Raw genomic sequence first — 72,089 nt, 5'->3', positions numbered from 1 at the left:
ACAGTTTTTGCTATGTAACTATCAACTTTGATCTCAGCAGCTTACAACAATAAATCTTTGTTTCCATGATCATGGGTCTGCAACTTGGTTATGGGTTGACTGATCAAGGCTGGGCCAACGTGGACTCTAGACTTTCAGTCGGGTTCAGGTCTGTTCCCTGTGTGTTGCTTCTGAGGAGGCCCTGCACACGGTCACCAGATTCGTCCTTGAAGACCAAGAGCTTGCTCCTGTCTCCCTCTGCCTGTTTTGTGCTCCCCTTTGGAATAAATGCATCACTGGTGTGAGGGCTTCATCATGTCTTTATGTATTTGGAGTAGCTGCTGCCGTCTAAATGTCTGTTCCAATTCTTAAGAACTGAAGCTGAGTCTTGGGAGAGGTGCTTAAGAGGCAGCTTTAGTCCCTCAGAGTTGAACAAGTGTCCTGAATGGTGGGCTTATGGTGTCAGGGAGGTGAAGACATCCTGCTTGTTTTTTTTTTTTTTTTTCTTTTTTTCTTTTTTTTTAGTCCTAGGCCTTTGAGCCAAAAATAAACACAGTAATTTCATATAGTGAATTCAAAAGTATAGTTAATATTATAAGTGAATAGCATCATTTAAAGAAAAAAAATTTCCACTTACAATTGGTATCGTTCTCATCCATTTCCTGTTTTGTTCATGAGGCTTTCTCAATCTTTGTTTTCCTTCTACCCAGAGACTCTGATTCTTTCGTCTCATTGGCTGACTCAGAGATAGTCACCCGGACTTACCTATGGCTTTGTTATCCAACTGTGTGCACAAGGCTGCTGTATGACAAATGGGAATCTCCACTGTTCTGTCTGTTTCCGCAGCACCTCAGATTCCCTAATGCAAGTTCCCATCTCTCAGGGAGGACGTGCCAAGTTCCAAGTGCCACGGAAGTGCCACGGCTGTGGCTGTGACTGCATGGTTCCATTCTTTACCTCTGGTCATGTTCCACCTCCGCTGTCTCCCCACGCAGCCACACTGCAACATCCTGGCAATCCGACTTTCACTATTATGAAAATAATTCCAGATTAAGAATTTGGGTAATTAAGAACAACAATAGATTAGTTAAATTTCTCAGTGTAGTTCTTGTTCTAAGGTTCTAATCTGACCCATTTTTAGAATTCTCACTTAATCAACTTATCACTTTACCTTCTTGGCCATTCAGATTTTCTGCAGAAGCTCAAATTCCTTCCAGATCATAGTACTGCCTTTGCGTGACCTCTACTATTTACTTGCTGTCTGAGCTTTCTGAGACAGCTGTATTTAACCTCTTCAACAATTTATGCTGAATTCCTTCTTTACTGCAAGTGTAGCTTCTCTTCTTTCCCTTCATATTCTATTTTTTACATTACCACCTATCTGTTGATAGAGACTTTAAAAATATTGTTTTTAATTTTTAATTTTCCAGCTTTATTGAGGTATAATTGATAAATGAAAATTGTATATATTTAAAGTATACATTGTGACATTTTGATATTTGTATACATTGTGAAATGATTACCAAAATCAAGCTAATTAACATCTGTCACCTCATAGTTGCATAGTTTGTATGTGGTGAGAACATTTAAGATCTATTCTCTTAGCAAATTCTAAGTATACAATGTGGTATTGTATGGTATACATTAGATGTCTAGTACTTGTTTATCCTGTATAACTGAAACTTTGTGCCCTTTATATTTCTGTGATGGATCATTTGCAGTCAGGGTCCCTGGAAAACTGGGTGCAAAGAGATGGGCTTGGCCCTGAGTCTGTGGGAACTGGGCTGGTGCCAAAGTACGCTGGGGTCAGCCTGGTGTCTAGGTCTACAGGGTCAGGATTGGTGCCTGGGCCCGTGAGGGCATGCCTGGAACCTATGAATGGTGGGGTGAGGGGGGTGGTCATAGGTTTACTGGGTTGGGCCTGGAGCCTGGGTCCACTGGAACCCGAGGCCAGGGAGGCTGGCCTGCTGCTTTAGGGCAGCCATGGAGTCTGGGTCCATGGGGGATAGCTTAGAGCTGGGGTGGGCCTGGATTCTGGGGCCCCAGAGATTGGCCTAGAGCCTGGGGCTCAGGGGCTGGCCTGGCACTGGGATTCACTGGGAAGGGCCTGGAGCTAGGGTCTGCAGCAAAGTCAGGTACTCGCTTCACTCCCCTTTGCCACATAGAGGGTATCTCTCCCTGTGCTGCTCTGTGCAGACTTGGAGGAGAGGTGATGTGGGTAATGTGAAACTGACCTTCCCACCATCTTGAGTGTCTTATTTTCACTGTAATCTCTCACCTGGATTCCTTCCTTCCTCTTGTGAAGGTATTTTGAGTGTGGGTAGTTGTTTAAATTGATGTTTTTGTGAGGGAAAGAGTACTGGAAACTCTTCTTCTGCCATCTTGCTCATGTCATTCTAAAGAAGCTGTCTCTGAAGGAGTCTTTATCCAGTGTGTAATCAATGATAAAATACTTGCCATCCCTGAAGGAACCTGGGATTGGCAAATTTCTACCTCTTTGCGTAATGACTTGCAAAGAGAAAGAAATGCTTTTCTGGATCTTTATCTGCAATACAGTTTCTTTCTTGCTCAGTTACTCTAAGGTATGCCTTAGCAGGTGCTAGGAGCCAAGTGCACATATAAAAAAGGATAATATTTCTCCTGTGACTTTCCTCTTTGGGACTTACTTATTTCTCTGGCAGTTACAGACATTCAGAATGTCCAATAGCTTGTTGTGAAAGTAATATTTGCTTGAAACCAAACAGAATGAACTTCTGGCATTCAAAAGATAATTCTGGAATTTTATAATAAATATACTTACTGTTAAAATTTTATTATTAAAATTTTTAGTAATGAAAATGAAAACCTTTGACATTAACAAGCAGTGGAAATTGCTCCTGCATATGTCTTACTTTGTAATACTAAATAAGACTCTCACATCTGAGTAAGGCAGGTAGAAGAGAAGAATAGTTGTGTAATCTTATTTTTCTCTCTAACACTTCCCTTTCTTTCCTTTTTTTCCCTTCATGCCCTTTATATTCTTTATGATGTCTGGACCAAAGGTGATTTGTCATGGACATTGTCATATATGATTTTGCTAGTTTTCCTCTTCATGAAAATTTGAGGTAACAAAGTTGTGTTCATTCTTAATTGTTGTCACAAGATATAAAGAATTCTAAAAAGCACTTTTTATTAAAAAACTCAGGACCTGAATGACATTTTTAGAAGTTTAAATCAAATATCTTTTTAACATTTATGTTTCATGTTATTCCTGCTTATATACCAAACAATTAGATTATATCTTATATCTACTCTTCAGTCATTCATTATTATTTAAGGTTTTGAACATTTGTTGGCTCAAAAAAAGATAATAATATTCTTACTAAATTATTTAGTTAACACTCTTCTAATATTTACATTAACTATAAATCAATTTCCTTATCAATTTTGATACTGGAATATCCTTTATTATTTTGATATGTAATATTATAGCCTATTCAATTATCAATAATTACTGTAGAATTTTATCTTTGCAATTACATACATTTTTGGGTCATCTAGATAGAATTTCAACATAAAAGCATATAAAGAGATTTTCACTTTAATTTATATCTAAAAGCTTTATCTATATTTGGAAGTAACAACTCAGATAATAATGATAAATCAGAATGACATGCCTTGTATCTATTACTGATGTTGTCATGCTGGCTAGATATTTTAACCTATGTCATCTTGTGATAATTGACCAGGCACAAATTCAGGGAAACTGAACTGATGCTCAAATGGGCATTTGGCTCTTCAAACTTCCAAAGTCTGAGGCCAAAAAAAACCAGAGTTTTGGCCAAATATCAAAGATGATAGGTGCATCGCTACATAGATTATAAATCATATATCTGAATCAGGTAGTATGGCATGAGATACTCTGATAGTATTTGTTAAATAATCCAGAAATAATTTTCTCTTGCTTTAGAATAAAAAGACAAAACAATCTACTGCCCCAGAGGAAACCCTAGCAGTAGTTTTTGGGAGAGGTATTATATGAATTTAAATCTGGGGCGTCTGGGTGACTTGGTTTTGGCTTAGGTTATGATCCCATGGTTCATGGGTTTGAGTTGTGCTTATAGCAGGAGTCTGCTTGGGATTCTCTCCCTCTCTCTCTGCCCCTCCTCTGCTCATGCTTGCTTGTGTGCTCTATCAAAAGAAATAAATTAAAAAAAAATCACTGTGTATTTAATTATGAATAATTGTCAAAAAATGAGGAAAGGGCACCTAATCTTCAAACTGTGTTTTTTTAAAGTTTATTTATTTATTTTTGAGAGAGAGAGCGAGTGAGTGAGTGGGAGAGGGGTACAGAGAGGGGGGGGAGAGAGAGAGACAGAGAGAGAGAAAGAGAGAGAGAGAGAGAGAGAGAGAGAGAGAGAGAGAGAGAGAATCCCAAGCAGGCTCTATGCTGTCAACGTGGAGCCAGAAGTGGTTCTCGATCTCACAAACCATGAGATTATGACTTGAGCAGAAAGCAAGAGACAGTTAACCAACTGAACTACCCAGGCACCACAAATACACAGTGATTTTTAAGAACTAATATTATATCTTCCACAATGTATAACTTAAAAACAACTTTTAGTCAGAAAACTTAATGTGACTTTAAAAGTAGACTTACCACAGTTAGATATATGGTCTCCTTGTTGTTCAGAAAATTGCCTTTAGGAATACGAATACTTTCCTTAACAAAAAGTACCACTATTACAGAGTCTTAAAATTATTTATGGGAGTGTGATATAATTAAGATTCTTCTACTGCCATTACAATCAGCATATGGGTATATATGACAGAAAGAACAATGATAAGTAAAAGTGACTTGATTTTTTTTTCTTTTTAAGTGTGGTATTTAGACAGTGCTACAGACGTATTATGTAATACATAATAAAAAGAAGTTAAAAGTAAACATGTATCTTGTGACAGGTCTCAGGTATCCGGGTCTTCTTTACCACATATCAAATTGATAAATCTGACTAGGATCAGTAGGTCAAATGGTCTTTGAAACTGCTGTTTCATTATCTAAAGGTCTACAAAATGGCAACTCCCTTTACCATTTACTAGTTGATAATAAAAAGTTTACTTAAGGGCAACATCTGGATTATTAAATGAGAATTAACCTCATGGAAAACAAATTATGATTGAAGTTATTAAGTCATGAAATAAAATAATTAAGGGAATTGTTCAAATTTGTAACAGTTGCCGTGGTAAGATCATAAATGCATATGATAAGTATGCATTTGACCAGTTCTTGCCAATACAATATGATTGAAACTGATGTGTGTTACTTCTGGGCCAGGACTATGAAAGGGATATGACTTCACACTCTGTTTTTCTCCATCTGTTGGCTGCATGCAGAAGACTTTAAGACATCTGATCCAAGAGACAATCTATAGCTGGTCAACAACCTCTATTTTGACTTGGTGGAAAAGGTCTATCAGATTCTTACTCTTTGGAATCTAAAGGGAAAATACAGAATCAGTCATGGACATTCAAAGATGAAGTTTCTAGAAATAAGTGATTATTAGTACTTGGGGTTTGGTACTCTGTCAGTACTCTATTAGTACTCTGAGTCTCTGAGTCTAAGATTGGGGTCTATCTAAGTTAGCTGTGTAAGGTACCAGACCTACATGCAGCCTTGGAAAAAGAGCTGGCTAAAACTGGAGATAGGCGTGAGGGCTGTGTTCTAAAAGGACATGGTTCAAGGTCAGGGAGAACAATCCACCACAATAGAAGGTCATCCAAGAGAAGTGGTCACACACAATGGAGTTTGTATGTGGGGCAGGTGCCATCCAATAAGCAAAAGGTATCCAGAGACGGTATAGTATAGCAATAAAGTAGACTTTAGAGCCTAACTGCCTGGCTCTACAACTTGCTAGCAGTGTGATCTCAGTTTATTCAATCTCTAAGTTTCCTTATCTGAGCAAGCAGGGGCCAGATCATACAGAACTTGGTGGGCATGGTGAAGAGTTTGTATTTTTTCTTAGAAGTAATGCAAAACCTGTGGAAGCTTAGGCAGGGACCAAAGGGATCTCATTTATGCTTTAGAAAAGTTGTTAGGGCTTCTGTGTAGTGAATGGAAAGTAAGGGGAAGCCTGCAGTTAGGAAGACCAGTTAGGACAGAGATCCAAATGGCAGAGAATGATGGTTTGGATTTATGTTGTGGCAAGGGAGTTGGTGGGATGTGGTTGGAGTTGGGCTTTTGGGGAGTTATAGCTGACAAGTGTAGGAAATGTATGAGAGGAAGAGAAATCAAGGATGCATTCTTGTTTTTGGGCTAATAAACTAGATGGATATTTACTAGATGGCCATTTACTAGAGTGTAAGCTTTCCTTATTTTGTACCTCAAGTACTTATAACATGTCTGGAAGATGATAGGTGTTTTATAAATATTTGTTTAATATATGAATGGGGAAGGGTTGGTGGTGGAAATGTGTAAATAGATATAGCTTTATCTATGTCTATTTCTCTACTTACATCTCTGTATCTTCATCTGTATTTGAATCTAGATCTAGTTTTATATTTTTATGTGGGAGAATCAACTTTTCAGTTTTATCCGTAGTAAGTTTTAGGTACCTATTAGTCATCCAAAGTGATATGATTAATAGGTAGCTAAATATATAAGTCTGGAGGTCAAGAGAGATAGCTGGGGAGGGTGACATAAATTTGAGGATCATTAGCATATAAATGATATCTGAATCCATAAAACCAAATGGGAAAGTATATCTAGAGAAGCATCCTGAGATCTGAGCCTGGGGACTTTCCATCATTTACAGGTCCAGGAGTAGAGAAAAGGAAATGAGAAAGAGTGGGTAATGAATGGGAAGAATATCAGATCAATGAGGTATCAGAGAAGCCTAGAGAGGGAGCATGTAATTCTGTTAACTCTTACTGAAAATTCAGGTCAGTTGACTACTTGGAATTCAACATTGATTTTGACAAGGTGAGATCATCAGGGTAGTTCTTAATTGAAACCATCTCATTGGGTTGATGATGTCAAAAACTATTTCCTGATGGGAGTGGATTGAGGAAACAATGGGAGGTTTAGAAGGTAGAGAAATTTTGTTTTGAATAGACTATGGAAATGAGATGGTAGCTGGAGGAGTACATGGGACCAAGTGAAATGTTTTTAAATTTATTTATATATTTATTTTTATTTTAAAAAGAGAGACATCACACCAATGTGAATGATCCAAAGAGAGAAACTGATGATACAGGAAAGAGAGGGAATAATTGAAGCAGCACTGTCTTTGAGAAAGCTGGAGGGGGTGGGATTGTGTGCTTATATGGGGGTTGGATTTAGGAGCAGGGACACTTCTACTGTAATAGAAGGGAGCATCAGTGCATGGGATCAGCTACAGAAAGACTGGTAGAATTGGTGGGAATGATTACAAGGTGTGGTTAAAGGAGTTTTGGCAATTTAAAAGAAGATGAGGATTGATATAAAGATCTTAGAAAGCAGGAGAGCAAATTACCAGGAAAACAAAGTAGAATTTTCTGACAATTGTAAGCCTGTTTGAGATTTGTGGTCAGAAATCTGAAGTGAGTCCATTCAGCATAATTGTATGCATCACCAACAGAGATCTGGCCACTCAGGTTTAAGTAAATCACAGACTCACCAAACTCCGATCACCAGTCAGGAGGGAGCTCCCAGTGCACTGCTAGGCTGGTTACCATTGGCTTAGGATCTGGCTGGGGTTACCTTGATGTCTGATGATGGCTGGTCAGATAGGACCATTGCTAAGTTGATGACCACTTAACATGGAAGTCACCAAACCCCATAATGGAGCAATGATGTGATTGGATTAAGATAATAGGGAGTTTGGGTTAAGACAATAGGGAGTAGATGGTGTATTGCAAGCTAGAGAGTCCATGATCTCTCTAAGGACTAGCTGCTATTTAGCTGAGCCCGTCATTGCCATGTGAATTTGTGGGGCCAGCAGATAAGGTCTTATTAAGAGAAGCTGAAAATATGGATTTTTATTTGAAATGTTCTTTTTTATTAATTTAATTTTTTAATTTTAATTTTATATATAGACACACACACGTGTGAGGGGGGAGAGGGGCACAGGTCTGGGGGGAGAGAGACAGACAGACAGACAGAGAAGCTTAAGCAGGCTTTATGCTCAGTGAGGAGCCCAATGTGGGGCTTGATCCTATGACCCTGGGATCATGACCTGAGCCGAAATCAAGAGTCAGATGCTCAACCAACTGAGCCACCTGGGCTCCCTGAAATGTTCTTATTTTTAAAACCATCTGCATGCAAAAAATAAAAAAGTCAGTGGGCCATCAATTTGCAAGCTCAGTCATGTGTAACTTTTAAGTCTTCCATAGATTAATTGTATATTTATATTACATCTTATAAAAGTGCTATAAAGTACTTTCATATATATTGCTTTCTTTAACACTTAAGAAAAGCTTAAGAAAATCGGGAAGTCTTATTTCTCTTTACAACACCCTATAGCATCCTTACAAGTTACTACACAAAATATATAGTCAATAATATTTGTTGAATTAAATTGTCCACATATTCTCAATGACAGAATAGAAGTTGTATATTTATTGTGCAGTCCACAATGTGAATAATGCCTTATGTGTAGTAAACTTCCTGAGTCAACATACTAGGGAGCACATTTCCATCCACAGAAGAGGGAAGGGCTCAGCCTGTGAGCTAGAGGACAGCTGGAGTGGATCCTCAGAACTAGTATAAATCAGCATGAGATGAGGGTTAGACCATATCTCATTCACCAAGAGCTGGCCAGCAATTACCACCAACAGACTTTGCTATGGCTTAGTTCCTTTCTTCAAAAGTAAATCAAGATTTCAAAGAGTTTATTTAACAATCTCTTAGAGTATACCTTATGTCACAAAGAGGCCCCAGCTGATGGAGCATTTTATTTAAGCTCTTGAGAAGGTAAAGAAAGAGGTACAATGCAGTTAGACATTTTCTTGCCACTAGTGAGTCAGAAAAAAGAAGCCACTGTCTAACAGTGAGATGAAAGCAGGTTCATCTATCATCTGGGGCTAAGTATGGTACAGTATTCATTTCCATCAACTCTGATTGAAAATGAGCACGGAGAATGTTCAGAGTTGCACTTCCTACTTGCTGCTTTCTTCTCATTTCAAACTGCTTCTATTCATTTCTGTATGGCTGAATATGAAATGCTTTAGGCATGCTAATGTAATGCTTTTTTTCTCAGTCTATTTGATGTCTGCAAAGAACTGAAGATGTATTTTGCATTAATGTTATTAACTAGAACCAGTCAGGAATTAACGAAGAAAGCTGACAAAAAGGCAGTATTTTTGTTTTAAATAAATTCATGTTAATGTATGTGCTTCTGATTAGGTTAAAAGTCCTTAGTACATGTATGATTAAAATAAAAATTCATGAATCCAACAGAATTTAGACAGATGGATGAAGGGATGGGAGAGGTGGTGGGAAAGTTGCAGATGTGGATTATAATCAGTTTAATATCCTGGGCTGAGAAATAGTTTCTGAACAAGTCAATTATTATTAATTAGCTTGTCAAGATTTATCTTTTGATCCTTAGCTGTCTTCTGCTCAGCATCTCAGTGGGAACAAGGACATTCCTGGGAAAATAAAGGGCTCCCCAGCTCTCTGCTTAATTGGTAGCAATAGCTGGCTTTGGAATTAGCTTCCAATCATACACTTAAAAATTGAATATACTTAATGTAGCCAAACTTTTGGGAAAGTGATAAATTACAGGAGCCAGACATAATAAAATCAGTAGGACATCTGGTATGTATTTATTTATTTATTTATTTATTTATTTATTTATTTATTTATTTAATGTTTATTTTTGAGAGACATAGAGCGTGAGTGGGGGAGGGGCAAAGAAAGAGGGGGACACAGAAAAGCAGGCTCCAGGCTCCTGAGCTGTTAGCACAGAGCCAGATGTGGGGCTCAAACGCACAAACTGTGAGATCATGATCTAAGCCGAAGTCAGACGCCTAACTGACCGAGCCACCCAGGCGGCACAGACATCTAATAATTTCTTAAATACAATTAAAAAAAAATTCCGATACAGTTAACGTACAGTGTAATATTAGTTTCAGGTGTACAATGTAGTGATTCAACACTTCTATACAACACTTGGTACTCATCCCAATTGTGCTCCTTCATCTCCATTTCGCCCATCCTTCCACCCACCTCCCTCGAGTAACCATCAGTTTATTCTCCATAGTTAAGAGTCTCTTTCTTGGTTATCTTGTTCTCTCTCTTTTTTTCCTTTTGCTCCATTTCCAAGTACAGTCACAGTGTAAGGTACTGGGGTTACAACTTCAATGTATGAATTTTGGGCAGATACAATTCAGTCCATAAAATCCCCTATGGACATTATTCCCCAGCTTTCATTTTCAGCTTTTTGATTAGCAGACTTTTTGCCCAACTATAATCTACTGGATCAGGCAGCCACGATGTCAAACAATTGCTGCTGACAAATGCCCTGGGAGAAAAAACTGCAGTAGGTAAGCTCTGAATCAGGTCAAATAAAGATAAATCTTGTGAGTGGGGTCTTCCAAGGAACCACAAGACAGGTACAATAATGGTAATGTTCTTGGTGGGGGGGCTTTGGAGGAGCTCCAGACTTATTCTGTCCTTGCTAGTGACTTTCAGATGTAATTGTGCTCTGTTAAGTTTATAAGACTACTGCAGAACTGTGGAAAGTGGGGGTGGGTGGGAAATAGAGCAAGTTAAAATAGAGCAAGTTAAAAGCTCACTGTTCTTACTGATATTCAGCCTTTTATCTTGATTAAATGTTCTGCAGATTATGACAAGCCTTTGGTTATTTGCAAACCACCATATTGTTGATTTTTGCCAATAGTCTTGTTGCTTTTTCAGAGGAAAGGATTTTTGGAGATTCATACTCATCCATTCCCATTGATGTCCTATTTATTTCTTTTGAGTGAGCTTTTGTAGTTTTTTTAAATTAAGTTTTTATTTTAATCCCAGTAGAGTTACCATTCAGTGTAATATTAGTTTCAGGTATACAATATACTGATTCAACAATTTCATACATCACCCAGTGCTCATCACAAGTGCACTCCTTAATCTCCATCACCTATTTCACCCATCTCCCCAACCACCTCTGTCTGGTAACTATCAGTTTGTCCTCTATAGTTAAGAGTCTTTCTTGGTTTGGCTCTCTCTTGTTTCCTTTGCTCATTTGTTTTGTTTCTTAAATTCCACAAATGAGTGAAACCATACACTATTTGTCTTTCTCTAATTTTGCTTAGCATTATACTCTTCAGCTCCATCCATGTTGTTGCAAATGGTAAGGTTTCATTCTTTTTTATGGGTGAGTAACATTTCCATATATATATATATATATATATATATATATATATATATATATATATATATATATATATATAAAATAATTTATCCACTCATCTATTGATGAACACTTGGGCTGCTTCCATAATTTGGGTATTGTAAATAATGCTGCTATAAACCTAGGGGTGCATGCATCCTTTTGGATTAGTATTTTTTATTCTTTGATTAAATATCCAGTAATGCAATTACTGGATCATAGGGTAGTTCTATTTTCAATTTTTTGAGGACCCTCCATATTGTTTTCCAGAGTGGCTGCACCAGTTTCCCACCAACAGTGCAAGAGTGTCCTCTCTCTCCACATCCTTGCCAACACCTATTGTTTCTTATGTTGTTGATTTTAGCCATTCTGACAGGTGTGGGGATATCTCATTGTAGTTTTGATTTGCATTTCCCTGATGATGAGTGATGTTGAGCATCTTTTCATGTGTCTATTGGCCATCTGGATGTCTTCTTTAGAAAAATGTCGGTTCATGTCTTCTGTCCATTTTTAAATTGGATTATTTGTTTTTTGGGTGTTGAGTTGTATCAGTTCTTTATGTACTTTGGATACTAAACCTTTATTGAATGTCATTTGCAGATATATTCTCTGTCATTTTAGTTTTTTTATTGTTTCCTTTGCTGTGCAGAATCTTTTTATTTTGATATAGTCCCTATAGTTTATTTTTGCTTTTGTTTTCCTTGCCTCAGGAGGCATATTTAGAAAAATGTTGCTATGACTAATGTCAGAGACCTTACTGCCTATGCTCTCTTCTCGGGTTTTTATGGTTTCAGGTCTCTCATTTAGGTCTTTAATAAATTTTGAACTTTTGTGTATGGTGTAAGAAAGTGGTCCAGTTTCACTCTTTTACATGTACCTGACCAGTTTCTCCAACAACATTTATTTGAAGAGACCGTATTTTTCCCATTATATATTCCTTCCTGCTTTGTCAAAGATTAGTTGATCATGTAATTGTGGGCTTCTAAGTTTTCTATTCTGTTCTATTTGTGTGTCTATTTTTGTGTCAGTACCATACTGTTTTGATTCCTACAGCTTTGTAATATAGCTTAAAGTCTGGAATTGTGATGCCTCCAGCTTTGGTTTTCTTTTCCAAAATTGCTTTAGCTATTCAAGGTCTTTTGTGGTTCAATAGAAATTTTAGGATATTTTGTTCTAGTTCTGTGGAAAATGTTGGTATTTTGATAAAGAGTACATTAAATCTTTATTGCTTTGGGTAGTATGGGCATTTTGACAATTTTTGTTCTTCCAATCCATGAGCATGAAACATCTTTCCATTTCTTTATGTTATCTTCAATTTCTTTCATCAATGTTTCATAGTTTTTGGAGTACAGCTCTTTCATCTCTTTGGTTACAAGTTTATTCCTATGTATCTTATTATCGTTTGTGTAATTGTAAGTGGGATTGTTTCTTAATTTCTCTTTCTGCTACTTGATTATTAGTGTAAGGAAATGCACAAATTTCTTCTGTACATTGATTTTGTATCCTGCAACTTTACTGAATTCATTTATCAGTTCTTGTAGTTTTTGGTAGAGTCTTTAGGTTTTATATATAGTATCATGTCATCTGCAAATAGTGAAACTTTTCTTTCTTTCTTACCAATTTGGATGTGTTTTATTTCCTTTTGTTGTCTGATTGCCGTGGCTGGGACTTCCAGTACTATGTTGAATAAAAGTGGTGAGTGGGTTTTTCATATAAGGCCTTTATGATGTTGAGGTATGTTCCCTGTAAACCTACTTTGTTGAAGGCTTTTATCATAAGTGGATGTTTTACTTTGTCCAGTGTTTTTCTGCATCTATTGAAATAATCTTGTGGTTTTAATCCTTTCTCTTATTGATGTGATGTATCACATTGATTGGTTTGTGAATATTGAACCACACTTGCATACCAGGAATAAGTCCTACTTGATTATGGTGAATGATTTTTTTAAATGTATTGTTGAATTCAATTTGCTAGTATTTTGTTGAGGAGTTTTGCATCTATGTTCATCAAAGATATTGGCCTGTAGTTTCTTTTCTTTTCCTTACTTTTCTTTTTCTTTTTTCTTTCCTTTCCTTTCTTTTTTCCTTCCTCTTTCTTTCTTTCTTTCTTTCTTTCTTTCTTTCTTTCTTTCTTTCTTTCTTTCTTTCTTGTGCAATTGTAAATGGGATTGTTTTCTTAATTTCTCTTTCTGCTACTTCATTATTATGTATAGAAATGCACAGATTTCTGTGCATTGATTTTGTATCCTGCGATGAATCTGGATGAATTCATTTATCAGTTCTAGTAGTTTCTGGTGGAGTCTTTATCTGGTTTTTGTATCAGAGTATTGCTGGCCTCATAGAATGAATTTTGAAGTTTTCCTTCCTTTTCTTCTTTTGGAAAAGTTTGAGAATAGGTATTAACTCCTCTTTAAATGTTTGGTAGGGGCACCTGGGTGGCTCAGTCGGTTGAGCGTCTGACTTCGGCTCAGGTCATGATCTCACAGTTCGTGGGTTCGAGCCCCGCATCAGGCTCTATGCTGCTGCTTGCTCAGAGCCTGGAGCCTGTTTCAGATTCTGTGTCTCTCTCTCTCTCTGCCCCTCTCCTGCTCATGCTTTGTCTCACTGTGTTTCTCAAAAATAAATAAATGTAATAAAAAAAATAAAAAAAAATGTTTGGTAAAATTTGCCTGTGAAGTCATCTGGTCCCAGGCTTTTGTTTGTTGGGAGTTTTATGATTAGCAATCAATCTCCTTGGTAATCAGTCTATTAAATTTTTCTATTTCTTCCTGCTTCAGCTTTGGTAGGTTGTATGTTTCTAGGAATTTATCCATTTCTTTTAGTTTGTCCGATTTGTTCACATACAATTTTTCATTTTCATAGTATTCTCTTATAATTGTTTGTATTTCTGTGGTATTGGTTGTTATTCCTCTTCTTTCAATTGTAGTTTTATTTATTTGAGTTCTTTCTCTTTGTTTTTTGATAAATATGGCTAGAGGTTTATGAATTTTGTTGATTTTTTCAAAGAACAAGCTCTTGGTTTCATTTTTCTGTTTACTATATATTTTTTGTTTTTGTTTTTAGTTTCTATATCATTTATTTCTGCTCTAAGCTTTATTATTTCTTTCCTCTGTTGGTTTTGGGTTTTGTTTGTTGTTCTTTCTCTAGTTCCTCTTTAGATGTAAGGTTAGGTAGTTTATTTGAGATTTTTCTTGCTCCTTGATAGAACCACTTTTGCTCTATTCCAAAGATTTTGGAATGTTGTGTTTGCATTTTGATTTGTTTTCATGTACTTTTGGGTTTCTTCTTTGATTTCTTGGTTAACTCGTTCATTGTTTAGTAGCATGTTGTTTAACCTCCATGTATTTGTGGTCTTTCCAGATTTTTTTTTTTTTTGTGTGTGTGTGTGTGGTTGTTTTCTGATTTCACTGCATTGTGGTCCGAAAAGATGCATTGTATGACTTTGATTCTTTTGAATTTGTTGAGACTTTTTTGTGGCCTAATATGTGATCTATTTTGGAGAATCTTCCATGTGCAGCTGAAAAGAATGTGTATTCTGCTATTTTAGGATGAAATGCTCTAAATATATCTGTTAAATCCACTTGGTTCAATGTGTCATTCAAAGCCATTGTTTCCTTGTTGTTTTTCTGATTGGATGATCTGTCCACTGAGGTAAGTGGTGTGTTAAAGTCCCCTACTACTATTTTTTTTTTAAATCAATTAGTTCCTTTATATTTGTTATTAACTCTTTTATGTATTTGGGGGCTTTCATGTCGGGTACATAAATATTTAGCATTGTTATATATTCTTGTTGGATTATCCCCTTTATTATTGTATAGTGTCCTTTTTCTCTTGTTAGAGTCTTTGTTTAAAATCTATTTTGTCTGATATAAATATTGCTACTCCAGCTTTCTTTTGATACCCATTTGCATGATAAATGACTCTCCATCCCCTCACTTTCAATCTGCAGGTGCCTTTAGGTCTGAAATGAATATCCTGTAGACAGCATATAGATGGGTCTTTTTTTTTTTTCTTTAATACATTCTGTCACCCTATGTCTTTTGATTGGAGTGTTGAGTCCATTTACATTCAAAGTAATTATTTTTTTAATGTTTATATACTTTTGAGAAAGAGAGACAGAGTGTGAGTGGGTAAAGGGCAGAGAGAGGGAGATACAGAATCTGAAGCGGGCTCAAGGCTCTGGGCTGTCAGTACAGAGCCTGATGTGCAGCCAGAACCCATAAAATGTGAGATCATGACTTGAGCTGAAGTCAGATGCTCAACCAACTGAGCCACCCAGGCGCCCCTCAAAGTAATTATTGGTAGGCATGTGCTTTTTGCCATTTTATTAATTATTTTATTTCTGATCCTTTTATCTCTTTCTCTCTTTCATGCTTTGCTGATTCTATTTAGTGATATATTTATATTCTCTTTATTCTTTGCATACTTGTTAGTGGTTTTTGATCTGTGTTTACCATTAGGTTTGTATATAACATCTGCATATAGCAGTCTATATTAAGTTGATGGTTGTTTAAGTTTGAACCCATTATTTACTCCTCTCCTCTCCACGTTTTAGGTATATGGTGTCATAATTTACATCCTTTTATGAGTTCCCTGACTGATTTTTTTAATAGAAATATTTATTTTTACTGTTTTTGTGTTTCCTCCTTTCATACTGTCACTTTTGGTCTTTTTTTTCCACTCAAAGAGTCCTATTTACTATTTCTTGTAGGGCTGGTGTAGTGGTCATGATTTTTGTTTGTCTGGGAAACTCTTTATCTCTCCTTCTATTCTGAATGATAGCCTTGCTGGTTAGAGTATTCTTGGCTGCAGATTTTTTCCATTCAGCATTTTGAATATATCATGCCACTTCCATCTGGCTTGCAGAGTTCCTGCTGAAAAATCTGCTGATAGTATGTGGGGTTTCCCTTGTATGTAACTGTTTTCTGTTGTCTTGATGCTTTAATTTTTTTTTCTTTATTGCTGTATCTTGCCAGTTTAATTACTGTATGTTTTTTGGTGTGGATCTGCTTTTGTTGATTTTGTTGGAGGTCTTTGTGTCTCCTGGATGTGGGTATCTGTTTCCACAGATTAGGAAGTTTTCAGCGATTATTTCTTCAAATAAATGTTTTGCCCCCTTTTCTTTCTCTTATTCTGTTGGGATTCCTATAATATGAATGTTATTATGTTTGATAGAGTCACTGACTTCCCTAAGTCTATTCTCATTTTTGAAACTTTTTACTTATTTATTTTGAGAAAGAGAGAGAAAGAGAGAGGGAACATGAATGGGAGAAGGGCAGAGAGAGGGAGAGAGAGAGAGAGAGAGAGAGAGAGAGAGAGAGAGAGAGAGAGAGAATCCCAAGCAGGTCAGCATGGGGCCTAATACAGGGCTCAATCTCACGAACTGTGAGATCATGATCTGAGCCAAAATCAATTGGACACTTAACTGACTGAACTGCCCTGGCTCTCCAAGTCTATTCTCATTTTGCATAATTCTTTCTTCTCTCTTTTGTTTGGCTTTATTACTTTCCATAACCCTGTCTTCTAGGTCATTAAATCATTTCTCTGCTTATTCCAGCCTGCTGTTCCTTACATCAAGCGTGTTTCTCATTTCATTTATTGAACACTTTGTCTCTGCTATGTCATTTCTTATCTCTGTGCTAAGACTCCCTCTGATGCCTTCCCCTCTTTTCTCAAGTCCAGTGGGTGTCTTTATAATAATTACTTTAAATTCTCTATCAGACCTGTTACTTGTATCTGTTTCACTTAGAACTCTGGCCATGGCCTGGACATCTAATAAATTTGGATTGGTGGATATTCACTAAACAACTTAATAAAGAAAATGGTCTATTTCATTTAACTAAATGTTTGCATTTATTCACCACAATTATTTAACAAAAATTGCTCTTTCCCTTTTCTTCCAAAAGTAATGCATGTAATTACGTGTGGGGACTTGTGAGGCTGATAGACTGGCGTTGGGATCCCTCTCTGTCTTCACCAGCTAAAGAGTCAGGGCACATTGCTAGTCCAAGTTTTCATTTTTTCCCCAAGTAAAATGGTACTACTAAGAATTCAGAGGTCTCAGTAGTAGATGAGACCTGGTACATAGAAAAGATAGAAGAGTAAAAATTAACATAATCCCTTAATATTAGTATATTTTCTTCTGGTCTTTTTTCTATACCTATTTGCAAAAAAAAAAAAAAAGATGAGATTGTGTTGTACCTGTTGCTTTCTTCTCTCACTTAATAATACTGGCAATATATTTGATAACATTATATATTAGAAGACATCTTTTAAAAAAGATTTTATTCATTATAAGTTTTTGTGAGGTGAGTTTGAGATGACATGCCAGGGTTTTAGAACTTCCATCCTCTTGGGTGACAAAAACTTTTACCTGTAGCACTAACCAGGTGGGAGCTTCCACTACGGCTGCAGCCTATCAACAGCATCCATTTCTTTCATCAACAAACATTTATAAAAAACCAGGAGAGGGGTGATTCTTGAGAACGAAGAACATTTTTTTTCAGTAGCCTGGAAGTCAATTCTTATAAATAACCAAATCCTAATGAAAATGTAAGTTATTGGGTTCTCCTTAACCCCAGACACAAGGTTAAATGGAAAAGTCTAAGGCAAATGTTAAAAATGAAAACAGTGTTTCATAGAAATCCAATCCTAGGATAGCTCTTCTATTTATGATAAGACAGTATCTCATCTTCCTTTGATCCCTTCCTTGAGCTGTCTTTTTTAAATTGTTTTTTTAAGTTTATTTATTTATTTGAGAGAGAGAGAGAGAGAGAGAGAGAGAGAGAGAATCTCAAGCAGGCCTCACACCGCTAGCACAGAGCCTGATGTGGGGCTTGAACTCAACGAACCATGAGATCACAACCTGAACCAAAAGCTCAACCTACTGAGCCACCCAGGCACCCCTTGAGCTGTTTTCATGTAGGTTGATGCACATGATTTGGTGCAATAATCCAACTGCATTGGAAACTTTCTCCCAGCAGGAAATATAAGGTTAAGCATACTGGAATCCTTTAAAAATATGGGACGAGGCTGGGGTGGTACACTGTCATTGGTTTAACCCCACTCTTCCTATACTTTGCTTTGTGATGCTGGGGTTCAGTCCCTGCAAACTTCTCCTTTTCCAGCTGGATCTCTTTTACTGTCTGTCTAAAGGAGCCACTAAACGAGACTGGAAGTCGGGACTTGCTTCTTCCTGTTCCTGTCAGTGTTCCCACAGCAATGGTTCACCCTGGCAGTGACCATTGATTCCAGCAGTAAGAATTCTTTCAGAACCAGCCTCAGTGCACCCTCTTGGAGAAGACAGTTCAGCCAGGCAGCACCCCCTCCTCAGAGATCTGGATGCCAGCTCTGTGGGGTCCCTCCTTCAAGCTTCTGGGTTTTAATACTTCTGAACTCTTCCTTTTGTTGCCCTTGCCCTAGTGGTGGAAGTTGTTCCTTGCAGTCACATCTCTGTGTTACCTCAGGGTGGACCCTGTTGCACTTCCAGTTCTCTGATACCTGGTCAGCTATTCCTTTCATCAAATTCTCCTTGCTAAAATGTCTGCTGTATTTCTCTTTCATGACTGGACCCTGGCAAATACAGGACCAGGCTGACTTTATTCCATTCACACTTTTGTTCCATGTGGCTATTAGTTTCTCCAGTGCTTCTCAGCTGGTGGTGGGTGGCCACTGGTGGGCTGCTAGATTAGCATAACATTTGCTAACAATTTAAAGTATAATATACTCTCAACAATACTCCAGCAATTTGTATTTCTGTGGGCTTTTTCGATATATGTATACTTGTGTATTATGTATAATAATCCAATCACTGTACAAGAGTGCCATAGGAATAGCAGGCTTTTGTTTCTTTTCCAGTATAACTCCATATAATACAGAAAGTCACTTTCTAAGAAACATGGTTTGATTCGTGTCTTATTTATTTTATGTCTACAAAAACAATGTAAAGAATTGCCTGCTGCATTTTCATATGGAAGACAATAAACTAGCCTAAAACAAAAAGTTATATTTTTTCATGTGATTTAAATAGAACATCTTGTCAAATTGGCTTCTTTGATCTAAACTTGTCTAAAAATGTTAAATTGGCTTCTTCAAAGTGATCAATTTATTTCACCTGGGAAACAGCTCTCCTTGAGTACAGAGAGGAGACAAAGTTCTACTCCTGAAAGAATCTCTGAAGAGCTGAGATCAACAAATTGGAAGAGAATGCTTCCTCTTCTTCTGTCTGCCAGAGGAAAAATGAAAACAGTTTTCTCCTCTTGTCCCCAATATGCTCTCTGAGTCTTTCTCTGAGTCCTTCCCTCCCTCTCTCTCCTCACTGCCTGGTTCTAGAGCAGACATTTAAAAGGAAGCCATGAACAAAGAAGACTGGATTAAATCAGTCTAGGATTACTGAATATAAATAAGAGAAGAAACACTAGGAACATGAAGATGCACGTGTAATCTAGAGCACTAATTTAGATATTTTTTCCTTAGTAACAGTTAAGAGAAATAAACTTTTGAAGATCTTTCTAATTGGAGCTGATTATAGAATTTTCCAGTTTCTTTTTTTCCTTTTCTGTTTTTTTCTAAAAGTTTTGGACTAGGTCATTATTGCTTCTAAAGCAGAGTTCAAATCTCTAAATGTAGGCATCCCATTAACTGAGGCTGTTTCATGCAAAAAAATAAATAAATAAAAAGAGTTCAGACGTAAAAAAAAAAAATAAAAAAAAAATAAAAGGAAGCCATGGACTGAGAACAAAGCAAGTTTGACTTTCATTCAGAACCAGTTCTGTTGGTAAATGTGGGCTAGGACTACAATGGCTTGAAATGATTCCTGTGCCCCTTTCTCATCTTCTCCAGGGATTTCTGAAGTGTGCTATCTTTCAGTTGCCGTGTAAACTGGGTTGGTTTTTTCCTGACAGCTGGGTTGGGGCTGGAGGTATTATGGACTATCAGAGAGCACGAACAATTGTCCTGGGATGGACATTTCAGGGAGAGGAGGAGAGACCTATGCTAGGTATGAAGATAAGGCAGAAAAGTAAGGGACAAAAGTGAGAGTTTCCAACTTATCTTTTGGCTATTTTGAACCATTTCTTCTTCCAGCGAATATTGACAGGTTATGCCCAACTTGAGGGAAATACGTGTAATTCAGAGGCTGTCCCTGGGACACTACTATTTGCAGAGAGGCAAGGCTTTCAGATGAGGTGACCCTTTATTTAAGGCTTTAAGACATCAGGTTAAAAAGAATTGTGCCTTTGAGCACTTTCCATAGCTTGGGCATATTAATATTGTCCTCTGTAAGGTGAAGTTGGTAGCACTGAATGTTGTCATCAGATTGGTGTCTTTATTTAGTGGAAGGACCCTACATCGCCTCTGCCATTTTGTTTCCATTTATTTGTTTCTGATAGTTTCCTTTTTATTCAGATTCAAAGTCGAGGCTATTTTTTAATAATGTTCTTACAATTCCACATGTAACATATATATTCACTAAGGCTCTTCTCTTTCCTGTCATCTCTCCTTTGTATAATTTTAAATGTTTATTTTGGATATAGTGGGGGTGGTGAGGCAAGAGTTCACAGTTTGAATTGAATGGGATTCAGCTATGTCCATGTAAATCCAGCAGGGGTTGGGGGTGGATAAATCATACCAGATGTCTATTTACAGGAGAACTGAAGTTCTTCCTGGGTAAGAACTCATTCTAAGGAGACCTAATAAGAAAGCTTGGGTTGTCAAAAGCTTCAGCTTGATCACAGCTTGGGCATTATTTCAAGCCACTCTGTGGAGCAACGGGGTCTGGCAGGGATAGACACATTGCGAGCACATGTGAGCCACTATTTGGCAACTCTATGAATAACAAAGGGAAACTTTTTCCAGGGAGGAGATCTTATTTGAGCAGGTAGGGAAACCAGTGGAGATATTACTCTTTGTGTGATCTTGGTATGATCTATAGGCTGTAAAGCCTGAAAAACTCAGGCTGTGTTTTGTCTTTCCACCAACATGGTAAATTTCCTCAAAAACGGGGGACGGTATGTTCCCTCCTTTCTATCCCACTGATGTGGCTCTAATTCTGGCTTTCATCATTTCTCATCTGGTTTATCACAGGAGCCACTGTTTCTCACCTCCAGTCTTATATTCCAGCCACTCATTCTCACTGCTGCCAGAGTTCTCTCTCAATGAGAATCAGCTATGCCCAAATCAGCAGGTGAAATCTGCACTTAGCCCTTGTCCCCCAACAGTTAGCTTTGAAACAACAGAAGAAATATACAATTAAATTAACCACAGTGATGGTCACAGGAAGAGAAGAAATGTCAGAAGAGAAGAAAATACTGAGGAATTTCTGGGACATAAAAGACAATCCATTCATAACTGAGATATTCATGATACAACACAAGCAAAGGAAGGGATCCCTGGAAAACTGTGATTGTAAGAATTTCCAGAAAAAGATTATTATTTTTTTTTAGAATAAGAATTAAAAGATAAACAGAATTTACTTGAAAAAATGAATTACAGATAATTTTGTGCTGGTCATCATAACCTGATCACATAAAATATTTTGATTCCTAGAATTATTTTAACTTTGCCTTCTTAAGGAAAATAAAGCAATTGAGCTAAAAATATTAATCAAGCCCCTGTTTTTTTGGAGTGTGTCTTAGGAGTCAAGGTACCAAAAAAAGTTAGCTTCCAGTCTGACATGGAACTTGGAGAGATGAGCCTGTGGGGGGTGAGGGTGGAGGGTTGGCCCTGCTCTGGTGGGCTGTGGGGAAGGCATATGGAATCTTAGAAAAGGATTGAGTTCTCTTACTGGGTTTTGGAGGGTACTGCTGTGGCTGCTGGTGCCTTGGGGTTCAGCCCAGCCCCTCATCCTTTTCCTAGTTGAGGAAAGAGATGTCTGGGATCTGAGGGTGTCCTATCCTGGGGACCAAAGATTGGAAGTGAGAGGGAAGAGGTGCCATTTAATTTCCAATCTTCTACACTTCATGAAGAGCCCCCTTTAACTTTCTTTTTACAATGATGAATATTTGGGAGATAAGTGGAAACATTTAAAATTAAGTGAATCGATGGGGCACCTGGGTGGCTCAGTTGGTTAAGCGTCTGGCTCTTGATTTCTGCTCAGGTCATGATCTCATGGTTGTGAGATGGAGCCGGGCGATTCTGGGTCTGTACTGGGAGTAGAGTCCGCTTAAGATTGTCTCTCTCCCTCTCCCTCTGGCCCTCCCCTGCTTGCACTTTTGCATGCACGTTCTCTCTTTCAAAAACAAAACAAACAAAAACTTAAAATTTGGTGAATTGAGCCTAGTACAAAAAGTAGAATTTCAAGATATATAATCTTATGAGATAGCTGGGATTATGACTGTAAATAGATTATTGGATTGTGCTTTCTTTAAAAAATTTTTTTTTACTGTTTATTTTTGAGAGAGAGAGAGAGAGAGAGAGAGAGAGTAAGCATGGGTGGGGGAGGGGCAGAGAGAGAGGGAGACACAGAATCTGAAGCAGGCTCCAGGCTCTGAGCTGTCAGCACAGGGCCTGACGTGGGGCTGGAACCCACAAACTGTGAGATCATGACCTCAGCCAAAGTATGACGCCTAGCTGACAGCCACCCAGGTGCCCCTGGATTATGCTTTCTTTATCTAACATTTGCTTATATGCTTTGTACAAAAGTACAAAATACATATATAAGACCTTTGTCATATATCACTGCATTTCACAAATTTTCTAAAACAACATAAAGTACTTTCTATGGGTAAAAACTTTTTAAGAAACACTGTAATTTTTGATGTCTCACTCCTTTACTATAGAGTTCTTGTTTCCACTTTTAGTTTTCATTTTTTAGCTTTTGATAATAGTTGAAAATTTTTATTATGTATCCATGTTTTTTTGAAAATAAAAAAACATTGCCCTTCACCTGAACCGATACAAGTGCATCACATGTAATTATATGTATATATGGAGGTATTAGCCAACTTTTAATTTTAGAAGAGTATTAAAGTAAGAGAAAAATTGCAAAGTTAGGACACAAAGTTCTCACATACCTCATTCGCAGTTTCCCTAAATTATTAACATGTTCTATTCATATATTTGTCACAATTAATGACAGTTTTCAACCTTGGCTGCACATTAAAATCATCCCAGCCACACTGAACACCAATTAGGTCAGTATCTCTGGAGGTAGGAACCAGGAATCAGTATTGTTTTTTACAGTTCTCCAGGTGATGCCAATGTATAAAGTTGATGACTGTTGTTCTGAGGGAAATAGGAGAAGCATTTTTACCTGACTTTAAAATGAGATTTTTGAAAGCTGAAAAGGGAGAAGCCTATGCTTCCCAGAGAAGCAAGGAATTTGTCTGTGCTTCTGGCCACACCCCAGAGAAGGATGGCTGTGTGCTGCCCCCTTTGGGGATAGAAGGCCAGATGGGCCTTGGAAGGTTTCCAGCGTCACAGATGATTCCTATATCCCACATTTGGTTTAGAAGGAACAGAGAAGGATCCAGTAAGATACATCTTGGTAGGTTGGCCAAAGAAATTGGCCAGTGACCAGAGGCACACCCTTCCCATCTATGCCTTCTCTTCTTTTGAAATTGGATAAGCCCTGGAATCTTTATAGGATCCTAGATTTGAGGGTGGAGGAATCTCTACATATTACTGAATTTCCCCACAACCTGATTAGATGGGTCCCCAAAATGATATTAGGCTGATTTATAGAGAACAAACAGATGTTATATTTCTGAAAACACCTGCAGGTCTTAATATTTATAGAATCAACAAATTAAAACACCATTTTCACACACTTGAAGACAATACAAGGACAAAACATTAAATCTTGTCTCTGATACTAAGAAAGCGCATCTTTATTTTTCTGTCATTCAGTTGCAGAAATGTAGTTCCTGGATGCTTTCATACCAAAGACAGTAATGAGCTAATGCTAACAATGGTGGGAATTCAGTGTGAGCCATAAAAATTGAGAACACAACTATTACAGAATGTAGCCAGACCCCGAATGATTGCTGAATTAGCAAAGGGCTCCTCCTGCGGCTGGTTTATGTGCACAAAAGCTGGGCAGGGGTTCACACTGGTTGTCTTTCAGGCAACATTCTTTAAGTATAGGTTTGCAGCTGTCCCTGTGCTGTCCTCAGGGAATATCATGGAGGGCTCAAGTGGTTCGCTGGAGAGTGGGGGCAGTCGGGTGAGGGGAAGAGGTCTGTGAGTCAGGAGGAGTATTTCTGTCTTGCTCTGTGCAAAGTTTCCTAGGATTCCAACATGTAAAGCCTCTTTTCAGGAGGCTTATCATAAGGAAAATGGGATGCATCATCTGGCCTTTCAATGTCCGGTGAGAGTCTCTTCTTCTGGGTGAGTCTAATTTGCTGAAAGAACAAGTTTTTTTTCTTTCAAATATTTTTATACGTGTTCACTGACTGATTCTTTTTCACTCCAGGTTAGGAAACTTTATCATACGATGATCATTTGTGATGTAATTAGCTCATTGGCCAATCTTAAAAAAATTTTCTCAGAAATGGTTTTCAATGAGAAAAACGGGGATATCTTGAGATAAGTAAAATGACCAGATTGAAATTAGCCTGTGTGATCTTATTGGAAATTGATATGTTATTGATGTTTTAGACCTTTTGAATATTGGAAATAGCCTGTGCATCCCTATATCTTCACTACTGCTTCTGTGAGATTTTTGGGAAATGAAGATTGCAGCTTGCTTGGGGTGCATTGATAGATGTAGGAAAAAGGAACTGAGACCTAGTCACGTTTGTATAGTGCTGGGGCTGACACAAGTCACCCTGATTCTTCAGGGCCCAGGCAATATGGTGCCAGGATGAGATGGGGCCAGGGACTGCCTCTGTTCAGGTCGTTCTCTGCATTGAGCTACATTATACAATTTGTTAGAGGATAGCAGAGAATAATCAAATCTCTCATTACACATGACCCTGGTCTCCTTCATTAGCACAGGTATATATAGATTAATATTTGAATTTGACATTTAAGGAGGATAATTACTATGGTATTTTGTTTAGCTGGAAGTCTTGCCACATTTTGGTCTCTTCTACTTTCTGCCTTTTGGTTAAGTCTCAGTCAGTGGTGTATTGATATCCTCCTGTCTCTCTGGGAACCAAACCCCCACAAATTCCCTGCTTTGCAGTGTTTGCCAATTTCCATTGTGTAAATACTTCCATCACAGCTGATTACAAGCTACCAACCTGGCATCACTGAATAAGGAGTTGGGAAGAGATATAAAAGACTCGCTCTTGTGAGCCAGATAGGGCCAGCTCCAGCACACCACTGGACTATACCAGCCAATTGCATCCTCTAAGTGTGACAGGCATTGGGTCTGACCAGGGTATTGCTTAGCCTATGGCTGGGATGAAGAGGCCTCCATGACCTCAGTGCATGTGTCTGCAGCCACGGAGAGGCAGAGCCCTAAAAAGCAGGTTTAGAAACAGTCTAGCCATAAGCAACTTACATTTGTTTTTGAAAGATGGTCTTTTCTTTTGCTTCTTTACCATACTTTCTACTCTATTCTGCCTTCTGTTTTTTTTTTTTTTTTCTGGCAGGTAGTGTAGCATAAAGAAGGCATACTAGAGGTCAAGACACATGTAGTTCTAATTTTCAGGTCTGCCATGTGAAGCTGGGTGATCTTGGGCAATCCACTTAATCTTTCTGAGCCCCAATTTTCTGACCTTTAAAATGGAGAAAAGATTTACACCAGAGTGTTGTTGGAAGTATTGATTAGGATACACACAAAATATTGAGCATGCAGGAGGGACTAAATAAATGGAGCTCTTTTTATCAATAATTCTAATTTGTCCCTGTTTACTCCTAGCCTGATCATCTTTCCATTATTCCCTTTACTTGGTGTGCCTCCTGGTTGGTTTCCATGATTTTTGTGTGAGCTTCTTTATTCTACCTTATGGAACAGGATTTAGAGCATCATTTGCTAAAGTGTCTCCATAGCACTTTAGCCCTAAGAGATGCCGTGTGACAGAAAGGTCACAATCTTAATAAACAAGGTTGGTTATATTCTATTGTGGAGTTTCATAGGATACATTAGCATATTAAAATCCCTGAGAAGCCTGCAGGAAAATAATTCATTTAACTATTTGATCTGACATTTCTTGGAATTATTTGACTATACTCTTTTGTATGTATTTTTATGGGTGTATGTAAGATACCTGTTAATATCCTGAAGCACCAGAGTTCTGTGGAATGCACATCAAGGAACGCTCTTCTGGATGATTCAAATGGTAGGGTGAGTGTCTTCCCCACAGTTAGGAAGTACAGTGAGATACAATGTTTCTCATTGAGAAAACTTCTATTCCTGAGAGGGGCTGCAGAAGTATTAGAAGGATGCATGACTTGGGGAGAAACATCAGTATGCCTTTATTAGAACCAAGAGAAGCATTTTTATTACATTATCGAACTGAAGCAATATATACTACAATATGTGTCATACCAAGGGAACTTATATTTAACTTGTAGCTGTCTCATTGGAGTTCCAAACACCAGAGTCATGACTTGATTAAGGAATCTAAATGCCATTGAATAATTATCTTCCTAGAGAGCCTGCAAACACATCAGCTAAGACCGATAGATGCAAGAAGTCACTTAATACAATTTCTTAAATTTGTGGGTAACTGCCTCAACTTTAGTTTTTCTCAATTGTGAGTTGTCCGTTTTGAATTTCATTGATCATAGTGCAGTCTGATGGTTCCTGTCCAAGTTCCTTTTTACTAGGCACAATTCCAGTGCACCTGTGAAGGAGTTTTATTTCCATAAATCAAAAAGTAATTAAATATTGGAAAGCTATAAAATTGGAGTTTGAAGAAGTGGCCTATACTTGGAGTGCTGTTGCTAGGAAGTGAACATTCCATGAGAGGAACAATTTGGGAAGGAGTTGATTACCATATTCTTTAAGGTACGAAAAAATACTAAGCAGGTGATTTTTTTTTTCTTAGAAAAGGCATTGGATAATACCATTCTCATGTATGAAATTTGAAAATACTTGCTAATAAGCTTTTTGATTTCTGACTCAATGCACTTTGAAAAAAATAATGTCTACATTCTCCTTCATGGTTCTGTGTTTCATTAATGTAAAATAATTAGTGTGACATTTCTTGCTTGGAGGATCCATCAGTGCTATTCAACGTAAGATCAAAGGTCAAAGTTCAGCTGGAAATTGGGCTAAGCAATTTGGAACAATTTTAAAGAAGTGAATAAGCCTTATTTTAATGTGTAATTAGTGGATTTATCACAGTCCAGATTCTAATCTAGTGTCGAAAGTAAATAAATTATTCATTAAATGCAAATGGTTGTATTTTGCCACTTTTTTCCCCCTACTGTGTCCTGGTGAGGGAGAGGAGGCATTAATTTTTATTTCAGTTACTTATGAATATTTCCAAAATGTCAGCCTCTGAGTGATGCCTGCTGGCGGCATGCTTAGAATTAACACGAAGCTGTGACAGTCTCCACAGCCGACAGTTTCAATCTTGACTGAAAAACGTGCAGACATGGCCCATAGAAGAGGGCCTTCTGGCGGTAGATGACAAGGTGGAACCAGACCTTGGAGCCATGTGAGTTCCTCAGAGCAAAGCAAGTCAAAAAGGGAGGGGATTATGGTTGGGACAGGGAGTCAGTAAGATATGATATCCGCAGCAAACAAAGGCAGTACAAGGCAGGGTGTCAGAATGTGGGTGGGGAGGTTGGCAGAAGGGGCACTTGGGTGGGGGCCTAGGAATCAAGAATCCTGGATTGGATGGGTCACTTACCTGTGTGCTGTTGAATCTGTCTCTGCTTTGCTCCAACTCTGCTCTGTGTCACAGGGCCTGCCCTCTCCTCACTGCATTTCTCAGACTTCCTTACTCGTGGGCTTCCAGTTAGGCTTGGCCAATGGGAGGTCGTGGTGGGAGGTTGGAGGAAGGGAGGAGAAAGAAAGCCACTGGTTGTGTCTCCTTGTAGTTTTAGCTTCTGCTGGTGTCCCCTCTTTGCAGATCTAGCTCCCATGCCCAGGCTCTGGGGTTCTAATAACACCTTCTTCCTTTGCTCTCAGCTGAGGGGTGGTAGCAGTTTCCTGTAGTTTTTAATTCCTGGGTTGCCTCTCCACCCCACGTTTCAATACTCCCTACCGCTTACATCTGGCTTGCTTCAATCATATTTATTATCTACCTGGACTTCAAAGGCATTTGAGTTCGAGATTCCTGGTCCAAGTTCGTACAGATGTCTGAAGGGCCTGTGTATGTCTTATTTATTTTTTTAAATTTCCTTCCTTAGCAGTGCCTGGTACACACATGAGTTCCCAAATGTTTGATCAGTGAGCAAGCGGATGAGGTGGAGTGTGGGTGGAGGAGCGCCAGCAACCTCTGACCGTCAGATCAGGCCTGGGGTTTGGGAATGCTCAGGATCAGAATAAGGGCGTGCTGAGAAGTGGGCTTCAGTAGTTTTGGAAGGCTATTTGGATTGATGCTGGAGCCCTGCCTACTCAGCAACTGCATCGCCTTTTCCTCTGAGGCACCTCAGGAGAACCTCTGGGGCGTCATGAAACGGGATTTCAAGTGACAGGTATAGAGGCTACCTTGTCACGAACCACACATGCTACACATACTACTTTTTTTTTTTAATTTTTTTTTAATGTTTATTTATTTTTGAGACAGAGAGAGACAGAGCATGAATGGGGGAGGGTCAGAGAGAGGGAGACACAGAATCTGAAACAGGCTCCAGGCTCTGAGCTGTCAGCACAGAGCCCGACACGGGACTCGAACTCACGGACCGCAAGATCATGACCTGAGCCGAAGTCGGCCGCTTGACCGACTGAGCCACCCAGGCGCCCCTACACATACTACTTTGGATTGCCATGTAAAACATTGGTGATGCTGCCCGTCGATTAGAGCTCTTTTTAAAATGTATGCAAAGTGCTTGAGGTGGGTTAGGTGTTTAATAAGTGGGGTTATTATTTGTTATGCTCTTTCAAAATAAATTGGAGGCATCAACATGAATGAGTGGCTTGTTACAAAGGTAAATTCTGAGAGAAGGCATCTGTTTCATGGAATAATTTCAGTATTTTTATTTCTGCTATTACCAGAGAGGGCAATATTATTCTAAAATATTCAGGTACACACATGTACATGAACTTGAATACCTATACATGGAACTTCATTTGGTTAGAAACATTCCAGATTGCTATCTAATGCATTCATTTTAACAACTAGCCATGAGATTAGTTGAAAATGCACCTTCTTAAAAACAAACATGGTAATCTCATTTCAAATTTTGAATTATTTTTTATCTTGTTATTTTTGATACTGTTTATTTCAATATTATATTTCTTTTACAGAAAATCAAAGTGGTTTACAACTAGCATCTAATTTTAGTTAGTCTTATATGCTATCTAGTCTGTATAATGAGGCTATTTCTGTATTGTAGCTACAATGATGATTTGTTTATATGAGTATAGGACTAAAAAGTTTCCTCACCAAAATTTGTATGAGAGATGAACATACAAATTCTCATCATTTTAGGAATCTATTCATTTAGCAAAATGCTTTTGTCATGAATATTTTCATATATGTGCATGTATATGTGATTTTTATGTATTTATATAGTGTCATGTGCATATATATTTTAAATAACATATACATACATATACATATACATACATATACATATATATATATATATATATATATATATATATATATATATATATATATATATAGTTAACACTATGGCATGTTTTATCTGAATGCCATGACAGTAAGTTTTTGTTTCAAGGAGATTTGAAAGAAACACTTGGTTATGTGAATGGTAGGAGGTCTCTCCTTCCTTTTATAACTTATTTTCTATTTCTCCATACCCCCAAAAGGAGGCGCTAATCTGACCAGATTTCAGGACTCTGATTAGCTTCATTTACTGGGGCTGAGGGAGGCATGCATTATTGAAAGGGAATGCCTCCCTGTTCATCCCTTCCTTTTTCCTATTGCCTCCAGGTCTGAGGATACGCAAGATGAACCATGGACTCCTTTGGGTTTAGCAATTGCACTTTTTTTCTTCTCACAAAAGCACGTAAGTGCTTGGGAATTCTGGTTGTTTCAGGCTGTGGTTGATGATAATACTGACATTTAATAGGGATGGTGAGGTCCTGCTTTAGCTCAAGGCCTAAGAGAGACTGTAGCCCAAATTTGCCACAGATCCCTGTGCTGGAAGCCCTGCACACCCAGCTACCAAGATGGTGGCAATTCGGTTTTCTACGAGTTATGACATTAGGTGGTAGCTCTCTCAGGAACCTGGGTGAGAAGGAGTGACCCGGCCAAGGCAGGATTTGGCTCTTACCCTTGCTGTATAATTCTGTAGAAGTCTCACTTGTGCTTTCAGATGAGCAAATTAATTTTGTTAATCTGTTAAAATGAAATTTTAAGTGTCAGTTTTGGTGAAAATTTTGATTGGTTTCCTTTTTATGGATTATCATTGCAACTTAAATACCTCAAATAGATATTGAGTATCAACTGATATAAATTTAAGTACTAGGGTAGATGTGCTCAGATTCATCCATTGGCATTGGACAATTATTTTTTCAATCTTGATGTGTTGCAAGTATCTGGGATAATGTGCTACAGAGATTCACTGACTTAGATGCTGTTCATAGCATTGTTTCCTATGAGTTTATTATCGATAATAAGTGGATAGATATTTTTAAAAAGTGAAATAACTTCTAATTCTGACAATACAATGAAACAGCCTGTAAAACTCTTTAACTATAGAATACTGTAAACAGTGAATAAAATATGAAAAATGTAACTTGAATGCATGGCTGAGATAGTAAAGAATTAAGAGAAATTCTTAGAGTAAAAGCTTGAATCCAAAGAGGTGTATGACTGCTGAATCCTGGTGATCCCGAATGACCAGAGGCTTTGGGTTTTAGCTATAGTGAGAGTTGAAGCCCAGAAGTCAGTCAGGAAGGTGGGTTATGCAGGCCAGGTGCCCAGTCTTGCTTTTTTCAACATTCTCTTCCCCATCTGTCCTTTTCATAGGCAAGGTCATTATACACTGATTCGAGATTATTAGCCCTCAAAGCCTCTTAGAGATTATTTATTCTTAGTCTTCTGTTACATAGGAGGGGATATTGAGGCTCAGAGAGTTTCAATGACCTCATTAGTAGAAGAACCAGGACAAGAATGAGTTTTCTCCTCTTTCAGAGTCCATTCTATCCTGTTACCTTGTTTCTCTCTATTACTCCTTTCATTCAAAAATGAAATGATGAGTGTGTGTTTGTGTGTATGTGTGTGTGTGTGTGTGTGTGTGTGTACAGATAGTCTTTTTGGATAGAAAGCTTGAATAGATAACATACTACACATTTAGTATATTTTGGGCAGAAAGTTGGTGTGGAGGAAGGAGACCTTAGAGGAGGGTGTTAGACTCTTCCTAGGCTGCTGAAGCTAGTTCTCCCAGTTCTACCATGTCTATGGAAGATGCTTTTTGGAAGATGCTCTATGGAAGATGTCTCCTGGAGGTACAGATTAGAAGAGTTGGTGATACTAATTTATCAATGTGCTTTGGAGTGCAATGGAGTTCTGGGCCTCTATTCTTACTTTATAAACTACCATGAGATCATAAGGCCCAATATTGAGCTGTGGTCACCTCTCATCAGGACCATCCCTTTTGGAGGGGTCTGTGTTAAGTATGGCAAGATGCCTAGTAGCGCACTCCAACCTTCAGGGGAATGGAAGGATTCCTCAATCTTATTCCATTTCTGAAGGGCAGGTGTTAGGATATGGGTCAAGCAGGGCTAGACAGAGACGTTTGAATCTTCTGTGCAGACTAGTAATTTGATGTCCCTTCCAACTTAGATCTAAAGAGGTCATTCAATTTTTATTTAGTGGGACTAAGAAAAAAGCAGACTTTCTATATAAAAATATATCAGTAGCAGACTCAGTCACTAAGTTACTTCCACTGACTAAAGCAGAATCAACATTATTAAAATATTTGGCCAAAAAAAAAATTTGGCCAAATGTTTAGTTTTTTTCTCTCTTGTGCTCTGTTGCAGTTTTCTGAATGGGACAACCTTTTGGGAAGCATATTAAAGGGATCCCAATTTAGACCAAGTAAGTTGCTTGTTCTTGGTAAGTAGCACTATAATGTGCAATATTTAACTTGGGACTTTTACCTGCATATTGACTTTTAATAAAGTATGACTCTTTGTACTACAAAATTACCCAACAGTAGTTTGAGTCAGCATGGTCCCCTTTTATTTTTAGTTTTAAATAGGCCTTTTAATTATTTTCTCATGTTTGTTGGTGTTGCCTGTTCTCTGTGGTAACTAATATAGGGCAGCAGTAGAAGAAAATGAGGCAAAGAAAAAAGGGGCTTTAAAAGTATCCATAGGTGGTATTCAAGGCGTGAAGGATCTAAGACAAGTTCAAAGGGCCCATCTAGGTGGGTTTCATCAGGGTGGAGCCTGAGGTATGAGGGGATTCTAGAAACCAGGGGAGATCTATCTGGAAGAAAGGATACCATGATAGATCACATATTTCTTCTAGACACAAACTTTTTCCTGGTAGTAAACTTTAAAAGAAATGGTTTCTTTTATAAGGACAGTGAAGTTAATGTTTTTAAAATACGGTGAACACACAAGGATTTTTTAATAATGATATTAGAGAAAAATCAGAAAGGTATTTTACCTGGCCATTTCTTGTATTATTTAGACACAAGCTGATAGCATAACATTAAAATGTAATTTGTTGAAGATGTTTTCTTGTGGGAGCAATTTAGAAATTCCCATGTGTAGAGCTTAACAGTAATCTATCTGGTAGGAATATAAGTTTAGAGAAGTGGCTGGATAGTCCTTTATATTCTTGTCCTTAAATATTGATGTCTTTGAACAGGAGCTGGTATTTATAAAGGTTCATCTTTCTGGTGTGATCTTGGAGCACTTGTGTTTTGAAGTAGACCTGATGAAGAAGACCCATTTACGTTGTAGACCAAAAGATCAGATACAGAGAGTGTATTCCACTGAGAAATCTTAATTTTTATCTGGATGAATCTATCTCTGCAACACAAGGTCCACAAGGACCTTTGAGTTTAGTTGGAGGAACACTTGATTTGTCCAATGTCAATGGATATAATCTACATATTTTAGCGATAAAACTATAGGATGTTAACTCTAAAAAATACTCTTGTAGGACACTTATTTAATTTTGCACTTCCCACATTCCCAAAGTTACGTGTGACATATAAATATTTAAGAGGTTACCAGTATGGAATTTGGGATAGTTTGGACAAGGACAGGACAAACTGTCATCTAGAATTGTATAATCTCATGGTATTAAATGTGGTAGGCATATTTTAAGTATTAAGAGAATAAATTGTCAATTACCTTTGAGGCTTATATACCTACATTTTATACCAATAATTGACATACCTCTCCCTTACCTCCTTCTTGGAAGTAAACTATGTAAAACCAGAAATTATACATTTACCTTATCTTTTTATTAAACAGGTTCTCAACAGATATTTAATAGGCAATTTTTTTTGAGAGAGAGAACATGCACACATTTATGTGCGTGGGGGAGGAGCAGAGGAAGAGGAGAGGGAGAGGCTAGGCCTAGCCCAACTCAGGGCCATGAGATCACGACCTGAGAGAAAATCAAGAGTCAGATGCTTAACTGACTGAGCCACTCAGGTACCTCTGGCAGTATTTTGGAGTCAAGTATTTTCTTAAACTAACAGATGACTGTTAATACTTTGAACTACAATATTGGTGTTTAAAAAGATACAATTCAGAGTTTTTATTTTTTCATGTATTTTTTTTTTTCTTAATTAAAATTTCCCCTTACCAGTGCTTTAGTTTTGCCCTAGAAAACTCATTGTCTGGGGGTGCCTGGGTGGCTCAGTTGGTTAAGCATGGGACTTTGGCTCTGGTCGTGTGATCTCATGGTTCATGAGTTCAAGCCCCTCATCAGGTGAGTTCGAGCCCCTGATTTGGGTGAGCCTGCGCTTCTCTCTCTCTCTCTCTCTCTCTGTCTCTCTGTCTCTCTCTCTCTCTCTCCTCTCTCCCTCTCCTCCTCTGCCCCTCATGGGATTTTTGTCTCTCTGCCCCTCACTCACTTGCAACCTCTGTCTCAAAAAAAAAAAAAAAAGGAAAGTTTATTGTCTAAATTTTTACATTTGCTTCCCAATGAATCTCTCTGACTACACTATCCCAATTTAATCTTTTGCAATATTACTTGCAGATTATTACTCACGGATTTTCCTTGTCTTATGGCCCTATTGAAAAGTAGTTGAAGTACAAAATACTATACATGTTTAAAGTGTGCAAATTGATGAGTTTTGACATATGTGTACATAAGTCAGGCCATCATTACAATCAAGATCATTAACATATTCATCACCCCTAAAGATTCCTCATGCCTTTGTAATCACTCTTTCCTGCTTTCCCCAATCCTCACCCTCCTTACATTTGTCCCCCCCAGCCAGGCAGCCATTGATTTGCTCTTTGTCTTCTGTAATTATAGATTAGTTTTTATTTTTCATATTTTATAAAAATAGAATCATATAGTATATACTTCTTTTGATCTGAATTCGTTCACTCAGCCTAATTGTTTTGAGATTCATTCATAGTGTTGCTTGTATCAATAGATTGTTCCTTTTTCAAGGCTGGTTAGTGTTGTATTGTATGGATACACTATCGTTTGTCCACTCAGTCACCCCTTGCAAATCATTTGAGTTGTTTCTAATTTTGGCTATTACAAATAAAGCTGGTGTCAGCATTTGTGTACAAAATCTTTGATAGACATATGCTCCCTTTCTTTCCTCTATTTTGTTTGCACTCCACTTCTAAACAAAAAGGGTTACATTTAAAAGAATTTCTTCACTAGTAATTTATTCTATTGCTGGAATTAGCTAATTGGTGGAAATGTACTGTTTAAATCTTACCAAATAGGGGCGCCTGGGTGGCGCAGTCGGTTAAGCGTCCGACTTCAGCCAGGTCAGGATCTTGCGGTCCGTGAGTTCGAGCCCCGCGTCGGGCTCTGGGCAGATGGCTCAGAGCCTGGAGCCTGTTTCCGATTCTGTGTCTCCCTCTCTCTCTGCCCCTCCCCTGTTCATGCTCTGTCTCTCTCTGTCCCAAAAATAAATAAACGTTGAAAAAAAAATTTTTTTTAAATCTTACCAAATAGACTTATAGGGATAAAAAGACTAAGCTGCCAAGCTCCAATTGCCTACCTTGTGAAATCTGTGAATGCAGCTCCTGGCAGAGAAGATTTTTTACTCTCTTGCACAGAATTTACCTATATTTTTTCCTTTATGAACCTTTTTCATGATTAGTATCTAAATTACCTCTCATCAGGAAAGCGTTTTACATGAAAAGTTATTATTATTTTTTTAATTTTAAAGAAATATGTTTGCATTTTTATTTTTATTTTTTGTTTTATTTATTTTGAGAGAGAGAGAGAGAGAGAGAGTGAGCACATAAGCAGGGGAGGGGCAGAAAGAAGGAGAGACAGAATCCCAGGCAAGCTTCGTACCATCAACACAGAGCCCGACTCAGGGCCTGATCCCATGAACTGTGAGATCATGACCTGAGCTGAGATCAAGTCAGATGCTTAACTGACTGAACCACTCAGGCACCCCTATTTGGGTTTTTTTTTTAACGTTTATTTATTTTTGGGACACAGAGAGACAGAGCATGAACGGGGGAGGAGCAGAGAGAGATGGAGACACAGAATCAGAAGCAGGCTCCAGGCTCCGAGCCATCAGCCCAGAGCCTGACGCGGGGCTCGAACTCACGGACCGTGAGATCGTGACCTGAGCTGAAGTCGGATGCCCAACCGACTGAGCCACCCAGGTGCCCCATGGGTTTTTAAATGCCATAATCCCTCTGACGAAACGTTAGGTATATGGTTTTTACATATATGTGAATCTGTGTTTTTTCTTTTTCATAGCAAAGACCTACAGAATTTCTAACATTAATTTTGCTAATGCATTAGTTAATAAATATCTTCAATCCCTTAAGTAACATTAAATCTCAGCCTTTGGTTATATTTCACAAGGGAATGATACTTTGATGTACTATGCCAACTTAACAAATGGCTGCCAAAATAGTTAAGCACATGTTTTTTAACCAAAAGCAATTGCATTTGGAGATTTTAAGATAGCATTTGAATTTAAGTGACATTAATTAAATTAATTAAAAAACCCACAACATTTATGTGTGCAATGAAATTATTTGTAAATTACACTTGTGATTCTGCAAAATTTGAGTTGCCAAGAGGAAAAGATCAAGCCAACTGGCACAATATTGGATTTCAATGTATTTTTTAAGTGCAATATTTTAAATACTGTGCAAATATAAATGAAAATAGAAAGGAGATAGACATGAATTCAGTCGATATATCTATTCTGCGTATTTAAATGCTCTTAAAATAGAATTAGGAAAGATGATCCAAAATTTAGAGAAGGAACTAGGAAAACTTCTCCCTATCCCCTCCCAACATAGAGGGATCCTGGAAACCAATAAATTATTGAAAAGGGTTCTTGAAAGCTACAGGGAGGGAGTCAATAATAATAAGAATTGGAGACTTGGAAACTTTGATATTAGAAGGCTGGGAAAGTCTCCATAGAATACTTAAGTCATAAATTAGGGAGTTTTATGGTATTATGGTTAGTGTAGGTGCAGGGAGAAGATTTGGCTCATTCTAGGAGGAAACATGTTTGGGAAATTTATGGCATAGGATTTTTAGAAAATAAGACGATGAGTTATATTTAATGGTAGTCAGATAGCATTCTGATACACTGAGTTCAAGCATGGATTTGGGGTGGGACTGATGGATGGTTTACTTCTACGTGAGAATTATTCTTTTTAAAGAAGGGAAGGTGGATAAAATTTGTTCTGTCAGATGGGCAAACCATTCATCTCATATCACTTCCTATAAAGAATTGAAAAAGAGACATTAGGAAAGAAAACATTCTGGATCAGAAAGCCAAGATCACAGAGAAGGAAGGAAGAAAGGTATTCTTGTCCAACAAACAATGATAGATCTGCATAAACCAAGAAAAATTGTCAACAGATGATTTTAAAATATTTAAAATCCTACTAAATGTGCTTAAAAGGACTCAGAGATGTGGCAGAAAGCAATTAAAACGTAGCCATTGAAAGATAGTGAGGTGTTCTGGGCTCTGAATATTGGAAAATGATAGGAAGTCCTCCTCAACTTACTGGGCCTTAGAAACCCAGGCTATGATAGTCACATTGTTGGTGAGAAATATGTTGGCTGCCATAATTGTTTCATATGGCTGCCGTAACAAATTATCACAAACTATGTGGCTTAAAACAATGGAAAGTTATTCTCACAGTTCTGGAGGTCAGAACTTAATTATATCTGCAAAGACCCTATTTCCAACTAAGGTAACATCACAGTTCCCAGGGATTAGGAAGTGGAGATGTTCTTTTGGAGGGACCCTATTTAACCTACTATAGGCATAAGGAAGTCTCATGCTTCTTGAATCTATGTTGTGGGCTCTTTCTTGTTGTTAGTGCCTTCTCTACTGTGGTAGGCACATCTGATCAGGCTCTGTTTTCCCGTGGTTAAAGTCTGCTATCTTCCACACTCTTTGTTGTTGTTTTTCCCCCAGATTTTTATTTAAATTCTAGTTAGTCAACATATAGTATATTATTGTTTTCAGGAGTAGACTGAAACAGTCTACTACTGTTTTCAGTAGTAGACTAAAGTGAGTCATCACTTACATATAATTCCCAGTGCTCAATACGACATATGCCCTTCTTAATGCCCATCGCCCATTTAGCCCATCCCCCACTCACCTCCCTCCATCAACTCTCAGTTTGCTTTTATTTTTTTATTCTGGAGTCTTCATGGGGGGTGACAAGTCAGGTCAGCTTTTGTACCACCAAACTGATCATCTTAAAATTGGAAGGAGGCAGTTGGTAGCCTCTGCTAGGAGACAACTCTACAGGGCTCTCTTATGTGTCTGCACCTCTTACAAAAAGATGCACGGACTATATTATCATGGATATTTGCATAGTGAAAAGCCTTGGAAGATTGAGATAGAGTCTTCCTCTGGAGCAGGGGAAAGGTTTATTTATTCTCTAGCATAATAAAGATTGTCTCCCTTGGGGCAAATTTCAAGCAGGTTTACTTGCCATCCATTAGGAAAGATTGAGGTCCCCTAACCTTGAGTTTCCTCAGCTGTGATGCAACCCAATGTGTGAACGGCATCCACCTGGGCTGCTTCGTGTTGTCCTGTGGGACTTGGACAAGGGTAACTGACATGACCACGAGGCTCATGCTGTTTGCTAAGTAGGAAATCTTACCTCTTTTGCCTCTGACATAGACTCTTGTATATTCTGCCAGCATCCGTGATACTGTAACAGGTTAGCTTATTAACTTGCAGGTTGGGTAAAATACCAGAGTCACAGTTATTGACCATCTCCTTGAGGCCTCCTGGCTTAAGATGAATATATTTACTTGAGTCTTATCAGCGAGACAGGCACTGAGTGCTTATCCAACTATTCCGATAGATTCTGGTTCTTATTCTGCTATCATTCCTACTTGTGTGCTTTTCCTATAGAACTCCAGGGGAATAAGGGGTTAGTGGTAGAGTTTTGGGTAGTGACATCTGCTGTAGCACTGTGGTTGGAGCTAGGAGAGTGGGCAGAAGATTAATCATAGCAAGTTTAAGGCTGAACAGGGATTTTATCCAACATAAATAAAAGAATGAATGTGTGAAGACAGATGTATGAGTGAGTTTATTGCAATATGGTTACAACAGTGGAAATCTGGAAGCAACCTGTGTGTCCATCAGGGGGTTTGAATAAAATATAGTACATCCATGGTATGAAATATTATGCAGCTATTAAAAAGAAAGAAGTACATCTATCTGTTTGGTCTCAAAAGATAGTCTCAACACATTATTAATTAACAAATAAAAGTACAATATGATAAGAATAGTCTATTCATTAAAAACACACACAACTCTGTGTGTTTTTATACTTGTATAAATCAAATAAAGACTTTGGGAACATACACACCAAATTGTTATAGTTAGCATTTATCCCTTTTATAATCACATTATGAAATAAAAGTACATGCAAAAGAGTTAATAGGTTTTAAGTGAGTGGAGGCTGTTACTAGGAGAGCTTAGTTATACAGAGAAATAAAGAAATAGGGCAGTATTTGAAGTTTGGGATGTTGGTGATTTTATATTTTTAAAAATGGGAGAGAGAATGTATTTATGGAAAAGGAACCACAGGAAGAGGAAACCCATTCTTCTGTTTTCTTACTGACAATTCATTTATCTTTCATCCTCTCCACTTCTGCATTCATCCTTCCTCCCTTCCCAGAATGTGAAAAAGGCAAAGGGAGCCTGAGTGGCTCTTCTGGTTGAGCATCTGACTCCTGATTTCGGCTTAGGTCGTGATCTCACGGTTCGTGATCCAGAGCCCTAGATCTAGCTCTGCACTGACAGCACAGAGCCTGCTTGGGTTTCTCTCTCTCTCCCTCTCTTTCTGCCCCTCCCCTGCTTGTGCTCTCTCTCTCTCTCTCTCTCTCTCAAAATAAATTAAAAAAAAAAAAAGAAAAAGGTGCAAGTGACACAGGGATGGAGATGCTAAGTGTCTGCTTTTGGAACTACATTCCAGTTGGGGAGACATAAAACAGACGAGTTACCAAATAAATGATACAATTATAGGTAGTAACAAGGGTTGTGAAGAGACAAGAAACAGACTGAGGGGGTTAGTTATGACAAGAAGGGTAGGGTGGAGTATTTTAGGTGCCTTTCACCTTTGATGCCATGATATACAAAATATGACGGAAGAGGTTCCAGGTGGACAGTCAAGCAATAGACAAAGGTATAAGGACCTGGACAGGAGAATAAGCTTATCACAGACAATGGTGGCAGAGAGGTGTGCAGAGGTTGGTGACTGCCCCAGGGATGGGGGATCCAGGTTGTGGTATGGAGCTGTTCTCCTTGGTATGGAGTGAGGTAAGGAGGGAAAACTGTGCCTCAACAGGGTGTAGTCAACACTGCTTACTCATTCCATGGGAATCTTTTGTTAACAGGTGATAAAGTTCTGGAAATGCGTAGAAAGTACACCCTGTTTCCATAGCATATTTTCTCTATGTGATAAAGGTAAACTTTCTATCTTGGCAGCTCTTTTTTCTTTTGCTTTATGAATGTTGGAAGCAAACTGTATAAATAATAGCGTGTCAATTTTATTTTGGTCATCTCATCAGGATTTTCTTTTTTCCCCCCTAGAGTAATTGATATGAAAAGCATGTACTATAATTTAAATGCAAATATCTCCTTGGGTCCTGATGCATTTTCAAAGTTTGAAGGTGGAAATTGCTTCCCAAACAAAGCCAAAAGTGTATTTAGGATTAATGTGCACATGTGGAGCTCATACGACTGTAACAGCATCATTGCTTTGAGCTTCATTAAAAATGGATTAATCTTCCAGGGTGTTTGAGATTAGTTTCTACTGAAGGTCTGCATGGTTCATGGTGCTATGCACTCACCTTTGAAAAATCTGATTTTCTTTTTTATTGACACTTTAAAAAATAGCATTTTCCAAGTGGTCATCACTAGAACAGTGCCTTATAAATGGTAGTCTTCCACAAGGAGTTTTTAAGCAAAGAGGTTCTTATTGGAAGTTAGGACACATAAAAGTGGGTCCAGTGCCAGGAATGATACGCAGCAAGGCCACAGGCTGGGACAGCCTTCACATCAAACACAGAGACTAGAAAGTATCAACTTATCCGGGGATGCTTGTGGAATGTTATGGACCCTCCAAATGCCTGGCTGTTGGGGTTTTTCCTTTTGGCTTGAGGGGCTGGTGCCATCCATAGGTGACTTTAAGGAGTATTTACTATTATCTGTAGTATTTTCTCAAGTATTCTTATTTCCAGCACTCTTATAACAAAATGGTAGACTTGCGATGAGAAGTCACTTTAAGAGGAGCTCTGGTTTTTTATGTATTACCTTTCCAAGTAAGCAATCCCAAGTGCCTTCTCAGTATAATGCCGTTTAGTCTTGTAACATTCCAGATGTTTCCACTGGAGATAACATTTGCAATTATCTTGCTTTCTGAGCAAGACCAATGCTAGGCAACATGCTTATGCATTTTCTTTTCTTTCTTCATATGCAATCATGCTCTGTGGTGCTACTACCTGACTGACACCATATGCTTTATGACTCTTGGTGGGAAGAGCTAAATTCCATGTGAAGACAACCTGCACACCCTCACATTGTTATGCAAAAGCCTCAGATGCACAGCAGCCTGTAGGTAGGGTCTCTCTCATACCCCTGGGACTGCTCTAGGTAGGTAGAGGTTTACTAGAGCAACACAGAAGTTTCACAGTGTGGAGAGAACCCAGCCAAAAAGCTACCCTTTCCTTCCCAAACCCCAGTGTTTTATGGAACTTCCACTGAAACACAACGAAGACCAGGGAACTCACAAAATAGTGCACGGAATCTAGTATAGCACACCCAGAGGCATCGTCCTGGAGTGATAGAAGGTTCAGCAGACATTGTATAGATTCTTGCAGTAGAAAATAGGAACTATTGAGCCCCTCTGAACTTAAAGATGAACTTGGAACAAATGCAGGTGGAAATTCATACTCATATATGAATTCTTAATGAGGTATACTGTACAAATATATACACTTATAGTGTATAAATTCTTATTCACAATAATTGCTGAAATATCTGTATATGGTGAAGTACCCATTGCCTTGCAAACCAGAGCAGACTATGGAATGCTTTCAAACACAGAAGAAGGGGCGCCTGGGTGGCTCAGTCTGTTAAGCGGCCGACTTCGGCTCAGGTCATGATCTCGCGGTCCGTGAGTTCAAGTCCCTCGTCGGGCTCTGTGCTGACAGTTCAGAGCCTGGAACCTGTTTCAGATTCTGTGTCTCCCTCTCTCTGACCCCCCCCCCCCCCGTTCATGCTCTGTCTCTCTCTGTCTCAAAAATAAATAAACGTTAAAAAAAAAATTCAAACACAGAAGAAAATGCAGAGTTAGAATGGCAGAGGAAGTGAAAATCTGGACAAGACCAGAGTAAAAACACTTCCCTCAGTTATTTGGGTAATAGTTTACAAATCCCTGTTGTATGGTTTGTTTTATGTATAATTGTGCCAAAGTTAACTTTTTAGTACACTACTTTATTGAATTCTTCCATGGTGTGCGTATTTTTAGAGACCCTTCTGTTGTCTTTATACAGTGTCAAGTTAAAGCACCATTTTTAAGTTTGTTAAAGAATCTGAATTAGGTGAATTTTTAGCTTCAGGTGTGCAGAGTGGGCCTACATTTCTAGGTTAATTAGCTGAAGGCAAGTCCATTGAAACTAATTTGCCAAAAATTAGATTATCAAAAGACATTTCACCAAATGATTAATTGGCAGGGAAAGAATGCCAAAGATTGTATAAAAGATAGGATAGTTTTGTTTCAATTTGTTTTTAATTCAGACCATTGTCTTCAATATGTGTCATAATTCACAGATTTGTCAGATGTCTTTTTTTAAGTCCATTGATTTTTTTTTGAGAGAGACAGAGAGAGCACAAGTGGGGGAAGGGCAGAGAGAGAGAGAGAGAGAGAGAGAGAGAGAGAGAGGGAGAATCCCAAGCAGACTCCTCACCTTCAGCACGCAGAGCCCAACTCGGGGCTCAAAGTCATGAAACTCCTGAGCCAAAATCAAGAGTCAGAGGCTTAACCGAATGAGCCACCCACGCACCCCTCAAGTGTCTTAATCAAATGAATTTAACCAAATGAATGTTTTGCATATGTTTCAGCTTTTTGAAAGTATTCACTGTTTGAAGTATCAGTCATGCACCCAATTGCCATTCTATCAGCATCCACAAGTCTGGGATTGGGTGACAAGGTGGAGGTGCCATAACGGGAGGGAGGCTGAGCAGAGGTTGGTGGGCGAGACTAGGGAGTTGGGTTCACGGTGTAATGAGTTAGGGTTTGTAACAAGGAAGCTTGTTTTGTGCTATTACTATGTCAGGCCTTTTAATTTTATTTTGTGCTAAGGAAATACAAAAAACGTAATTTTAAAAATCCTGTGTAATTTGGTGTTTTCTGTACAGAGGAGAAAGAAATTACATTTTCTCCTTTTTGGAAATTTTGGAATTTGCCATTTGTATTTTCACTTTCTTTTTTCTCATAGAAAGAGCTGTAAATCTTAAGGAGTAAACCCAAATGTATATAACATTGCATTGGATCTACCAGATTTTGCCTGAACTATTGGAGTATATATTGTCATTCCTTTCTCTTTGTACTTGTGTGGAAGTGCTTAGTAAACTGTAAAATGCTGTGTAAATATGATCTATAATCACCTTAAATGTTACCAGATTTAATAGTTACCAGTCAGTCAGGTAATAACAAGCGTTTGCTGAATGCTGTCCAAGTGCAGAGCATCATATTATGTAGTTGGGGGTTCTGAGGAAGAGACCCAGCACAAGATCTCAAAGAGTCCTTAGAATCAATGAGAGTAGACAAACTTGTAATCAACATAAATTATTCTGTTTCTACTGAGAGCTGAGATAATTTAAGTCTTTGTTATGGCCACCAGGTAAGACATTTACACGGAACTCAGTAGAGTTCTGGGAGCACTCTCTCTCCTTTTAACATTCAGAGCCAAATGTGCAGCTGCAAAACAGCAGCTGGAAGCTGACTGAACTTAGTTACCTATGGGACCATATGGCTGGATTGGAATTAAAATTTTGCTAGACTCCAAAGATGATCATGGCAGACCCCCTTAGGCATTTGACTGAAGCTGCAATACAGGCACTAAGCTTTAAATCCCATTTGCAGACAAATTTTGCTCAGAGCCATCAGATACCTGTGTTGGAATGACAGATCACACATCTACTGGTAAAAATAGATAAAGACTCTGAAAGTCATCTTAAATTTGGCATCTGTCTAGCTGGTCAATGCAAAGCCTCTCAAATGAGATGACATTATGATAAACTTGCCACTGTGCCTTTATGAAGAATCACATACTGTGCTATGAAGATCACTCAGAAGGACCTCTGGCAGACCACAGGCAAATGTTTTCCAGTAAAAAGTTTTTATTTATTTGAGTTGAGCATCTATTATGTGCTGGTGAGTGGGCCTCTAAAGATGAATATGATGTATTCTTGCTGTCTAGAAGTCGGTCTTGTGGGCAGCCAGTAATAAAAATAAGCACAAAACATGCTGAGCAATGCTGTCCCTCAGACACAGGACTGCAACAGCAGGGAGGCTGGAAAGACTGCTTGGGACATTTGGGAAGTCTGTGAGGAGACGATATTAAAAACACAAAATTCTAATGATTTACTGAACTGGTTTCCTCTGTTGCCTCATGGGTTGTTTCTGAGGTCTCATATAATAAAGAAATATTTCACTAAATGTGTTTATACATAGCTTTTTAATGTACTTCGGATTATTATTATTATTTTTAGAAAATATCCCCAGAGGCAAAATTATCAGATTAAAGGGGAATGAAAAAAAATCAAGTTTTTTTTATATGAAATATAATTTATTGTCAAATTGGTTTCCATACAACACCTAGTGCTCATCCCCACAGGTGCCCTCCTCAATGCCCATCACCCACTTTCCCCTCTCCCCCACCCCCCATCAACCCTCAGTTTGTTCTCAGTATTTAAGAGTCTCTTACGGTTTGCCTCCTTCCCTCTCTGTAACTTGTTTTTTCCTCCTTCCCCTCTCCCATGGTCTTCTGTTAAGTTTCTCAGGATCCACACAAGAGTGAAAACATATGGTATCTGTCTTTCTCTGCCTGACTTATTTCACTTAGCATAATACCCTCTAGTTCCATCCATGTTGCTACAAATGGCCAGATTTCATTAAAAACTCAAGTTTCTTGAAAGACATGTACAAATTACTTTAAAAAAGGGTCCTGGGGTGCCTGGGTGGCTCAGTCAGTTAAGTGTCCAATTCTTGGTTTTGGCTTAGGTCATGATCTCATAGTTCGTGAGTTTGAGCCCCACATCTGGTTCTGTGCTGACAGTGTGGAGCCTGCTTGGGATTCTCTCTCTCTCTCTCTCTCTCTCTCTCTCTCTCTCTCTCAATCAATCAATAAAATAACCTTAAAAAATAAATAAAATAAAGTAAAATAAAAGAGTCCTGCCAGTGATTACTCCCATGCAGTCATGTAGGAAAATACACATTTCAATGAATTCTTAACCAACATTGGATTGTCTAAATTTTAAGTTCTGATAATTTCGTAAGTGAAACTTTTAGTTTAATATAGTTTTTAAAATGTTTCTTTTAAGTTTAGGTGCAGGGGTATTTTTATTTTATTAACGTCTAATTTTTACATTAAAAACTCACCAATTTTAAATGTACAGCGTGATGAATTTTGAAAAATGTATACAGTCATATAGCCACCCCAACACAGACTTAAAACATTTCTATTACCCTCAGCAAGGTGTCTTGTGTCCCTCAGATGGCCTGGCCCCTACTCCTGGTCCCAGGCAGCCTTTGCTCTCTTTTCTGTCACTTGTTTTGCCATTTCTAACATTTCATGTAAATTGACTCAGATTGTATGTAGCCTCATGCACCTGTTTCTTTCACTTTGTATGATGTTTTTGAGCCAATACTGTTTTATTATGTATTTCTTTAATTATTTTGGAGTTAATTCTTCGTCATGTACTTTTAAATCTGTTGTTTAGGAGGTGATAATACTTTTACCGGAGTATTAAAGAACAATCCAGAAATTCTTAAATGAAAACTGGGTGAGAGAATTCAAGGTGATGGAAACTGTATTCTCCAAAAACAAATCTCATAAAAGACTTGACATAACAAGGGAATGGTGGGAAGTTCAGTATCCAGGAGTCTAGAGGGTGCTTATTGAGAGAGTTGGAACAGGAGGCTACAATGGATGGGAATGGATTGTGAAGGGACTTAAGATGAGGCTGTTTTTGGGGAACCTGGGTGGCTTAGTTGGTAGAGCATGTGGTTGTTGATTTTAGGGTTGTGAGTTCGAGCCCCATGTTGAGTGTAGAGATTATTCAAAAATATCTTAAAAAAAAAGATGATGCTGTTTCTTTTATTTTGTTTTGTTTTCCTGTAAGTCATTGTGATTTCACAAAGTACTTAAGGAGGGCACTGCCATTTCCTCTTGGTTTGAGGAAGATCATTCTAGGACAATGGAGGTAGAAATGAATAGGGAAAAACTTGAGTCATGCAGAACAAATTGGAGGCTGTGTAGAAGAGGCCTTATTTGGGGGAACATTTAGGAAATAGAATCTGCATGATTTGGAAATCAAGTGAATACACAAATCCAACATGGGGCTTGAACTCACAGCCCTGAAATCAAGAGTCACATGCTCTCACTGACTGAGCCAACCAGGCACCCCTTGCAAATCAAATGAATGTATGAGAAGAAGAGAGAGAAATTAAGAATGATATTGAGTTATCTAGCTTGGTAGTCTGGCTACATAGTTAACTTATTAGTGTGATAAAGAATATTGGATGTAGACCACATTTAGGAGAAAAGATAACTAGTTCCATTTATATGTCAAGTTTGTAGAATCTATAAAGGTTGGCAGTTTGAATTTTGAGTCTAAATCTAGGGCTATAATTGTGGGCTGTAGATGTAAATTTGAGAGTCATTGGTAAATAGGTAGCAGGGAAATATGTAAAATCATACAATCTGAATAGTGAAAATGAAAGCAATAGGATAGAATCTTGGGCAACTCCATTGCTGAAGAGCCTTAATGAGTTAGTGTAATCTTTTTCCTTGCTGGGAGATCCTGATTTTGTGTTCCAGGGCAGTCTCCCTCCTATGACCCAAGAGTAAATCTGAGAGAATCTAGGCTTAGCTTGGTAGTCTCATTCCCTGTCCCAGTGACTACTTTTGGGTAGAGCCAATGATATATGAAAGGTATTGGATGGAAACTTCTGGAAAATGTTTTCTCATTCTTATAAAGAAACATAAGGAAAGGACAGATCTTTGCTAGATATTGCTTTTTGTGGATAGAGTGACTAGAACAGTAGCACCCATCTTGTGATCATAAGGAGAGACAGCAGAGACACAGCTCACATATAGATGATGCAAAAAAGAAAGATAAAAAGAATTTGGGTGTTTATGACATTACTTGCATCAACCAATTCTAAATCTATCCAACCTCGGGACTTGTCATGTGAGATAGTTGATTTTCCTATTTCTTTAAGCCAGTTGAGTTGGTATTTCTATTTTTTTTTTCAACGTTTATTTATTTTTGGGACAGAGAGAGACAGAGCATGAACGGGGGAGGGGCAGAGAGAGAGAGGGAGACACAGAATCGGAAACAGGCTCCAGGCTCTGAGCCATCAGCCCAGAGCCTGACGCGGGGCTCGAACTCCCGGACCGCGAGATCGTGACCTGGCTGAAGTCGGATGCTTAACCGACTGCGCCACCCAGGCGCCCCGGTATTTCTATTATATGAAATTGAAAACATTCCAAATGATAGATTATTCTAGGCAATTACATATTTGTTATGTTTGTAAAAAGCTATACCACTAATGCATGGTGATAAGAATATACATAAATGTCTTGCAAGTAAGATAATACTGTGAAACATCAGGACCAGGGATAAATCAAAGCATACTACTTGACAACTTTACTTCTTTAAAATTACATACATAAATTTATTTTTAAATTGCATTTTTACTTTAAATTAATGACATTATCTACATGTAAAAATTAATTGCATTTCTTAATAGAAGAGGTCATTTCTGGGAGTGCATTTGCATTATTAAGGGAAAGGAACTAATGTATCATTATAATTCTTGTGTTCCTCTGATGAGGTAGTCTCAAGACTGGGAGTGGGTGGTGGGGTGTGTGGTATCATTGCTTGAGTTAAAAGTACCACACTATAGGTTTCATTTCTGTTAGGTAGAATCAGAGTTTTTTGGGTGAATAGGTAGTACCAATCTTATTGTGGAGGACTCTAGAGTGTATACCCGGGGCCTTCCCAAAGAAGTTTCCTAGCTGATATGAAACAAAGAATCGGGTGGAATAGGACATGGGGATACAGTGGACAGCACAGGGAATATAGTTAATAATATTGCAACAAGTTTGTATGATGACATATTGTAGCTAGATTTATCACTGGTGATCACTTCGAAATGTATACAAGTGTTGAATCACTCTGCTGTATACCTGAAACCAACATAATATCGTATGCCAGCCACACTTCAATAATAATAAAAAATATTGGGGTTTAGAAGATTCTATCAACAGCAGCTGTGATCTAATGTGAAGTCTCTAAAACAGTTCTTGGACATCTTTGCTGAACAGGGTAAAGGAGTTTGACTTGATGATTCTGTAAATATGGCTGCAGCAAAGACTGAGATTTCTTCAGTAAGCACAAAAGTTCTGAAGCTATGAGCATCTCTCAATAACATCTATGGTCATGTACTTTTTACTAGAAATGTCCCCACTTTGTAGAAATTGAATCGGAGAGACATTAGGACATCAAAGCAGTTCACCACTCCAGATGGTTGATAAAGTCTGAATGCAGTCTTTTTCACCCTGTAGTGCCATTTTCTGAAACTAGCCCTAACTTAACAGCTGTACATGATCAAAGCAACAGAAGGGAATACTTGACATATTTATAAACAGAAAGAAAATATTTCTGAATGCCCAGGGGCACAAATGAGCATCAGAAAATGAGTGTAATATCGGATATCAGGATAAGAGCTAATGCCAGGCATTTTGTTTGGCATGCTTAACTTACATACATAGTATATTTTATAACGACACAGTAATTTTAATCAGTGGTATGCTCCAAAGGTAATGAGTTCACTTAGATTACATCAGAGGTCAGATGCCCATTTTGATTGTGTATCACTCTCTGGATGGATCTTACTGGTCGTGGTATAATTGGTCAGAGGCCACCACTTTCTCTTATCTACCTCAGTAGTGTTCAGACTAATTAAGCTATTATTTACCAAATAGGGGGTTCTGAAAAAAAGTCCTTTTTTGTAGATTTCTGTACAGAGGTGGCCAGGGAAATTGTACTTAAATGCAGGAAATAATTTCAATGTATCACAAATGATAAGGATTATTAGCTCGGACTTGAATTGATTTTTGGGGTAGATGAGAAGAAATACTCATAGGAGGGAACTAGGACATAAAAGATTTGGAGTAGGTGGAGAAAAGCAAATCAGGCCCAGAGAAATGTGACAAAGAGAGGGTGGTCATGGGCAGAGCACGGAGAGGAAAGAGTAGGAACCCTGGACCTGTTGCTAAAATCTTGGTATCAGCACTCCCATGCCTGACTACCTTTTTCTATCTTTCCAGCTCATCTGACTCTAACCATTAATATATATATATATATATATATATATATATATATATATATATATAATAATTATATACTATTATATAAAATATATAAACTGTATACATATTATAAGCTATTATATATATAATAGCTTAATATATATATATATATATATATATATATGATAGCTTCTCCCATCTATTGATTCTGTGGTATTCTGGTAAATATTTAACAACTGGCTTTCTAATAAAAATAAAAGTACGTACATTTGTATCATTTTCCAATTTCTGTCCTGTAAATACTTCCTCCATGGCCAATTTCAACTACCAACCTGAAGTCACTGAAGACGGCCTTGGGAGGAGATGTGGCTCTTGAGCTGATATGAGTTGGTTCCAGCACATTACTGCAAATGACCCGGCCCCCTGGACCTCACTGCCTTCATTACCTGAGTTAAATTTGGAGGGCCATCAATATTATAATTCCTTTGCATGCTTCCACTTCCATGACACTTTGCATATCCTTCTTTCTTGAACAAAGCTTATTGGGTTTTGGTTGTTTATGTACCTATTTTCCCATTAGACAATACATTTTGAAGAATGTGTCTTTTAATCTTTGATATCTCATTGCTTGTTACATGACAAGCATATAGTAATGGCTGAATATATTTTTTTATGTAATAAACAAATGACTGAAGTATGAAGGTAGCCCAAGAGGGAAATGCAATGCTCCAAAAATGAAAACCTGGCAGTAAGATGCAAAAAAATATTTTAATTAGAAGAACGAGACAATATGTATATGGGCAAAGGGGGAGGATGGGAGGAGAGGGAGTCCAACTGCCTAAGAGATGGAAGGATGCTCACAAAACTAATTGAAAACATGTTGATAACTTGTAGGAGCATTAAGAACCTGGAAAAAAAAAAGGAAGGAAATTTTACATTGTTTGAGGTGGAAAGCATAGTGTTAAAAATGATAAAAAAAATGAGAGGGAAACTTTTGATTTTTAATCTGCCCTCATATTACCTCTTGGTAATTCACAATTTTAAAAGGACTTTGTTGACAGTGTTATCATGATGATTAAGTTTGCAGATGATGTGAAGAGAGGATGGATTGAAAGACAGAATTAAAAATCATTTTAGCATGTTTGCAGAGTGGGCTGATCCAAATAATAAGAAATTTAACATGACCTCTGTAAAGTCTTAGACTTAGGCCTAAATAGCAAACCACACAAGGATAGGAGGACTTAAATAGCAGCTTATGTTAAAAAAAAAAAAAAAAGAAAAAAAAAAAAGAAGGATGAGTTAGCTCTTCAATATAAGCCAATAGTATGATCTGGCAGCCTAAAGTCATTGCAATCTGGAATTATATTTGTAGGTGTTAGTCATTTCTGTTCAGCTAATTCTAGCTTTTGTACTTCATTCTGGCTGTCACATTTCAAGGGACATCACCACTTCATTCTCTTCCATACTGGAAGTTCCCTTATCTCAGAGGCAACCAGTAGGAGTAGGTTGGAAAAACCTTTTGACTTTTTTTGTTGCCATTATAAATAAGATCTTTAAAACATTTTCTAATTAGATATTGTTGTATGGGAAAGTTATTGATTATACAAATTTAAGTGTTCTGAAATCTAGCCGTCTTATTGAACTCTTACTATTTCTAATAGTTTCAATTGATTACATTGGATTTTTAAAACAGAATCATCTCATTTGCAAATCATGACAGTTTTGCTCAATCCTTTCAGTATTTATAAAAATGATTTTAAATTTTTTTAATGTTTATTTATTTTTGACAGAGAGAGAGACAGAGCATGAGCAGGGGAGGGGCAACGAGAGAGGGAGACACAGAATCTGAAGCAGGCTCCAGGCTCTGAGCTGTCAGCACAGAGCCCAATGCGGGGCTCGAACTCACAGACCGTGAGATCATGACCTGAGCCGAATTCAGATGTTCAACCGACTGAGCCACCCAGGCGCCCCAAAAATGATTTTTAAAAATGTCATTATATTGGTTAGAATCTTCCAAATAGTGTTGAAGGTGATAGCAGGCATCTTTTAGCCTCTTGACTTGATATATTTCTAACATTTCGTCATTAAGTATGAATTGTGCAGTACATGTGTGTGACTTAAACATTCCCCTCAATATTTAAGTTGTTTCCAACTTTTTAATTTTTATTTTATTTTAAGTTTTTAAAATTATTTTTAACATGTATTCATTTTTGAGAGACAGAGACAGCGCGTGTGTGGGGGAGGGGCGGAGAGAGAGAGAGAGAGAGAGAGAGAGAGAGAGAGAGAGAGAGAGAGAGAGACACAGAATCTGAAGCAGGCTCCAGGCTCAGAGCTGTCAGCACAGAGCTTGACGCAGGGCTTGAACTCAGGAGCTGTGAGATCATGATCTGAGCCAAAGTTGGATGCTTAACTAACTGAGTCACCCAGGTGCCCCACCAACTTTGTAACATTAAAGACAATAAAGAATAAATAATTGTGCTCATATCTTAATACACATGTGCAAGCCTTTTTATAAAACAGATTCCAAGTTTCTGTGTCTAAGAGTATGCAAATTTCAAAAGCATTGGTCATGTTGCTGTGGGGGTTATAACCAATGTAATAAAATTTGAAACATTAAAAAAATTGTATCAGTCATCTGTTGCTACATAATCAACTATCTCCAAATTTCATGGCCTAAAATGATAATTGATGCTTTCCCACAATTGTATCAGTTGGATGGGCAGTCTTTCTATTGGTTTTGGGCAGACAGGTGGCTTTATATCAGAACTTACAGGTAGGACAGGGTGGGTCAGGATGTCTCAGTGTTTGTAGGGTGCTTCTTCACGAGGAGAGAGCATCCACTTCCCTATACTTGGGAAGAGAGGTGGGTTGCCTGAGGGATGAAATACTTTGTATATATATTTTTTGAGCCTTTAGTAACATACTTTCTTTGTTCATAAACTACCATTCTAGGATGTGCCACACAAAATTCATCACTGATGCAGTCTGTGACCCAAATTATGATCCCAAAGAGACTGGAGATAAAACCTCAAGAAGTGGCTGATAGTGTTTTACAAAATGCAAACTGAGCACGGGTGGAATGATTTGACATGTTCTGACTTGTTACTAGCACAAGGGGGAAAAGCTGTAATGATCAGCAAAGATTCATCACCCCCTCCTCCCAAACTCTGCAGCTGTTGGTCATTATGTCTTGGTTGGGTCCTGTGACAGTAAAACTTGAACATTTTTCTCCAGATGGCATCTGTAAGTTTGGGTTGAAGAAAGCTACCTCTGTAAATTCTGCTCAAAGTCAGTGCAATAGTGAAGGGATGCCCAAACCCTCTTGTTACTGTTCGAAATCCTATTGTCCTTCAGAGTTCCACCTGGAAATCAGCTGTTCTCTATTAATTCATTAACTTACGTAATTAACATGTATTTATCAATCGTTTACTTTATACCAGGCAAGGGTGTTAAATATGGGGACTATGATGTCAGCAAAAACAAATTTAATCCCTAGTTTATACTTTCGTGGAGGAGATAATTAGCCACTCAAATACATTTTACTTAAGAAAATTATGAAGAGAGGCCAAGGAAGTCTTTTTTAAGGAAGCAACCCTCTGTTGAGCTCTAAAGGAAGCTTACGAGTTAACTAGGCAGAGAGAAGAGTGAAGAGGGTCTCAGGCCTGCCGGCAAAGTTCATGGTTGGGGGATGGCAGTGCAAATGTTGAACCCATTTAAGGCTGAAATTAAGTCAGGGTAGCCTTGGTATGGAATGAAGCTGGAGAGGCACTGAGGCCTGGGTATGGGAGGCCTTATTGGCTAGGGTAAGTGGTATTGCTTTTATTCTAAAAATAACTGAAAGCTATTCTTAGGCAAGATTAGATGCTTTTGATCTTGCATTGTAATTTTCTTTTAATCATCGTTCTGCTTTTTCTAGAATGTAGGCTCCGTCAGGGCAGGTTGTATGCTTTGTTTCATATTGTAACTCAGACACCTGGAACACTGCTAGGCACAAGGGAATTGTTCAACAATTTTGCTGAATCAATGAGTTATTAGCAAGACCTTCTTAGTGAGTGATCTGAAACAGGAAAGATGAGTAAGGCTGCTGAATGTGACTGTCAAAGCAGCTCAGGGATTGGACACCTCTGAGTAAACCAGAAGGCATGATAAAAAGGCTGGGGGTCAACTAAGGGGTTGGGCCGTACAAGGAGATTCAAGTAACACTTTGGGTAGCTCTGACTCTTGGATAAATGAGAGGGTTATTCTGGGAACTTCCTCCAAACTCTATAAAGTTGTAGAAAAGGAGTTTTATCTTTCACCTAGACAAGAATGTACTCTGCCACCTTGTATACTGGGGTTGGGCATCTACCTAAGGCTTGACAGGCCAGATGGATGGTTAAATCACCACTCCAGGGTAAGAGGCAATCTCCCCCATGTTTTCGACCAGTTTTGAAGTTACTTAGCTTTGGTTTTGATATGACTGAGGGATATCATTTCAAAACCTTTGTGTGCTCTGCATTGTTTGGCTCTTATTCATCATCTGCACAGGTAATCGTGGGCTCTGTGCATTATACTTATAAACACAGACATCCTAGCTGTGAGTTCCCCTTGACCAGTTGGACAGTGAATCTTACCAGGTGTCTTCAGTTCAGAAATTGCAGGTAAAGAACTTTTGAAGGTGTGGCTGTCATTCTTTCAGAGAGCCCGGAAAGTTGTGTCCAGACAGAGAACAACAGGCTGGAGTCAGTCTGTGGGAATCTGTGGACTTAACTACGCCTCTTGTCCAGAAAGTTAGAAATGGCGCGGTGTAAGGTGGGATGTGTACAAGCTTCCTGACACTGGGAGAAGCCTGCAGATAAGCTTTCCCAGACTGTAGTCACCCCTGGTGCAGTTCTTGGTAGGGGCCCACCTGAAAGGGAGGCCACCCAGAGCCACACTCAGGAGAAATGTATACTAGGCAGGATGCTTTGCCCAAATGTAATAGAAACCCTAAAGCAAAGTGAAGATTAAATATTAAGGACTTTTTTTTTTTTTAATCTTTCTTATCATGACATTCAGAAGCAGTCTCCACCTACTGACTGATCAGGCCTCTGCCTGCATTTCCTGGTGGTTTTCTTTGCTCTTTCTCCTCTGCATTTGTTCTTAGGGCGACTTTCCTCTTGATTATAAGATATCTGTTAATAGTGAGCCTTTCCAGTTCACACAGCGGGAAAGAGAGGACAATTGGCACCCAATGGAGTAAAAATTCTTCTATTAGTCACATTGAGCCAGCTCAATTTAAAGGCCCATCCAGGACTTTTAATGATTTCCAGGAGAATGTTATGGGCTTTTTTTTTTAAATACAAAGATTATTTTATTTGTATTTTAGAGAGAGTGTGTGAGAGGGGGTAGAGGGGCAGAAGGAGAGAGAGAGAGAGAGAGAGAGAGAGAGAGAGAGAGAGAGAGAAAGAAAGAATCTCAAACAGGCTCCATGCTTAGCAGGGAGCCTGACTTGGGGCTTGATCCCACAGCCCTGGGATCACCACCATTGCCAAAATCAAGGCTGCTCAAACGACTCTCCATGGGCTTTTAGAAATAAATTTGGATTCTTGAATCAGTAATTAGCAAAAGGAATAGTATTATCATGATTGGATTCGACTGATCCAGGTCCATCCTTGGAGCTGGTTCTGCTCTAAGAATAGGTTCTACAGCCCCTGAACTACATGGTTGGCATGGGGAAGAGTGTATATTTGAACAAAACACGGTTCTTTTAGGGAAGAGCAAGAGGCGAATGAATGCTGAAGGAGCAACTGTGGTAAACACCTGCCATTCATGCTGTCTGAAATCGTTTGCATACACTACCCATTTGGGTTGTTCTGTACTTTGTGAAATTCCTGCTTAGCCAGGGAGAATTGACCTAGCATCCCGTGCTCTGTGGTAAACACTTATAGCTTCCGCCAAGCTAATGCGCCTGTGCGAGATTTGAAAAAAAGTCAAGTCTGTGAGAGATTTGAAAGAGCGGTTGAGTAGTTGCTTTTCTGTAAGGTCAGGGTTGGTTTAGAACCTGGGGAGTTTCAGGATGGAACCTGAAACTGGCCGCCTTGCACGGAGGGCGGGGAGAAGAAAGAGGCAGAGCACTCCAGATTGGTAGGTGACAGTAATAAGCTTCTTACGTAATAAGCAAGGGCACTTATGTAGGAAGCTTATCCCCAGTGCAAGAGGAGTAGGTCTCCGCACCTACTTGCCAGACTCTTAAACGTTTACATAGAGGCCTTAACAATGTTCAGTTGCATTATACCATCTAGGTGATCTCAACAACACATTGCTCTCTCAAGGCCAGGTCCTTGAAAATGATTCCCACTATGAAAACGGGGGGTAGAACATATACTCTCCATGGAGAAGAAAGGGGGTGGTGAGGAGCTTCTGTTACTCTAGTACCACTTGCAGGTCAACTGGCGGTCATGTCCTCTCTATGGCCTCCTCCAACAGACTGCGTAGAGCCTTTAGTGACTTGTAGAAGCTTTAGAGGAGGTATCTGATCTAAGCTTCATGGGTAACTCAAGGCAAGTGTTGGGAGCAGTGGGGTCTCCCCTGTGGTGGTTGTATATGTGATTGAGAATGATCACATTGCTTCTGGATATTGGACATCAAATCGAATTCCCTGAACCACTTAGAAATTCTGCCAGCACACCAATTATTGTAGTAGATCTCTTGAATGTGAAAGCAAACTAGATTCTATGGTCTGTGTTCAACCCATCATGGAACTGTGTGCACAACACCAAAAGGGACTTGTTTCTTTCTTAGCAGTCCTTGTACATTTAGATACCCCCAAATCAGAGTTTGTCACAACTCTTTCCATAATTAGTTATTAATCAAAACCCCACTCTCTGTGGAAGGAGGCAGTTTCAGAGCTCAGATTGGGGTTTCCAATGGGAAGGAACTTCTTGACCACTTGAAACTTTAGGTGATGAAGTATGTTAGAAATATCTTTGCCTAGGGGCACCTGGGTGGCTCAGTCGGTTAAGCGGCCGACTTCAGCTCAGGTCATGATCTCACAGTCCGTGAGTTCGAGCCCCGCGTCGGGCTCTGTGCTGACAGCTCAGAGCCTGGAGCCTGTTTCAGATTCTGTGTCTCCCTCTCTCTGACCCTCCCCCATTCATGCTCTGTCTCTCTCTGTCTCAAAAATAAATAAACGTTAAAAAAGAAATATCTTTGTCTAAAAATAATAAAAATGGAAGCAAAATTGTTAATACAATTCATGACGTACCTGATGCACTGAGCACAAAATGGGACATTATTTATTTAGCTCTAATATACCTAAATGTTGATTACATTTCTAGCAAAGAGAAAAACCACCTCAAAAGTTATGCATATGCTTTTCCTAAGTGTATTTGATATATTAAACAAGGCATGAAATTAAACATATATATAAATTGAATGAAACATTTTAATGTTTAATGAAATGTTAGGGTCTCCAGTTTAAGATGGCAGAGAGACCTTCCTGCCAGCAAACCCAGCAGTTGAAATAATATGTTAGATGCATCAACAGACCAACCAAGCAAACACACCAAAGGTGAAGCCAGCAAATCACTCCAACAGCTAAGATTTTTAGATTTAGCCAACAAAAATATAGTATGTCCAAGTAAATTTGAGTGTCAGGTAAATGATAATTTTTTTTTAGTATAATTATTTCCCAAATATGGCATGGTATCCTGTATTTTTCTGGCAACCCTACCAAAAGCAGTCAAAAGGAGACACAGGCTGGTGGCTGTGAAAAAGGGGGACCAGGTTTCTGGGAATTAGCAAGTTTCCATGCAGCATCCAACTCCTCTTTGTCAGAACCATCATAGGGAAAAAGACGAACAAAATTTGAGATAATCTCACTAATAATCCTCAGCTTGACAAATGGCAGAAGGGATGGTATAGGTAGCTTGGAAATGAAACAAAATTTCACAGAGGTAGAATCCCTTTCTGACTATCTCCATGACCCCCTACAGAGATGCTAATCACTGGAGTTCACTATCCTGGAACTACTGCTGGCTGGAGAGAAGAATGCCTGGCGCTCCACTAGTGAGTAATAACTTAGCCAAAGAATGAAATAGTCGGAGGCCTTGGATTAACCTATTGTCTTGCTGTGAGGGGTGGGGGTAAGTGGGTGGTAGGTGGAGACATAGATGAAACAAGGGCAGCCATGCATTTGCTAGCAATAGTTGAAGTTGGATGATGGGTATATGGAGCTCATTGTACTAGTCTCTGTTTTTATATGTATCTTAAAATTTCCATTGTAAAATTTAAAACCTTAGCCAAATATAGGACAACAAACACCCACTGGGAAAAAGATGGATGAAGTGTAAGTAAGGTAAGTTCCTGGTGTTAGCTGAATTCAGTACATCTTGCCTACACAAAAATGTTAGACATTTTACTTAAAGTTGCCAAGGTATTCTTGAAAAGAAAGAAAATGATAATTGATCAGGAAATAGAAATGGTGAGAAAAAGTAGGAAGAAGAATAATATAGTGGGGGGGGGGTTGATAGATACTGTATGATAGTGTAAAATAAGACGTAGAGGCCTAAGTGTAAAACTGAAAAAGACAAACTATAAACAAACTATAAACTTAAGAAGAAAATAAAAAAATACAACTTTAATGATCGTAACTTTGCTGAATGAGAGTAGATGACAGCCTGATCACCCTTCAGTCAAGTTCCCCATCTACTTTTTTCCCATGGTAAAAGGAAGATTTTCTAATTCTATCATTTCTTCCTCTTTTATTAGATGGCACTCTTCCGTAAAGAAGAATGTCCTTCATCACATAGAGCTCCATTTACGTTGAAGTGCAGTTCATTCAGGAAAGGCAGGATATGTATTTAATTCTTTCCTTTAGTTGCCAATTTCAGAGTAAGGAGTTTGTGGCTTAGTTACTTTAATGTTGTTTGATAAGAAATCGTTGGTTCCTTCCCTCCTCCTCTCATTGTCTTCTTCCCTCCTTCCGTGTCTCCATCCCTTCCCTTCTTCTTTCTAGTAGGCAAACTTTCTCTTTTTTCTTTAGATGCCTATGAACTCATGGATTTTAAACATATTTAATTGGATTGAATCCTTTTTGTGATTCTAATTAGAACCAACCAATGATACAACACTTTTTTAGACCATCAGGGAAATCTGTGGGTTGAGCATTAGAAAATAACAAAGAATTATTAATAATTTTGTTAGGTGTGATAGTGATATTATGTTTATGAAAAAAGTCACATTTTAAGAGACATTTATACTGAAGTTTGAATATGTATGTGATAGTTGATATTTACCTTAATTACTTCAGCAAGGTTTAAAGGGGAGATAGAGAAGACAATGTGGAAAAATTTCCACAATTTTTAAATATGAGGGAAGGTTATATGGGAGCTTTTTGTACCATTCTCTCTTGTGTATACTTGGAAGGTTTCATAATACAATTTTTTAGAAGCTTAGATTTAAAAAAAGCATGCCCTCAATCCATGTTGTTAACAAAGATCACCATGATATATTAAGGGGGAAAAATAAATCAGTGTACATTAAAAAAAAAGGGTATAAGTATTTCTTCATGTTTGGGGTGTGGCCAACAAGAAATGAGCTGCTTTATGTGAAATAAGAGAAGGAAAAATACCACGTGATTTCACTTACATGTGGAGTCTAAAAAAAAATGAAAAAACAAATAGAAAAACAAATAGACTCTTAAATACAGAGAACAAATTGGTGGGGAGGATGGGAAAAATAGGTGAAGGGGGTTAAGAGGTACAAAAGTCTGGGTAGGAAAAACATAAGTCAGGGAGATAAAAAGTATACAACAGGGAATAGAGTCAATAGTATTGTAATAACATTGTGTAATGACAGATGGTGACTACACTTCTCAAGGTTAGCACTGAGTAATGTATAGAATTGTTGAATCAATATGCTGTACACCTGAAACTAACATACCATCGTATGTCAATTATACTTCAATAACAGTAATTGAAAAAAAAAAAAAAGGAAACGAGCTGCTTAAAACACCTCGGAGTTGTGGCCATTAGCCTGCAGTTCAGATATCCAGCAGATGGCGCGCTGTGCCCATTTTTTTGTGGTGAAGGATGTGCTGGAGAATTTCTGCTTCCCCTAAGTAGATGCAGACAGACCCTGAGCGTTTTGCAGTGTCAAATATCAACACTGTTTTCAAAATGAGCATCTGCCTTGGAAATGACCCAACTGTCCTTTGGATTTAGACTTTGTCTTTCATTTGTGGCTCAGGTTTTGGGGTCTAATTCTGTAACATGCTTCACCTGAAATTGGGCACAAGTGTGATACAGTGGCAAGAACACTGTGCTGAGCCTCTGCAGCTCTGTACTTGGGTGACTTTTTGGCAAGTTATTTCAGCTCTTAGAGCCTCAGTTTCCTTGTCTGTAGACTAAGGTTGTTGGACCAGTTGATCACTAAGATGCTGGTGATTCTGTGATTCTGTAGTTCTGCTTCCAATTTTCAGCCTTCCCTGGGAGGGGGCATAAAGGGCACCAAAAAGTGTCTTTAATAAAGCCAAGTTGGAAAGAGGATAGTGAGCCAGATGACTTAATAGTAGAGAGAAGGAATAATTAAGAGAGTGGCAGGGGAAGCAACAGAAGGTGGTGCAAACCCTAGAAGTTAGTCTCTGAACTTTAAGCAAATGCAGAGCCAGCTAATGGCTTTATTTAGTGACTGGCAGAGGAGAGATTCAAGACCATTTCTGTGTCTCAGGCTTGTGGCTTTTCCCTACAGCACAAAGCCTCCCACTCCCCTCCCCCCATCCCAGGGAATGCAGGTTTTGTAAACTGAACTAAGGCAGAAGGGACCATGGGACAACACAACTATTGTTTCTACTGCCAGCATCTCTACTCTCTGTAACTCAGAGTCTAGCTTCAACTTTCTCTGAGTCTGTATTCTACTACCAACCCCTCATCCAACCTCTGGGCCCCTCTCCTTCACAGAGTAGCTTAGGTTTAGTTCTCAAGTCCTTTGGTTGAATTTTGTTCCTCCCTCGACTCCCTCTTCTTCTCCTCTCATTGTTGATATGGAATGCCATAACAGGTTAAGCTGGTGTGTGCCAGTTCAGGGAGAGGAGGTTTAGAGGGATTCTTGTGAGAGACATCGGTAGAGTGTCATGCCCGTGTATGGCGGTGTCTCGTGTCTAGGAACAAGCCAGGTAGCGTCTCAAAAAATTTGAACACTTGTCTACTTATGTTTCACTGATCAGATCAGATCCCACTTTCTCAACTTCTATGATGTTTATTATCTGCAAAAACCCTTGGTAATTATTTAAAGTATTGTTTATGGTCATGTTCATGCCTCATGCCCTCTGCTATTCTGCGTATGCCTTGGGGATGGAAGCTGTCTTGTTTATACCTACCACATCGCAGCAGGGAATTTCACTTCCAGGCATAAAAACAAGCATACTCAGTTTTACTCACCTCTAAATCCCTTTCAGTGTACTTTTCCGCTTGGGAGAGTCACTTCAAATTCCTGATGACTCCAGGGCTGATTTCGGTTTGACTCTTAAGTCCTTTTTCTCCCCAATTATCATTGTTTGACTTTGAAGCATTTTGCAGCTTTCCCCGATTTTCCTCATGTGATGATGTTGGGTATAAAAGGAGATGAGACCCACTCATTTCTATTTTGCTACCTGTACCTAGTAGAGTTTGTAGGGTCGAAGTAGAGGGGAAGGTTGGAGAAAGAGGTGGCAGGTGGTGAAAATGAAGTTCCTGAAATCTTTGGGTTTGTCATTTATTTGTCATTCATTTCATTGTTATTCTTTTATGTGCCAGATGAATAAATTAGGATTTAAAAACTGGAGGTAGCACTTTATGATTCTGTGTTTTCTCATTAAATGCGAGGCATATCTACCATTCCTTCATTGTCATTCTTCACTGACAGAAGAGGCCATCCCCTGAGCCATATTCCAGAGAGAGTGAGAGAGTGAGCGCTCAGCACATTAGTGGGTGGTAGATGGGCAGGGTGATTTGCACTGTTCAGAATGGGTCACAAGGCTGGGCAGGAAAGGAGGTAATTGGCTAGAAGTAGTCTGGGTGGTATTAGATTGTAGTTTCCATGTTTTGATTCTGTGCAGCAAGTTATCTTGAAGAGGAAAGAATGTTGGGGCCATTACTTTTCAGCCTGTTTTCTCTTCCACTCATCAAATATTTGCATAATGATGAAATCCAAGAGTCACTCCTGCTAGCACCTTGGGAAGAGGATGTCTCATATTCATTCCTGAGTCAGTTCTTTAAACTTGAAAATACTGCCTACTTAAGGTTGTATCTGGAGCTGACTTTACTGGTGGTTTTCAAGTCACAGAGGTGGTCACAGAGCAGAACAGGATGTCAGAGCACACAGCCACAAAGAAGTTAATTTTGGAATAGAATGCTAAATACACTGTCCTTTACTCACTTATTTTCCCTTGGTACCCTTCCTTCACAGACCCCCTACCTGCTACCATACTGTTCTTCCCCCATCTCTCTCCTCTTTTCTTTGGATCCTTCTATCTCTGGGTCATGACCTGGAACTTCAAAATACTTTTCATTTTGCAAAGCAATTTTATTCTTCTTGTTTCCAGCTTTCAGAAGCTCATCTTCCTGTGGGCAAATGGAGAAGTTAATAAAATGCCGTCTCCCTCAGAGAAAAATCTGAGGGGATAGAAATAGTTGCTGTTGAGCATGGATGTGTCTGTGTGTGTGTGCATGTGTGGGGGTTCCCACTCTGCCAAACTTGCTGTGTATAAGGTCTTGAGATAGATATTTTAGAATAACATTTCCTAAACTTTTTTGAGAGACATGTAGAAACTACAGTAAAGGACATATTTCACTTCATAACTCATGAAGTAAATTTATAAATATATGTGTGCATATATTTACATATATATGCATATATGTGTACATGTATTTTATGTGAAATAATGCCTTTGTTGGAAGGGCTATGTTCTAATATTTTATATTCTATTTTATCTATTAAAAAAATGTAGTCCTGACCCTCTCACTTGATTTCGGGACACTTAATGGGTTATTGTCTAAAGTTTGGAAAACATTGCCTTGAGATACACTAAGGTCTGTAAAACTGGGATTTCTGCTCTCAGAGTCTCCACAACAAGTACATTATACATTTCCAGCTTCCATGCTATAATTTGGCAGGAATAAACTTCCATATCCTGCTTTACGCAACTAATCCTAAAAAAGTTGGTACAGCCCTAACCTTAAGTCATGCTACCTGGACTGTCCTCATGAATAACATAAGTCAGCATTTGAAAACTCGAGTGGGAGCTTTTATTCTGAAATTTCTCAAACCAATGCTTAAAAGAATATATGGTTTAGTATAACATGACAGAAAATGTGTAAAGTAGAGGCAATAATGATCTCTTGTTAACTTACTTTGTTAACATTTTGTAGTATACTTACTTTGTTAACTTACTTACTTTGTTATACTTACTTTGTTAACATTTTGTAGTATTTCACTATAGCCTTTCTGCTTTGCATATCCAAAACAACTTGTTACTGTGGACCTGTTTTTTTTTTTTTTAAAAAAAAGAACTCTGGAAAACTTGTTATTTTTCCTTACACCTCCGGCAAGAATAAGAATCCACACATAGGGACCCCCCCTATATGCAGAGGAACACACGTGCACTAACACACGCTCACACTCACATACACACACACTCTCACAAAAAGGGGGAGAAAAAAGATTTCATCGCTTGGCTTTAATATTAAATCTCACTTTTCTCACATTTCTTATGTTTTCACACCTATAGTCTGGCTAAGCTGTTTTCTAGACAGTTCTCAGCAGAAAAAATTGTGAAGGTGATAGCTGGATTGTAATGTGTGAAAACGCACTTAGCACAGATTCGAATATATTTGGGAGGGGTAAGATCATCCTGGATTGTCAGAAAATAAAGACACGTGTTGTAAATATGACTTTCACATACCACCTTTGAGAGTATCTTCTATAACTATTACAATGGCTCAGCTATTAAATGGGGGGAAATATTAATGTTATTTCTGAGGATGGTGTAAATCAGAATTAGGTGAAATTTCAAGGCTCTAAAAATTGAGGTCTGAACTGGAGTTTCTCTAGTATTATGTTACAGTCATGTGCCTAGTATTTCTTTTTCTAATGAATAGAACAACTAATGAATGACCTACACTACTATTTTATAGAATATTTGTCACTTTTCATTTAGTTGATATGTGTGTTCTTCGTAATTTGAAGCATTTGTCTTGGTGATCTTTTATACTAGATATGGAGAGGGATTTTATTTCTGGGGAGTGATGCTCACTGCTTGGAACTCTTGAAGAACAGAAAAGGGGATCGTGATTTTAAGATGCATACCTATGAGTTAAGATTGAAGATGGTAATCACAAGCTGATATAAAAGAAATAATGTTTTTGAAAATTTAAAATGATAAAATTTCCTACTTAAATTATCTTTTTCTTGCTCCCTTCCATTTTTAGTCTAAGCCATGAGGCTTAACCTTCGTGACAGGAGAGGATGGTGCAATACACAAGAAAGCTAGGTATTGGCTGATTGAGAGAGCCCTTTGAGGGGCTGGGTTGGAGAGAGAGAGAGAGAGAAAGAGAAGAAATAGAAAGTAGATTTTCTTTCTTTCTTTCTTTCTTTCTTTCAATCACCAGGCTTAGAGAACTTGTGCATAGAATTTTAGAACAGTGGTGTAAGAGTAAACAGGAAGATAAGGTGGGAAAGGCTCCTCTCTCTTGGACCCAAGGGACAATGAGAAAGAGACAGAGAAAGCAGACAAGAGAAGGAAAACAACTCTCTGCTCCAAGCTTTCAGCCAGAATACATATGATGTTTTTAAAAAATTTGAGAGAATACCAAAGTCAGAGGTGATATGCAGAGCTTCTTATTTTGGACCCCATGAAGGGTGCCCGCTACTGATTTGTGACTAACAGAACAGTGTGGCCAGACAGAAAATCTAGTTGAGCTCTTGTCTCCCTCAATTCCCATGTGGTGCAAATGTTAGGTCGAAACTCAAAAAAACCTGGCTTGGCTAACCCACACCCCTGAGGGGTCAAGGTAACCTCACAGTAGAAGCTGAAGGTAGAATACCCAAGCTTGGGGGACATGGAGGGTATACCAGAGACTTAAAATTGTCTCTAGCCATTGAAAGCCAAGAGGAAGAAAGCTAGTATTTTAAAATGTAGTATATTGGGGTGCCTGGGTGGCCCAGTCGGTTAAGCGTCCGACTTCGGCTCAGGTCATGATCTCGCGGTCCGTGAGTTTGAGCCCCGCGTCGGGCTCTGTGTTGACCGCCCAGAGCCTGGAGCCTGTTTCAGATTCTGTGTCTCCCTCTCTCTCTGACCCTCCCCCGTTCATGCTCTGTCTCTCTCTGTCTCAAGAATAAACAAACATTAAAAAAATTTGAAATGTAGTATATTAATACGAAGTTTGAGGTATAGTAAGGCCAACAAATTAGGACAGGAGAGCCCTTGAAAAGATAGTTTGTTACAGTTTTCAAGAGGAGGGAGCATGCCATGCGATTGGGGGCCACACAGGAAAGCAATGAGGTTGGTCAGGAGGCAGAGGGGAAGAGAACTATGGGCAAGAACATTTATTGTGCTTTATGTGGGAAGGGACAGGCTAAACAGGCTTAGGATTGGCTAGTTTGAGTAATTTCAGCAGGCTCTGGAACATTGGGGCTGTCCCTTGTTGCCTGGGACCTGCCCGTGGGATGATTAGGTCAGGTGTATAGTGGTCCAGAGTGTGAGAACCCAATAAAGGAGAAGGTTGCAGGTGTGGACTCTGGGTTTTGTTGTTTATTTTTGAATACCCCCATCCCCAAGCAGAGGATTCCCCTTTAGGAGGAGGAGTTGTGTGGGCAACAAGGTAGTCAGAAGGTCAAGGCAAGGTAGCTCAGGCTTATAGTTGGGTGTTCTAGAACAAGATATTTTGGCATATGCGTATAAGGTAGATGTTAAAGCGTCAAGTTTACAGAAGCTATAAATGTGATAGGCTAATATACTGAGCCAGTAGTAATATTCCACCAAACCCTAGTGAAGTCAAGAAAGAAAGGCCACAAATTTACAGCTGTAAATACCAACAGTGGATACCGGGAGAATGGTAGAGGATGGTCCAGGTCAACCGTGACCCATATGTATGCCAGACCAGCCATTCCACAGTGGGTCCTGAAAGGGTTTGGAGTTTACTGTGAGGATATGAGGTCCCCTTCACTCTGCCTGCATGAGGTTATTCATCCACTCATTAACTCAACAACTACTTGTGAACCTAGATGTCAACTTGGAGTGGAGTGGTGAATGTAAATAAGAGAAAAGGCAGGGTTAAAATAGACTGAGCGCTTTTACCCAAAATATGAATGATACCTAATAAAAGATTGTTTTATATATTAGATTGGATGACACATTAACTGAGATTAGACGATACCCCAGTATACTGGGGCTTATGAGAGAGATCATATCCATTCAAAACAATATATACTGTGTTTTTGCTGACTAGTGGAGGCTATTGTGAGTGGATTTTCAGTCCCATTACAATAATTTCAGTCCCATTCTTTCTCCTAACCCCTTTTGTATGAAAGTGGCTTATCATGCTGGGAGAGAGTTGGAACCAGAAAAAAAATTGAAATTTGGGACTAGAAAAAGAGGTCTTCTTCTTATTCATAAAGGATCATTTTAGAGCTAGGCAGATGATATTCATACCTCGCTCTCATTGTGTTATGGGGCTCATGGTACCAATGAACTCCTCTAGAGTTCTGTGAGCTTGACTAATACTTGGCCTTCTTTTAAGTAACTTCATGACCCCAAAGGTCCTATATACTGAAAAGAGGCTTGGGGCACTCTCTAAATTTTTAACTACTTCTCATTAGATTATTAACTCCATTCCAGTTTTCAGGAATCATTAGCTACTTTATTTTTTGGGTTGGCAATATTTTGCACAGATACTGAGATTAAAACATGTTACCTCCTTTCTTAATTACCTGCAACAAATAGTGAGTGCTTATTATGGGCTAGGCATTGCATTAGGCACTGAAGATACAAGGGCAAAGAAGGCTTGAACATGTCCTTGAGGAATATAGTGAAGACTAGAGAAAAGGCAATTATCAAACGGTGACAGAGATAACTACTGGATTCTACAGGGTGCATTTTTGGAAACTTGGGAATGACTTTCTGGAGGAAATGCTGTTGAAGCTGAGTCATTGAGGGCCAGAAGGAATTAGCCAGGTGAAGAGTGAACAGAAGAATGTGAAAAGATCTAAGGAGAAAGCATTTAGTTCCTTGGGGGAAGTAAAGGGAGTACCATTAAAACTTGTATTACTGCACTAGTACTGGTATAACCCGGCTTCCATGGGCTATCATATTGCCAAAAATATTTCCCAAATCTTGTGTGTGACTCACCCAGCTGTCTGTAATTTGGCCACTAATAGACCTAGACACATACTTTAGGTTTGAGACATTAAAGAATTTATTTAATATCTCTGAGCTTCTGTTTCTTAAGCTGTAAAGTGAGGCTAATAACTTCTTTGAAGAATTATGAAGATTGAGATAACTGTGGATATCATGCATATTTCTCCTCTTTCTGTACTTCAGACAGTTGATGGAGTTCCTCGGCTTTCATGACATTTTTCCTAATTAGGAGATACAACTAAATTTTATCCCACTTTTTAACCTTATAACATTTAATGGGATATTTTTTTCTTTTCCTCTATGAACACCAAAGTAAACTTCAAGAGTAGGGACCAAAGGAATGATGATTTATTTTTTTTTCACCAGTGATTCTTAGCAGCTAAGACAAGAGAGTGTTATCTCTGAGGGTTAAGTCATCCAAGGACAGAAGAGCTCCTCTGGAAAAAGACCAGAAATGGCATAATGGGCAGAACTCTGATTTATCACATTGCTAGCATTTCATGACCAAGGGAGACAGTGACAGTTATGACCCTCACCCTCCAAGCTGAGATGAGCCTTCAGAATCCTTCTCAACACTACGTTTTCCAGAGAGAAACTAAGGAAGGAAGGATTTCTTTGGCAGTGGGGAGAAAGAGATTTCGTTTTCTACCCAGAGGTGTCATCTTCATATTGGAGTCAGTTTCTGTGGAGCACCAGTTAAGGGGCCTTATGGGTTGAGTCGCCGTTGGGTTGAGTTCCCACCCTGATCACATCAATACTTGGAGCATTTAAGATGATCATACAGCATGTAATGGGAATTTTTTGTTGTAGTTGTTATTTGTTTATTTTAATTCTGAAGGCTAATTTTTCTGCTGCCTTCTAAACCAAAACCTAATTTACAAGTAAAGCTTCAAACAAATGTCAGGAAATTATGACAAGTTATAATGTTGGTACCACATTTCAAATTGTACTTTATTAGAAGAAAATTTCATAAACCAAGATTCCCTTTTTCTTTCCTATTAAACTAAATATTTATTAAAGTACCAATATTATGATTGCATTTTTTATTCTTCCATGAGTGATTAGAACAGATGGCAAAGTCTTCACAGCCTGACACAGATTTATAACCTCTAGTTTCAAACGGATGTGGGTCAAAATAATTTAATGATTATTACTCCACTCTTCCTCACCAGGCAACTATCAAGAAATTCTATAAAAGTAATAGAAAATCTTGCTAATTGTTTATAGTCTTCATTTTTAAGTCTTTACGGTCACCCTAAGTTATTATTCCCAAATTTATACATTGGGAAATGTTCATATGAACAAATCACGAACCTGGGTCACTTGGAGGAAGTGCTGATATTTTTTCTGTTCTTGGTGGAATTCATTATGATTTAATAATATTTTTATGTATTGGGGACAAGTGTAACATACCCTATAGCATTCTAATGATATGCCTTGTACGTTATCATGCTCCCAGAAGTCATGATTTGCCTGATTCTCAGTTTGCCAGGTCTGGGATATGGCAGAATGCTTTGTAACAGGTGCCCATTAGAACACACATGCTCTGAATGTTGGTCTTATCTGTTCAGTGTCATGGTCAGACTAGGCAACTTGCTGTGGAAGAGATAGTTTCTAGACTAAACATTCATATTAAATAAGATATGTAACTTACCTGGCAAAGCTGAAAATGCGGAAAACTAGGTTTTATTTTTGAGGAATGTTGGAGCATTTACAAAGTCAACCTCATTAATTTTACCCATCAGTTAGTTGATGTACAACGGAGGAATATCTCTGTGTATTTATAGTTAGCATTTATGCTTTCTACTGCACATTAATTATATTCTAATTAGCTTATAACTATTTCAGAATAGAAATATTGATATTATTCGATTTTTGCTGATGTTTTTTCCTGAAAGTTACCCTCCTTGTTGTTATAGTATCTTTTTTCCCTTATTTACCTATAATTGTGAGAATATTTGCATATTTGGCACTTCCTCTTTCTTTCTTTTCTTTTTCTCTTTCAACAGAGATTTATTTAGATAAGTGCCTCTACATGGGGCTGCAAAGATGAATAAGTTCATGGTCACAGACAGATGTAATGTAAGCCATAAAGTGAAGACTCCTTTTAAAGGGTTAATCTAATGTGCTTCTGGGATTTTCAGTATGGCAGGGCTGTTCTAAGATAAACTCCAAACAAGTGTGGCAGATTATTGTCCCAGGGCCAGATATGTTGCCTTGAGAGTTAGGTGACACTTTCTCCAATTTAATCATGCTTCAGAAGTACGGCTGATAAACTAGCTGCTTGAGTCCTGGTGTGTGCAGAGCAATGGTGGGTAGGTGTCCTCCCACAGAGGGGCAGCAGGCTGCTGCTGGTGAGGGCAGGGCTGCTTGGGAAAGCCCAGCTACAACCATACTGCGATGAAGCAGATCATGCACTAATGGAGGGGGGCAGGATGCCAGAACATTGCTCAATCTCTCCGACCCTTATTTTCTTCATCTCTCAGCAAGATATACTTTTCCTTCATATCACTTATCACAGCTATACACTTAACTGTGTGATATTTAATACTGTTGGTCACTTTCACAAATAAGCTCCAGATGTACGGGGATTGTGTGTGTTTTATTCACCTTATGCAACACAGTTCCTAACACAGAGCCTTACACAGAGTAGGTGGTCAATAAATATTTACTGAAAGTACAAAAAAATAAACAGTGGAAAGTTAATAACCCAAAGGTTTTTTTAAATGAGGATTAAGAAGTAATAACTATTAAAAAATTGTTTTTAGTGTTTATTTATTTTTGAGAGAGAGAGAGCGAGAGCGAGCACGGGTGGGAGAGGGGCAGAGAGCGAGAGGGATGCACAGAATCAGAAGCAGGGTCCAGGTTCTGAGCTGTCAGCCCAGAGCCCGGTGTGGGGCTCGAACCCACAAACTGTGAGATCATGACCTGAGCTGAAGTCAGACGCTTATCCAACTGAGCCATCCAGGCGCCCCAGGAGTAATAACTACTTTTAAGTGAATGCATGGATGAATATAAAATGCCTAGGTGCTCCCTGACTCAGAGTGGATACTTAATAAATGGTTATGAGTTTCAGGTTAAATCATGCATGAGTTATTTAAGGGTAAATATATAAATTAAAGACTTTTAAAACTTCTGATTACTTTTTGTCTCATATCATTCAGTGACATATCAATGTCAGATAGGTCAACATTTTTACATGTATTATCGTTAGAACAGTGTTTATCCTAAAATACTAGGGAGACTTTTTAGGGATACTTGGTCTTTGGCAGGTGCAGAAATTATCTGGTATTAGAAATAGAAATGCTTCTCTTATGAAGACATAGATTGAGGTCAGATATTCTGGAAGTGAATCATTTTACACTTCTAGTTAAACAACTTAAAGCAACAAAAGCCCTGATTCCTATTGTATGACCTAGCAGCAACTGGAAAATCTGTGTTCTAATGCAAATTTGGGGCATCAGCTTCTACTCACCAAATCCCATACAGTTAGACTAAAAAGTAAATTCATAGACAGAACCATCACATAGAACACTGAAGCATTCTCTAACTGGTCTAGCAATTTTCAGTAATAATGATTGCAGAGAAAATTCCACAGAGGGCTGTCGGCTGAGGATTTTCAGCTGTCAGGACTCTCAGCAGCTGGGGAATAAGCCCTTCAATCCATCAGTGGAGTCACTATAGAAGAGTAGGATGGCAAGACTGAGGGTGGCTGACTGGTGTGCCTGGTGGGTGGGTGGTGACTGGCAGTGGCTGGTGGCTGATGATGGGAGGGGCAGACTCAGCTACTAAGTCTCTGCTCAAGCACTCTGTAAGAGAAATTAGAGTACGTATGATTTGGAAAGATGTAGACTCAGGCATCAAGTCTCAAAATAGCTGTCTTCATCTGTACTCACCTTCTTATGAATGTTATCACGTCTCTTTCAGTGAGTGGGCCAGGATGGAGATTGGCCTAAGTCTACACACCCTTTGACCTATCCTTTTCTCTCTAAGTCTCTCTCACAGTTGGTTTCCTTTGTTGTGGCTTCTTTTTCCTCTTGAGTTATAAAGGATTCCGAAGTGATGTTTTCTCTGGTGATTCTGTTTTGCACTCTCCAATTTGGGGCGCAGGTATTATTTATTCAGCGACTCTTGATTCTGTCAGAGTCCCAAGAGAAAACCAAAGGCATACTCCAATTAGGATAATTCTGGGAGAGTTTACTTATGAAAGAACTTATTATAAAGGCGTGAGTGAAGTCTAGGGGGACTTCAAGGGGTGGTGGAGGAATATGGGGCTAGTAGAAGTGCCCCTGTAATCTCTCAAGTCTGAAGAAACAGAGGCGGGAGAGGTTACTGGAATCCAGAAAGAGAGAAGGGAATAGATAGAGTAGTGGTGACCTTCTGGGAAGGGCATGGCCAGTCTGAGGCATCCTCACAGGGAAGGAACTCAGGGAATATACACTCTGACATCACTTTCTTACCCCCTCTAGTCTCCTGCCAACAGAACCCAAGGTAAAGCCAAAGGGTACCGTGATCCTTGTTCATCTGCGCATGTTGGGCTCCTAGAACAGATGGCAAGGTGAAAAAAAGGTGGAGGGTAGATTTGGAGGGGAAAATAAGGTATCTGAAAAAATTCCCACATCTATAGTTCTAGCCCAACCCCTTCACTAAAGTTGAAACCCAGGACACTCAAAATACCCTCCTCCAAAAATGAGTCCTGTTTAAAGTCTTCTTGTTTCCATTAATAAAGTTAATTTCTGTAGTTCCTTAGGTTTATAACACCAAAGACTTCTTTGAGGTCAACTCATCTCTTTCATTTAATGCTAAATCTGAGGTCACAAGTTGTGCTATACATGCCTTTGTATCTTCCATAGCAGGGAAAATGTTTGCAAATAGTGTCTTAAGACATATTTGTTGAATTTTCCTGACTTAACTGGCTCAGGGTTTATTGCTAAGTAGAATAACTGTAACCTAGAGGTTTTTGATGTTTCACTTTATTGTTGCAAGGTTGCAAAACTGGCAGTTGCAAAAAAAAAAGGCGGCCACCGGGTAATAGTATCAGGGATAGCACAGAGGACTCCCACTGAATCAGGATGGAGAGAGGAGAGGAGAAAGTGAACAGGCCTCAGGGACTCAGTAAGTAGCTGGCAAACGAGTTTCTTCTGGCCAGTTACAC

Source organism: Acinonyx jubatus, chromosome B2, assembly GCF_027475565.1.
Source record: "Acinonyx jubatus isolate Ajub_Pintada_27869175 chromosome B2, VMU_Ajub_asm_v1.0, whole genome shotgun sequence".
In the NCBI taxonomy this organism is placed as follows: Eukaryota; Metazoa; Chordata; class Mammalia; order Carnivora; family Felidae; genus Acinonyx; species Acinonyx jubatus.
This window is presented reverse-complemented; position numbering follows the sequence as displayed.